At 39.3% G+C, this 72,089-nt stretch overlaps 1 protein-coding gene and 1 pseudogene across 1 annotated transcript; one reads left to right on the top strand and one right to left on the bottom strand.

The window, feature by feature from the left end:
- The first annotated feature begins 37,782 nt into the window (after window positions 1–37,782).
- On the top strand, window positions 37,783–39,962 carry LOC127087469 (protein STRUBBELIG-RECEPTOR FAMILY 7-like; annotated as a pseudogene).
- A 3,734-nt stretch (window positions 39,963–43,696) lies between these two features.
- On the bottom strand, window positions 43,697–44,176 carry LOC127087461 (uncharacterized). The gene has a single exon (XM_051028347.1). It carries the CDS (start codon window positions 44,174–44,176, stop codon window positions 43,697–43,699), a length of 480 nt encoding a protein of 159 aa, XP_050884304.1.
- Between the last annotated feature and the right edge of the window lie 27,913 nt (window positions 44,177–72,089).

Here is a 72,089-nt window from a genome sequence, read left to right as displayed (position 1 = left end):
GAGAGAGAGAGAGAGAGAGAGAAAAGATTTGTATAGACAATCTCGATCTATTTGGGCGGGGGGGGGGGGGGGTGTTGAATAAATCCCCAGTTAATAATTCAGAGTTTAAAAAATGTTTTATATGCATTTGTGAATAGATCCCCACTTAGGAATTTTCTGCAATTAACTATTGCACACTTAATTCAAAACAGTATCAAATATATATATATATATATATATATATATATATATATATATATATATATATATATAATATATATATATATATATATATATATATATATAGAGAGAGAGAGAGAGAGAGAGAGAGAGAGAGAGAGAGAGAGAGAGAGAGAGAGAGAGAGAGATTTGTATAGACAATTCCCCAATCGACCTCCCTATGGGTACGTCTGCCCCTAATTCCAAACGGGAATTGAGATAGTTTCTATAACCTTTTGCAAAATGTTTTACAAGAGAAGAAATAACTATGCAAACCCTTAAATTCAGTATTTGATGTTGATCCTATCTTCTTCTCTCCCTTTGATTTAAAGCAAGATCAATAACCCAAGAACTTCGATTGATCCTCCGGTTACCGTTACTCCCTTGATATACACCACTGTTCCTCATTTCCTTCCTTACTGATTCTTGGGAGATTCACAAAAAGCTTCCTAGAACCTAGAAATATATTATCCAACTTCGTTGCCAATAAAGATGAATCCAAAACGTTAAAAGAACCGCGCAAAGCCATATCTTCTTTTCCACTTATCAAGTTTAGGTGGAATGACCACCTCATGAAGATCCCCAAACTGAGAAAAAACTTCTTGCCAATCTTTAGAACTATAATCATCTGGAAAAGATGTAAAAAAGAAAGTAGTACTATCTCCTGCAGATGAGCCCCATTTCTTGTTTCCAGCATTATCGTACTTATTTTCCTTGTGATTATGATGCCTCTTGCGCTTCACTACTGTGTGCCATGTCTTCCACGAGCGAAACTATTTAGCAGAGATGATGTTTATGCTACTAGAAAATTGTGAGCTTAAAAATGAAAACACTCATGTTTGATTATGGTATCTACTATCTAGAGATACGATTGATTGAGTTTCTCTCTCTACAATTGATGTTAATAGTAATTGTTTTTCTCCGGGGATTCTATGATGGAATGAAGAATTTAGCCAAAATTTAAAGTGACGATGAATTATTTTTTATATTATTATTATTATTATTATTATTATTAATAATTATTTTTATCATTATCATCATTATTATTATCATTATTATTATTATTATCATTATTATTATTATATTTGGGTCGGTTTAGTTTTTTGGCCTAACAGTTGTTGTTATGTAAGTAACTCTTTTCCTTCTATTCTCCAACTTATTGATCCTTAATAGTTTCTAATAATTATTTGATTTATTTAAACTCGCTTTTCCATCTTTAAATGAACACTATAAATAATTTTTCTCTATATTCAATTTTTAAAATTTTAAGTTATATCAATGTTATCACAATTTTGTTTCCAATCAATTGAAATGTAGTTCTTTTAAATCATTTTATATTCCATGTTAATCTTAGATTTTTTTTAAATAATTATATTTTAATTTAAATTCTTAAATAATCAATATTTTAAATTATTTATCAAAATATTCATAAAGAAGGTGGTCATTGATAATAGCGCAATCACTAAAAAATACACTTAGATGCTGTAGTCATTAGCACATGTATGTACTACCAATGTGTCAAAAAAACTGACACATACTAGTATACTATTGGTTTAAGGAAAGAAGACAAAACACATATACTATTGATTTAAGGGAAGACGCAGAGACAAATGACATATTTATGCAAAAAGTTAATATTGAATATACTTAAGAGGAATGACGCATATAATATATTTTTTCTTGAAATAAGTGATATTTTAATGCTTCTACTTAATTTCTTCAATTTCTAATTATTTCTACTTAATATTAAAAAATTAAAATTAATATTGCATGTATGTGTCAACCAATATAAAATTGTTTCTGCTTAATTCTCTATATCACTTTTAATTTCAACTAGCCATATTTCTATTTTAATTGATTCTTCATCGTAGCTTCTTGCATTAAGAAACTCACTCCGATGTTGTTCATCTTTGTTTTTATTACCATCATGGTTATTACCATCACCATGGAAATAGGTGAAACCAATTGTTCATCTTGGTTTTTACTACCATCATGGTTATTATCTTCACCATAGAAATAGTTGAAACCAATATTACATGCATGCACCATTTCTCTTTACGCATATTTAATATTAACTTTTTACATGCATACGTCATTCCTCCTGGTGCCTTCCCTTAGTATATGCGCTAGTGTATGCGCCACTATTAAATGATGTCTCCTCCTCTTTGGTACGATTTATTTTTAAAAAATATTAATATATTAAAATGTTGATTATTTAAAAAAAAATCATAATCCTATAAATTAAAATCTAGAATAATATAATAATTTATCATATATTACCGATATTTATTATTAAGTGGATTCTTTAATTTCTAAGAGTGAACGAATACAACAACGCTGGCATAATAAAATAATAAGCATTTGAGTGGCTCAAATTAATTTGAAGTTTGAGAAAGTTATAAAAGTACAAACATTATAGTTGCAAATACATGGAATTATTTTGAACTCTATTCCTTGCAATTACCAACATTGACATGTCCCTCCTACACACTTTGCAATTTTAGGACGCATGCAATGAGTCATTTCTCTATGACATTCTCTATTAGATTGACATAGGATTACTCCTGTGATGTCAAATTAAAAAAAAATTAATAATAAAAAATGAAAGATTAAGAATAAATTTTGAAAATAAATTATAAAATTTAACTTACCATCAATTACAACAACAAATATGAAAAGAAAAATAATCATGAAATAAACAAACTTAAGAATTTGTGCCATATGTTTTCTCATTCACATGTTGAAGTATACATTTGTATAATTACTTTATAGTATGAAAATTTTCATTTTTCAAATTAATTATTGATTACCGTCTCTTCATAATTTTTTAGAATTCATTATAATATTTCAATATTATTTTTGTGTCTCTCTTTTCCTTGTTGATTATAATTTAAGTTTTAATATTTGTATTTTGACATGCACACGAAATTGTTTACCCCATTTTAAAATTAGATTATTTAAAAATATTTATTTCTCTCTATATTATAAATTACATGACATATAATATGGTGATGTAGCATAATTTACATGAATTAATTAGGACATTTTAGAGATTGCTTTTGTAATTCATTTGCTATTAATGATTAGACATTTTCATATCATATGCAACACTTTTTATAAAAGATAACATATCACATATTTTTTAGTATTAAAACATGAGGGAGAGGACAAAACGGGTGATTTTAAAATTAGGATAACAATTTCTTAAGGGAGTAAAAAAGGGCTAAAATTCCAATAAGCCTTTATTCTTTCATGATAGAGAAGGGGAATATTCAAATACATAAATTTTAGGGGTTGATTGGTGAAAAAGTTATTTGTAAAATTAATGCATCAGTGAGGTGTAAACATATATTTACTTACTAATTAAATGTTCCATTGGATCAAGCATACAAAATATGAAAATTGCACGAGTTGGAAATAAATGTTTGTTGCAGATCCAATAACCCATCGAAGAGTCACCTTCTAATTTACAATAATCAAAGAAAAATAAACATATTGTCTGGTTGTAGAAGTGATGTTAGGATTAAAACTTTCACTACACGTTTACCAAAAGTTGAACTTTAGGTTTTTCTTACACATGAATATAAATATTTTTTATTCTAAATGAAAAGGTTAAAACAAACGTGCATGTTACGTTTAGAAATTATAATGGTTGACGTAGTTTATTGATGTGGTGATGTAGACCATTTCGATGTGGTTGTGATGGGTGGACTTACAAGATTAACACTTTAATGTCTAAGTTAGTGAGTGGATCAAGAGGGAAGTAAACTACGAATAGAAGCATATCTTTGGTTCTAAATGTGGCGGTTTATATATCATTGTGACATTCGGGCTTGCGCAAGATTGAGCTTGTGGCTGACCCAAAATCGTCTCCCTCGAGACTTGTCATGTCATGATGTATGGGAATCCTTTCAAGAAACCGTGGTACGTTTTCTTAGCTAGGATCTTGTGTTGAATACTGAAAGAGATTTTGGAACAGTGGGATTAAATGTTAGTCCCATCATTGAGACATTTCACATGTTTCTCTTCATACGTGGCTCTAGGTTCGTAGGTTAGAGTGTGACACTTCTCCCTTATGGTGCTCAATGTACTCGAGTGCTGTTGTATTTTTGAGGTGAAATCTGATTGTTATTTTTTCATCTTCCCATTTTCTTTCATTCAATAGCGTCGATTCACCATCTTATGTCCATTAATCCTGATTCATCCTCATTTTCAAGTTTCTCTTGCTTCTAATTGTTTATCTGCTCCACTTTTTTTTACTCGGGTACTATTTCTAGCCTATTTTCCTTATATTTGTTGATTTGCTTTGTTGTCTTCACAATGGAAAATATAGAAAATACACTTGAGAACATGATAAATGAACCCGATGGTGGATATTCTCCATTTTCAATAATATATAAAAATCCATATGTCTCAAACGTTGACCCATAAAGATTAACCGTGTCAATCTAAATCTTGTTGTACTTAGTGATAGAAAGTGGTGATGGACCCTTAGTTCTTATATTAAAGGAAGTACTGATGGATCTTTTGAAGAAGATGAAGAGGGGGATTTCGACAACGTTGATTTGAGAGAGATGGCTATATGCATGTCTTCTTTTATCATGTCTCACACGGATCCAGATGCTGCTATAGCGGCTCGAAGTGAGTGGAAAGTTTGCTATTTTGCTACTACCTTTAGGGAGGCGCATGCTCGGGGCCCTACTGACCTATTGATTATGGATTGCCTTACTTTTTAATGAGTAGCTGCGTAGTTTTTTTCCCAGCATTAACTTTTTTATGACAGTCGAGAGGAAATGGTTCAATGGGGACACACATGTTTAGTGGATCTATATGACACTCTCTTATACCGCTGAGTGGACGTCGAATTGGTAGGGATAATCTCTTATTTTTATAGTGATGATAGAGTGGAGGAAGCTCACGTAGAAATGGGTCATTCCTCTGAATGGTTGGTTTCACATGTTGATATTGGAAAGAGAATTTGCAACTTTTTTAATGGGTGTTTCATCCTTTAATTAATTGGTATTTACTTAGTCGAAACCAGTGTTTCACTTTAGTGAGTTTGAGTAAGGGATTTTGAGGGGCATAAAGATTTCCCTTTCCCAACTACACTCGATAACACGAGTATTTATGAACGTCTACCAGTACTGGTGCGATTACCATTGTCATACCCAAAATTTTGCTCACACTTCATATATTTTTTAGTGTCACTTTATTTAGAATAAATAAAATGACACAATTGGTAGAAGAGCATGGGAAAGGAGTTACAAAGGAGAGGTCTTGAGTTTAAATCTGACTTCCCCACTTTTAGATTTTTTTCTCCTTTTTTGCTTTTTTCTTTCACTTTTAGCGTTTTTCTCCTTTTTATGTTTTATTTACTTTTTTCATCCATAATTCACAAATTCAGCCCCTAAAAATTATTGCTCTTCACACTGAAGAACAACAACAACTAAACCCTAGATATTCATTCCATCAACAAGACATTGCAACAAAGAACAAGAAAAAGAAGAAGAATAAAGAGAAAGTCATGAGCAAAAAGTGTGAAAAAGAAGATATCAAAAAGCGAGGATTTTTGCTTCTTTGCTAACCAGAGAAAGTGTCCTCCCTATAGGTTGGCCCCTCACTCATGTATATCCATTTACGTTGTATAATGCTTGTGTTTAATTGTGTATTTTAATGTATGTTAATACCAAATTGTTAAAAAATTAATCCATAACCAAAATTTATTTGTTTTAAATTAATCCATATATAAATTCGTTCTAAATTAACTCATAATTAAAATATTATACTATAAAACTAATAACTGGTTTCAAATTAAAATAAAAAACATATTTACTTTCAAGAAATAATACTCTCTACTCAAATCCCAAACTAGATTCAATTTCTAACTCACTACCTATTTTTAAAACTAATCACAACTTGTTTATAATTATCCAAACATAACCCTTAATAATAAAAATACCAAAATATTTTTTTGTTTAATTCAAAAGTGTTACAAGTTTTTAACTTTTTTTCTTTTAAATCTAAAAAATATCAACAAAAAATAAAAAAACATGTTATTTTATAATTAAGGTTTTTATTAGGATAACCTTTTATGATTAGAGTTAATTTTTAGATATAATTAGGGTTAAGATAATAATCATGAGGATTAATTAGGATTTAATTACAATGTTAGTATTTCTCTTGCTGTTTGATTTTGTTTAATCCTTGCTCAATAAAAAAATAATTATGTATATAGTTATATCATTCAATTTAATTTCTAAATTAAATTAATTATCACATTTTTACAAACTAATCAATTAACCTAAAATCAATGCCACACATTCAAAGTTTAGTTCCTCTGCCCTTGTGCATTTAGGCATTTTCAAAATCAATTATTTCTCCGCCTCCGATGCATTGAGAACTTTCACAATTTAAAAAACACTAAACAAACAAGCATATTTTAGACGGACTATGGTGATTTGATCCTTCATATTACTTAATGGTACATAGGTATAGAGTTTAGCACTCTAGCGAATACAATAACCAAAAACGTTTTCTTTGTCCCTTTTTTCAACATTTCCTCTTAATAAAAAAATTATTTCTTGTAAATAAATAAATTAAGCAAGAATAAATAGATAAAAAATACAGGTAAATATTCCCTTAGAAACACATACTAACCCTAGGATTATAGGAGGATCACATTGAGTACAATGGAAGTGAGAGGTTCCTAACACTTTCCCCTTGCTTAACCGACTCCCGAACCCTAGTCTCTCCCTTTAACTATATTTTTTATCATTATTTCCTTGTTCCTTAGGAACAAATAAAATATGATGTAACTTTGTAATTTTCCAGCCACGACAGCTGGCGACTCTGCTGGGGAGTCTTAACCTTCCCTAAAGACAGTCCATCCTAACCTCTAGATCTAGGGTTTTGTATATTTTATTTGTTTGTTTGCTTTTGTCTATTTTTGGTTTTTTCTATTTTATTTATTGGTTTTTTCTTTTATTCTTATTATATTATTATCTTATTATTCATATTGCCATGTCATTGGAAGAGATTTTTACTATGTGAGAAGCTAAAACTCCGACTTGAGAAAAACCTAAGTTAAGACGTAAAACTAAAATGTTTTCTGTGAGATTCCGCATCTCAAAGATACATGGAAGCTAAACTCAGAATAGAACCCCCAAAGGTATCTTCATAGTAAGGCTATCCCTTAATATGTTGATAATTTGGATGTGGTCCATGACTCTGAGAACCTTTTTTTTAGTACCTACTTCATCCACAGTAACCTTATGTTATCAATCCCCAAAGGTTGTTACTAGGATCCTACCCAGATAAGACTTATCCCAAAGGATTATCATAGGAAGGCTTTCTCCTTCTCATGGTAAAACAAGGGTATAATCTATGTCTTCAGGGCTACTATCTTAAACTTAGATCTTACAAGTGAGAGGATTGGGTAGTCTAAACATAAAGCTAACCTATTATAAGAAGACTACCTTACCTAAGTTGTACTTGCATATTACCCTTGCCTATCCTAAAAACAAAAACTCAATAAATCATATCATTATCAAAATCACTTTTTGCATTCATTAATTTCAAGAATCTTAATCATCACCAAAGCACCCTAAAGTATAATAGAATCTAGTAAGATGAAACTTTAGTTCAAAATAAGGGAACCCAAGACTGGTAACCTAAGGAACTATGTTATGAGCTTGAGCAAAGGTAGGAAGAATTCCTTGAATTACAAGTTTGGAAAGATATTCGACCTTTTGAATGTCCCTATGCAAATGGAAGTTCTAACTTCCTTAGCACAATTCTTTGATCCTACACTTAGACGCTTCCAGTTAAAAGATTTCCAACTGGCTCCGACCCTTGAAGAGTTTGGAAAGATCCTAGAGATTTATAAACCTACAAAGGGCCCATTTAAAATGATAGGGTATCATCCTACAGTAGAGGAGATGGCTTATCACCTTAGTATCCATGAAGTTGGCTTGCAAGCCAACTTGAGGATTTGTGGAAACTTTAAAGGCTTTCCGAGAGAGTATATAAAGAAAAAAGGATGATGACTTTGCTATTTCCCTAAAGTGGGATGCCATGGATAAAAACACGATCCTTCTTACCCTCAGACTAATACTTGTTCCCACCGAAATGGACTTCATGGATTATGTAAGACCCTAATTTTGACCCTAAGATCCCTCATGGTATCATATCATTTGCTCAATGCATTGCCTCAAGGATCATAACGTGTGTGGCTCCTTAACCCTAGGGGTGGGACTTGTGTGAGTGGTTTGAGACCACCAAGCATGCTTGCATTGTATATTATTTGCTTTTCTTATTTTATTTACTAACCAAAAGCATAAAAATATGTCACTAACTCTTTTTGTTTTGAAGCTCAAGTGATCATGTGTTCCCATGCTCCTAGGAGGCTCCTAAGCTCAATGAAGTATCTAGATGAAGATAAGAACAAGCATGAAAATGGTCCACAAAGTTCCTAATCATCATATATGTCTCCCAAGCATCTCAATTTGCCAATTTGATTAAGATAACCCAAAGGGCTTGAGGATTGTTTCCCAAGGAAACCCTAATTCAACTGTGCATTGACTATGCCTTGCTCATGAAGCAACCTCAACCTATGATCAAATTTAATCAAGAGAAGTTATTTAATTCATTATTTTATGAATATATGAGCTTATGTGAGTATCCTCAATCATTCATTCATCAAGATTTGAGGTTTGGCCTTGAGAAGTTGACCAGTCAAGTCATCTGACTAAACTGAAGATCACTGAGATACAAATTTTGATTTGTTTGTCAAATGAAGATGACCCCAAGAGAAACAATTTTCTTAAGAAACATATGAACAACTTTAATGTTTATCAAAAATCCATTTGAAACTTGGAAGGTCATCATTCATTTCAAAACATTATAGGTCATTTTGACTGAAACCCTAATTTTGGGTCAACTTCCCAAGGACCTAACTTTCTTAATTTTTATGATTTTTAGGTTAGACCAAATGCATTGGAAAGCTTGAGATGTATAATTCAATTGTTATGTTGGACAAAATTTCATAATCCTAAAATAAATACATGTGATAATACAAAACATTATAGGTCACTTTGGACCAAAGTCATTGAATTTGAAAAATGCCTAACTTCAAGTGCCCATAACTTTCTCATTAAAAATCCAAATGATGCTAAATTTTAGTCTAAATTGATCATCTTGAAAACATCTACAACTTTTATGTTGGAGGATTTTCCATTTGAGGCTTGCATCATCAAAATAGAAGGGCTTGAAGTTGCTTGGCTTTGGCAAAAAATTTCAAAGGGAATCTAGACATGTTTTGTACCCTAAACTTCACAGCCAGTTTTCATAAATTTCCAAACTCCAAATGAATTTTTTCCCAACATGACTTTTGTTCCTTATCCCAAGAGCTTTCCAACCATTACTAATATGACCATTTTTGGATTTTCATGTGGGAGTTTCGAAGGGCTTAAGGTTTATGGTCATTTGTGCAATTCACATTATAACTTGATATACAAGCTAATGCAGCTCCAATTACACGTCCATATCACTTGCATTTGATCTCAGCATGCATTTCCATTCACTTTTGGGCCTCACATGCGCCTGTACAGGCCCATGCATGGAGGATCCAAAATTTATGCACACGAGGGAAAGCAAGCATTGCATCAAGTTCAGCTATAAATAAAAGTGCCTTGAGCTTCATTCCATAACCTGAAGGAGATCTGAAACGCTGATGGATTGAAAACCAAACCCTCACTCAAAGGAATTTCAATTTTCATTTTCAAATTCAAGCTTGAATTTCAACATCATTAGTTGATCTTCAAGTCTTAATTCCTTAGCCTTGCATCATCATTACATCTCCATATCAAATTTGGATCAAGAGCTTGGACAATTCGTGCTGCTCGAAGCTCCATTTCAGAGGTATATCACCAAACTTCTTTGATTCAGATCTTGCTATACAATGTGAATTGCTTAGTTTGAACTGTTTTCTGAAGTCCTCAAGCAAGAGGCAGGCCAGTGGTGGTCTTAATTTCATGAATCGTGACATTTCAGATCAAACACCATGATCTTCAAGCTCTTGTTTCTCTTTAAATAGGAAAATTGAGGAGAATCCATGGTTACAGGGGTGATGTACATCACCCCAACTTCATTTTGATACCTTGCTTTTCCATTTTTATTGAAGTTGAAATCCCTGCGCGTGGTGGTCGGAATCAGTTGGCTGACCGGAGAAGATGGTGGTTTCCACCACCATCCCCACGTGGAAGCTTCAGGATCATTGGATCTGGCTCAAACGTTTTAATCCTAGCCATTGCGTGTTATGACTTATTTTAATTCAATATGCTGCGCGTTTGACCAAGGATCATGGTGTGTCCGCGCCTCTGAGCCATGAGATATGTGCTACGTCAATTAATGAGACAATCCAATGGCAGCGCATTTTTGATATTTTCCTTATTTTCTTTTATTTTCAGATAATTCCTTTTATTTTCAAAAATTCATAAATATTTTATTTAAAGTCACAAAAATATGAGACCAATGCCAAAAAAATTCTTCAAAAATCTAGTTTTATATTTTGATTTTTAATTATTTTTGTGACTTCATTTAATATTTTTTGTGAATTATTTGGTTTTTAATAGTTTTAATTCATTTTAAAATACTTTTTGATATTTGAAAAATACAAAAATATTTTCTTAACACATATGGATCATGATAAGTCAATGAAAAATAGTCTCATCAATTTCTTAATTGATTTGAGATTTATTTGAGATTTTAATTCATATTGTGTTATTTTTATTGTTTCTAATTCTTTTAAAATAGTTTCTGATTTCAAAAATTGTTGAAATTTTTTGTCAAAGCTTGTTCGACCATGTTAGACCTATGAGAATTTAATTGGACTTGTTGAAGTTGATTTGAATTGAATTTGAGGTTTAACCATATTTTGTCCATTTTATTTTTGCATTTATTTTTAATTCAAAAATACCAAAAAAATATGTTTGACTTATTGACTTCTAATCTTCATTCCTCTTTTATTTAGCATTGGTTGATGATGATTTGATTCACTTTTGACCAATTATATTTGACATTTGAATTCTCCTTTTATTCATTTCATCTTCATCTCACTTCTTTTTATTTTGGCCAATGAGTTAATGTCTTATGGTTGGTCTTGACATATGAGAGGTTTAATCTTCTTTGATCCAAATCAAACTCAACTTGATCCAAGATCAAGTGAGTTGCTTTGTGTCTAAGATAGGTTGCTTCTTGGTTAAGCAAAAAACCTAAAGTCCATACAAGGCCTTTCCTCTTTTCTTTTGGCATGGCAAGTTGTAGGAGCTTGGCTTACTAGTCATGATCTCTAACTTGTGTTTATTTGCCTATAGTTTTATTGACCGGCCTCAAATAGGTGTGACTACTATATTAGTCCACTTACGATTGCTTAACATAACGCTAAATTGTCTTATGACACACTAACATAACCACCAATTACTAACTTTAATTTGAGCATTTAATTTCTTGCAATTTACTTTCTTGCTCATTTATTCAGATTGCTTTTCATTTTGCTCACTTGAGCACATATTTTATGTTTATGTCATTTTCCTTTTGCTCATTTGAGCTCATTATTGAATATAAATATATTATTGCTTTTTGGTTGTTTTATCTTTGTTTGTGTGATCCTAATGCAAAAAGGAGAAAGGACTTAGAATTAGGACTTACCTATGCTTAAAGGAGTTCAAGAGAAACTAGGACTCATGCCTTTAGAATGCTAAACTTGTTGAAGAGCAACTAGGCCTCATGCCTTTAGAATGCTAAGTTTCAAAGTTGACTTCAAAGGACTTCCTTTCCAAAACTCATTCTTTGTCCATTCGTCTTATTGTGTTGTAAACTTTTCGATGTTTGTTCTTGTGTGATAGGGATTCGATCTTGAGATAGTAAGAAGGACCATTGTCATGAATAGTCAAGCTAAGAGAGACAAGCCAAATGGAGATCCTAGGAGCTTGAATATATATTTGTTTGATTGCTTGAGTTGTTTGTTAAGTCCAAAGGAAAGGAGCATCTTGAATCATCTCTATGATCTCAAGAAAAGGAACTCCGAGGGTTTTATCTCTTCTCTTTATCTTTGTATGCTTTAGGACTAACCCTTCTCTTCTTCTCTCCAATCTAACCCAAGCCAAACTCTTTTTGTGCAAACTTTGACTTTGTTTCAAATTAGAAACCTAGGCCTTATGCCTTTGACTTTTCAAAATCTTTTAATTAATACTCATTGTGAATAGATCTTAATCCAACTTTGACCTCATTTTGTAAATACTTCTAACTTGTAAATACAACTCATTTCAAGTTGATCTTGTGGTTCCAATGGCCACCTCTGTTAAAACTTTTCATAAAGCATTAGCCATAGGTTTGAGTTATCATAGTGGTTGATGTAAACCTCACCTTATCCTTAGTGATTGGACTATAAGTCTTCCATACTTATTATAGGGTTAACCCCTCACTAGTATGTTGAAGCTCTCCTCACATGGTGGATTGTTGATTTAGGTTGAGTTTTCTCCCTTTGATAAGAAAACACCTTAAGGCTTTTGATCAAATCAATTCACCAATCTTTGAGATTTTTACCTCGAAATACGAGGTTTTGATCCTACCTTTGTGATGATACGTAGGCAATGGGTTCATCCATTCAAACAACAAAATTGTAAATATAATCTATTTCTCTTGTCACCCCCCAATCTTTTGCACATATTTTCACAAATACCAACCTATAACACATATTTGAAAAAAGAGGTTCCCTTAGAATACTAAGGATGTTTTGGGTGCTTAAAACCTTCCCATTTCCTAACTAACCCCCTTACCCAGATCTCTGACATTTTTATTAGTTTTTGATTTGATAAAACTTCTTACTTGGCTTTTGTTCACTTTTTAGCCTTTCCTTTGGACAAATAAAAGTGCGGTGGCGACTCGAATTATATGTTTACTTTTGGTTTAGTCAATAAACCATAAGGTAACGAATACCCCGCTACAAATTATACAACCATCAATCTATTTTTGGCCATAAAATTTGGAGATGAAGATCCTGTACCCGCTCTTATTGCCTTCCGTCCTTCAAAATATAGTGAAGCCCACGAAGAAGTGGTGGGTTTCAAGAGACAAATGCATTTCTTAGAAGAATCATATGATGAGATGAGGAATTAGTGCATCTATATAGAAGGGCATAATCAAGAAATGATGGATACTCTCGAGAAGGACAAGGCCATTATGGTAAAACTGCAAGAAGAATCCAAATACTATCGGGATAAATATCTAAAATTGGTCATACTATCTAATGACCTGATTGAGGAAATTCCCCGAAGTTCGAATGAAGTTGAGTTCATGGCAGACATCTTCGAACCTCAAAGAGAAATATGTGACTTTCTCAAGATGTGTCGTTACATGGTGGGGGAATTTAGGACTAAGATTAAGGAACGATGTTAGAAGTTCTTATTTGTAATGGGTTTCCAATTTGGTGTGTTTCCTTTTTAGAAGTTATGAACAATCAGTGGGTTTTCTTGTTACCTTTTTCTTTTAATCATTAAACAAAGTACTTTTGAATTTTTATTATCTTTATTCTTCTTACAAGCGATGAATGGTTAAGATTCCTCTAAAAAATATTTTGGCATACTCATACATTCATTCATACAATACATGCATAAAAAGGAAACGAAAATAATTTTTCTCCCCTATTCTCGTAGGATAATTGCTCAAGACAATTCGATTCTTCGACCACCTTACCAAACTTGGTCTCGTCAAAATAAGACCATCGAATAACTCGAACAAAACCAAGTTGCTCTCAGGGAGGATATGGACTCAGTGAAAAGAAATATGGAAGGAATGAAAGATAAGATCGACCAACTCATGCGTGCTATCACTGACATGATGGAAAAAGAGACTGAGGCTGAAAAAAGGAAGGTTGCTTCCGCATCTACCCCTCTACCCGTGGATGGTAACTCTCTGTAAGGATTCATCTCTAAAATCCAAGGGGGTGAAACTAAGAATAGAGCCCTTCATCCTGAAGGATCTATCCAAACCATTATTCATAGTGGGGCATCTCGTTCCATATAAATACCAATTCCGCAAGACAACTACGTGGATCTGAGCCAACAATATGAGGATGAATATCATAGGGGTACGGTCTAGGAAAGTAAACCGTCTGCTCACCCTGCTGTCACTATTGGGGAAACAAGAGTTGAAGACAAATATAAAATCTTAGAAGAAAGGTTGAAGGTAGTTGAAGGTTTCAATATCTTCGGAGTTGATGCCATTGGGATGTGCTTGGTACCCGATATAGTCATACCTCAAAAATTCAAAACTCCTGAATTTGAGAAATACAAGGTTGTCAGTTTCCCTAAGAATTATCTCAGGATGTTCGTCAGAAAGATGGCTACCAAAGCAGCAAATGAGAAACTAATGATGCATAGGTTCCAGGACAGTCTAAGTGGGGCATCCCTAGACTGGTACATGTAGTTGGAAAGAGCACATATCAAGACTTGGGAGGATCTAGCTAATTCCTTCCTAAGGAAATACAAATATAACTTGGAAATAGCTCCAAATCACATGAAATTGCATAATATTTCACAAAAGGGGAATAAATCATTTAAGGAGTACACCAAAAGATGGAGGGAATTGGCCTCCCGTGTGCAACCTCCACTGTTGGAGAGTGAACTAGTGGATATGTTCATGGACATTTTACAAGGCCCATACTAAAAAAAATGATAGGGTCAATATCAACAGGCTTTGCTGATTTGGTGATAATTAGGGAGAGAATTGAGAATGGGTTGAAAAGAGGTAAGATCGGAAAATCCTCTTCTGGTCAACACAACAACAAAACGTATCCTAACAATAGTAACTCTAAGAAAGGTGATGCCAATACTACTATTAATGGGTATCTCTAGGTGCCTTACAATCCGTATGTGGCTACGGTAAACCCTAATCAGTATCCTCAACTAACTCACTTTAAGCCTCAAGATCAACAACCTAGGGCAGTGCCTCCGCGGAATAAACAACAGAATGGGTATCCCCGAAGGGATCAACAAAAGCCTAGGAAAGACTTTGACCCTATACCCATGACATATACTTAGATCCTTCCATATTTACTTCAAAGACGATTGGTGGAAACTAGACCTCTTACACCTCCACCAACACCTCCTCCTCACGGATATGACGCAAACACTAGATGTGATTTCCATGCTAGTTCACCGGGGCATGCTAACAATAGGTGTTTGGCCCTTAAATTTAAGGTCCAAGACTTGCTCGACCATAAGGTTATTTATTTTACTACTGAAAATACGAACGTCAAGAATAATCCAAGCCAAGGCATGATGGCCCAAATATCAACGCCATCGAAAAATCAGAAGGTAGTGTCTTAGTCCAAATGGTGGACAAAGTAAAAATATAGATGTTTAGAATATGTGAGATACTGATTGGCTATGAGGTATTTGAATAGTTACATGGTGATTGTGAGATTTTTCGGTCTAACCCAGATAAATGTAAGAAGATGAAGAGGTGTCTTCAACAAATGATGAGCCAGGGTTTGGTTCAAATTCGATACTCAAAGAAGATAGAACATGTTTCAGCTATAAAATCTCATGGGCGCCTGTGAAAGCCATCGGTAGGCTCGGAGGAAGGATTTTCCAAGAATATTCCTGAAAATTTAAAAGGGAAAGAAACGTTAGGCTCAGAGGAAGGAATTTCCAAGAAGGATGTGCCTTAAGAAGAAGCTGAAGAATTCTTGAGGTTAATAAGGAAAAGTGATTATAAGATGGTGGACCAACTAAACTAGACACCTTATAAAATCTCCATATTGTCTCTTTTGTTAAGTTTTTAGGCTCATAGAGGAGCTCTATTGAAGATACTGAATGAGGCGCATGTCACCTAAGATATAATCGTGAACCAGTTTGATAAAGTATTGGATAACATCATTGCTAGCAACTTCTTAGGGTTCAATAACGATGAGTTACCACCAGAGGGGCAGGCTCATAACAAGGGCTTGCATATATCAGTCAAGTTTCAGGATAGTATCCTCTTAAGGGTCCTAGTAGATACATGGTCATCCCTGAATGTACTACCTTAGAACATTCTTGGGAAGTGGAATACTATAAGGACATCTATGAAATCCAACACATTGATAGTTAGAGCCTTTGATGGCTCAAAGAGAATGGTGATTGAAGAAGTCGACCTACCCATTATGGTGGGGCCACATACATTTCTAATTACCTTCCAAGTAATGGATACTAACTTATCGTATAGTTGTCTTCTAAGACAACCTTGGACCCATGTAACGGGGGCCGTCACCGCCACTCTTCACCAAAGGTTGAAGTTCATAGTAGACGATAAGATGATAGTCGTCGAGGGGAAAAAAGACATGTTCATTAGTCACCTCTTGTCATTCAGATACATAGAGGCGGATGGAGACAAATTTGAGATACCTTTTCAAGCTTTGGAGATTATGGCAGTCAGTGTTATCCTTTCTTAATAAGGGTTGTGATGTACTCTACCTCAGCTCTTCTACTATGACAAGAAGTTTTGGTTTTGCAATTCTCTTATTCCCCGTCCCAAATGATCAATAAATACACATGTCCACATGTATGAGTAAAAGAATCATTAAATTCTTTGAGGCTCTGGCCTTCACATTGCTAAAATCTTGTTTTCTTAAGCCTAACTCTTTCAAGTTTTTATAGTATATCAAACTAGAGGAACTTCTCTCATCGAAAAGGATCCCTAAGACAAAGTGAATAAGGATGGTGTTGGTAATGATCAATGACAATGTCAAATTAGGAGTTTCTTCCACCTTCTCATGGTCCTGAAACCCTAAGATTGGCCTGTGACCTTTTGGCTTCTCAACTAGTAATTATGATTTAAGAAAATCTAGAGATGAAGACTCTTCCAGCTCGAACGAATCTCCACATATCATATGTATGGGGAAGAATGATGTACTTGGGGGATTTTGAAGAATTTTTAGTTGAAATTTAGAGTTTCTTCCATATTAGTGTATCTTTCAAAGTGATCAAGGTTTAAATTGGAAGAGATATGATCGAATCAGAAGAGATCTGATAGAAACATACGAGATCTGATTATGGAAATTCGCAAGAACTAGATGTTAATTCCCATAGACGACGTCACTATTATATTCGGGAACCATAATTCTTGATGTAGATTCTTAATATGGTGATGTCGATTGTTCTGATATGGTTACGCAAGATGGACCTTCAAGGTTAACACTCCAAAAACCAAGTCATTAAGTAAAAAAAGAGTGGTAGAGTGAATTATGAATAAAATCATACTTTTAGTTGTACGTGTGGTAGTTTATATACCATAGGAAACACTAATTATTGCATAGGATTAAGCATGTGTCAGGCCAAAAATAATATATATGGGAAATATTGTTAGGTTTGTGCTTTTATGATTGGCAGTAATTTTGTTAAAACATGTATCACAACAAAATGTTGAGCAAGATGTTGTGACATGTTGGTCATACATCTTTGCAGGTTTTGTTTTACTTCTTGGAAGACTTATTTTATTATGAGATATCTGAAGACTCTCTAAATATTCAGCTATCAAATCTAACTGTCCAAGAAGGTTTATTTTAGGAACTCTTGTTTCGTTTCCAGTTGTGCACTTGTTTCATAAAAAGGGATGTTGAGACATTTTAAGGAAACAATAGATCAAATTTGATTTGATTATGCAAAAGATTGTGCAGACTGGATGTTGAAACATTTAAGAAAACATTTTATTTGATTTTGTAGAAGATTGTGCAGACTGGATGTCGAAAAATTTAAGGAAACATTTGATTTGATTATGCATAAGATTGTGCAAACTAGAAGTCAAAACATTTAGGAAAATTAGATTTGATTCTGCAGAATGGATGTCAAAACATTTAAGGAGACATCAAATTTGATTTTGCAGAATGGATGTCAAAACATTTAAGGAGACGTCAAATTTGATTCAACATAATGGATGTCAAAACATTTAAGTAGACATTAGATTTGATATTGCAGAATGGATGTCAAAACATTTAAGGAGATATAAGATTTGATTTGATCAAATATTATGCAGAATAGATGTTAAAACATTTAAGGAGACATCATATTTGATTTGATTTAATTTTTTTTGGATCTGCTAATTTTTATGCCTAAGCCCATGCTTACCAAAGGTTATTTAAAGAGGATGTTACTCAACCTAATTGACAAAAGAGAGAGTTACACTTGAGGATTGGAAAATTAGGGTTTTTGTTGTTTTTGTTGTTTGTGAGTGTCGCATACGCGAAAAAACAACCGGCGGGAAAAGACACAGAGCCGCCACCGTGCGTTATTTATCCCAAAGGAGGGAAAGGAAACGCTCGAAGTAAACCGGGAAAGGAAATGGTCTTACGACCAAAGATTGCAAGGATCGGGAGTCGGTTACGCAAGGGGAAGGTATTAGCACCCCCTCACGTCCATCGTACTCGACAGGATCCACGCTCAGAAAGAATAGAATAAGGTTGTTAAATAACTGCTCAGAAACTGCACAAAACTGGAAGGAAAACACAGGCGAAAGACGGAGAAAGCAGACTCGGCAGGATGTCGCATCCTGGGCCTACGTAGTTTGTCAGAAACAAACATCAGAGTCGACGTAGTTCGGGGAAACGGGAAACGTGCTCGCTAGGACATCGCATCCTATGCATACGTATCTACTCTAACCAGAGTAAGAATCAGAGCACTCGTAGCTCGGCTAACGCACGCCGAAACAAAACGATAAACCAAAGACGCTGAGACGTCAGAGCAAACACACAACTGGAAACAGACTGCCAATGGCTGGTCTTCCATCTGACTCCGAACAAACAAACGTAAATAGGAAACGGAATGCCAATCGCTGGTCTTACATCCAACTTCATAAAAGAAACAGGAAACAGATAGCCAATCTATGGTCTTACATCTGACTCCTAACAAACACACACGGAAAGACGAAGGGTCTCGATTGTAACTAGGGCAAGAGAAAGGGAAGGTCTCGATCGCAACGAGGGCGAGAGAAAAGGATCGCAACAAGGGCGAAAACCAGCAAGGATCAAAGTTAGTTGTCAGTCAAACTCGACAAGACATCACATCTCGTGCCTACGTATCTCATCTGGACATGAGAATCAGAGTTGCCGTAGTTCGGCTAAACTATTTCTATTTGTTTTGTATTTTTTATGTGAACGACGTTACTATGCAATCTACCGGATGCTCGACCTTTGGAGACTTACTCACCTGTAGTAGAAGGAGTCAACGTGTCCTTAAGGGAAGATAATGTTTGTTTGTGTTTTAGGATGCTCACGCAAGAAAGGAAGTCCTAGACGAAGGAAACGTGCTACCTTAATTGACATGCAAACGAGAGACTATGCGAAGTCTAGTAAACCTAGGGGATACAATCACACCACACAAACACATATAACATGAAGTAAACACACCAACAAGGGGATCAAACATCAAGGGTGAGGCTTTAGTCAAGGGGTCATATCAACCTCGACAAACAAGCCGGGCTTTAGTCAAGGGGTCATATCAACCTCGACAAACAAGCCAACTGGAAGGGTATCTGAGGGCTCTTAACCATTGACATTGACCATCAGGGTGAGCAGATGAAAGGTAATGAGGATTGGACCTCATAGCTCTTAACCCTGGCCTGGGTAAGCTTCAATCAATGAAAACGTGGGGATCCAGAATGAGGGACCCTATTCCACCTGACTGACACTATACAAGATTTTGGGTGTTTATTCAAAAGCATCAGCACGTAGTGCGAGCATAATGAAAGACTCAACTGAATAGCAGGGGATTGATTGCAAATCCCTTCTATCTGTCAATTGCCTCTTCACTTAGGAGGTCTTAACATGTAACATCATAAAAGTAAACAAACACAGTCATTGCCTCTTAAGGAGGACTTCAGCCAAATGCTTGCCAAATAGAAACGACAGGGCTTCCAGACTACATGGAGTTAGAGGATGATTACCTAGGTGGTATGCCAACCACAAGCAAAGCAAAGCTCAAGCAATGAGCTAAAGCGACTAAAGTACCTGTAAGAAAGTCAAACAAGTCAATATTCACATTCAGACAAACCCAAAAGACAGTCAACAGTGTTACAACCAATATGTTCACAATGCAAGTCAACAACTCAAGTGAGTTCAACACCAATGAACCTACAATACAAGAAAGGTTAGTGGACAAAGCAAATTTGCATCTCAAGTCATAAGATTGCATCAACCACTAGAGCTAATAGCTTGAACCTGAAATACAAAGCTCAAAAGATGAGTACAAACCACTAGTACCAAGACTAGGGTCAAAGGCAAAGCAAAAAGTCAAAACAGCAGCCAATATTCAACATGAAGCACATTTATTCAAGTAAGAACATGTCCTAAAAAGGATCAAACTCAAATCCTAAGGAAAGTCATCACATGAGCAAGATATGGAAAAGGCAATTACAAAGCTCACAATTGGACATCAAGAATCAAAATTCCATATTAAAACATAAATGAATCAAACAATCATGAAATTTTTTATATGCACACAACATGTCAAACAAAATCATCATGCCAAAAATTAGAATCAACAGAGCTCAATTGACCTAGAAATGAAAATGCACAAGTATGACATCAAATTGTGTGACACACATTGTCACACCATGCATTCATGTGTCCAAAACAGAAATAAAAAATGCTAAAAATTCCAAATCAATTCTTAAAAATCAAGTAACATGTTATGAATGAGCATATTAAATTTCAAGTTAATTGGACAATTAATAAGCATTTCACAATCAATTGAATGAAGCATGGTACATTTGCATACATGTTCAAATAATCCAACACCATTAAATATCCAGAAATGATAAAATCAGAAAATCAACACCAAAAAATAAAAGACATTCCAATGAACATATGGAAAAAATTTGGATTTGTTTGGAGCAATATTCTATTTGTTATGATTTTTTGAATTTGCATGAAAATAATGAAATAATATGGGAAAGCAATGGAAAATGTTAATTGAAAATGAAATGGAAACACGCATGCTGTGAGAATCGAACCAGGTACAACCAAAACGCTGTCGTTTGGCAATGTGAAGAAACAAGTGGAAATTAACATGCATTCGCTGGGAATCGAAGCGAGGCGAGAAGGTTACCAGCGCGTTTCAGGCCTGGCAATTAAATGGATTGTGGAATTGTTTCGCCCAGGTTCGAACATAAGACATGTGAGTGACAGGCGCTTCTACAGTTAAAACCTAGCGTGCGAACCAGAGCCAATAACCACTATTCACGTGCGGTGGAGGACGGTGGTTTCCACCGTCTTCTTCATTAAGCCCGGCGAGCATCAATGAAGAACAATGCAGAAAATTTCCAGAAATTGAAGTGTTATATATGGTTCGAACCGTTGAATCACGAGGATCATGAATCTAACATTTAAAAGTCCTAATTCTTAATGGATAATGCAAATCGAAGCAAAACATCTATGAACATCAAAACTTCAATTCATCATAACTCATGCAATTCTTGTCCATTTTCAATGAATTTTATATCAGAATGATCAGTGTTCAAAGCTCTACACAATCATGGTAATAAAACAAAGAATTAAGAGGATCGAATTTCACACCTCTTGAAGAGCAGAACGATGAAACAGTGGATTCAAGCTCCCTCCAGCTCCAAATCTTCTCCTCCAACCTTGATATGAAGTCTGGTACACGAATTGGCTTGGATCTTGATTAATTTTCAACTTCCATGTTCATCTTCATGAGCTTGATGTGCACAAATCTTGATGGAATTCTTCAAATCAATGCTCAATTCCTACTAAATGACACTCACTGAACAAGATTATGCAATAAAATTGAGGTGTTGTGTGAAGAATTTTCAAGTTTGAGATGAGAGCAAAAATGGAGGGAAAAATGATTCTAGATCTAGAACTTGTTAGCATGAGCAAAACAGTTACAATTAAACTTATATATGACATGTTAATTATGCTGTAATCATGATTAGGCATTGGCTAATGAAAGTTTAATGAAATATGAGGTGTTATGCACAATTGGTAAAATGCACCCTATGCATGGTGAATGAACGTGAACAGTACCATGTGCATGCTCAAAATCACTTAAAATCATCTCATGCACATGTTGGAATTGGAATTTTGTTCATATGTTGCACCAAATTTGAATTTGGTATTTTCCCTCCAAAATGGACATGCATGAACAAATTATTATATGAGATAATTTCATGCAATGCAATGATGTATTTGGAAAATATGAGTCATAAGGAGCATAATGCAAAAAGAGGGACTCAATTTGGAACTTTGGATCAAAAGTTATGGCTCTTGGAAGTTTCAAGCACACTTGGTGATCATTTGTTCATAACTCCTCAACCATTCATCAGATGCTCATGATCTTGGACTTTTTAGAAATGGGGGAGAAAGATCTTCAACTTTAATGTTGACCAAAATTTCATTTGAAGCTTCTTTGATGTTGGAAAGTCAAGTTGAAAGTGGTCCAAAAACTTGCCATTTTTGGAAACTTGAAATTACAGGTCACTTTCCATTTTGGGAAACTTTTGATCTGGCTTCAAATTCTTCAAGGTAGATGTTTGACATGATGAATAAACCTCTTTTGGACATGAATGAAGTGTCTCAAACCATTTCTCCACCTCCTAGCCCTCAGTTGACTTTCAGTTGACCTGTATGGGCCCCAGATGACCTGGACATGTACTGTGAACTTTGAGTCTCTACCACTTGGTACAATTGCTTCAAAATGAACCTTGGCTCATAAAAGCTCTTCAAGATAGTCATGTGGCCTTCATCTCAAGGAAAACCTTGCCTTTTTCACTTATGATTCTCTTGATGCCAGTGCTGAATGCAATGATGCAATGCAAGATGGAATGATAAATGTCCAAAAAAAATGAAATGAATGCATGGATGGGTGGTGAAAATTTGAGGTGCTACAGCTGCCCCTATTCAATCAACTGGGAACCTGAACGGATGAGAGCAACGACTATCAGACCTTCAAGGTAAACAGGGATTGAATACGAAAAGAACCTGGAATTTGCACTCTGCGGGGGGTGAATCAAAGAAACCACGACTTGATATACACTAATATCAAGGAAAGCGGGGCCATTTCTTGATGGCGGCTTCAAAATATTCGACTTGATATATGCGGATATCAAGGAAAGCGAGGCACATTTACCAGATGGCGGCTTTCACTGCGGAGGCTTGATATACGCGAATATCAAGGAAAGCGAGGCACATTTACCAGATGGCGGCTTTCATTGCGGAGGCTTGATATACGCGGATATCAAGGAAAGCGAGGCACATTTACCAGATGACGGCTTTCACTGCGGAGGCTTGATATACGCGGATATCAAGGAAAGCGAGGCACATTTACCAGATGGCGGCTTTCACTGGGGAGGCTTGATATACGCGGATATCAAGGAAAGCGATGCACATTTACCAGATGGCGGCTTTCACTGGGGAGGCTTGATATACGCGGATATCAAGGAAAGCGAGGCACATTTACCAGATGGCGGCTTTCACTGGGGAGACTTGATATACGCGGCTATCAAGGAAAGCGAGGCACATTTACCAGATGGCGGCTTTCACTGCAGGACTCGGTATCTTCCCAGGTCAAGGAAAGCGAGGCTCATTTACCAGATGGCGGCTTTCACTGGAAGGAAAAAGATGTTTACGACTGGAACAAGACCAGACGCTCACTGACGACTCTACTAGGGATTTTTGATATTTATCAACGAAAAGATACATGACCAGACACTTACCGATGACTGGGGAGAAAGGAACCACGACCAGACATCAACGGCTGAATGGGAAGAGAAACCACGACCAGACATCAACGGATGAATGGGAAGAGAAACCACGACCAGACATCAACGGATAAACGGGAAGAGAAACCACGACCAGACATCAACGGATGAATGGGAAGAAACTCGATGGTTACGGACATCGAAAGATGATATCTACCGACACCAAATGAAAGGACCCACACGGGGATCAACACGACACTTACTGGTATCGCAAGGACGACATCTACATATGTCAAACAAGGCAGACACTTGCCAGGGACTACACTGGGGAGTCAAACTTTCCTTTCACGGATGGGTGAGGAAATAAACCTCTCTGGGTATTGTCAATTCTGAATGTTGTCAAGAGCAACCGCTGCAAATATGCCATTCAGATGTTGAAAACTGATCCGCCTCTACTAGGGATACGATCCAAGCCTGCAAGATGCAAGGGGAGGAAAACTCCTGCTGGGAAAGCAATCACTTTGCTGAGCACACGCTTCCTGATTCGATCTCCCAACTCTGTGGGGAGTAACACTGCTGGGGATGCTTACTGATCTGTCATTCTCGGAACGGCAGAGAAACCAACTCAACTAGGGAGTCACTTGTTGGGAAAACACCAACCTCTCAACCATGCTGGGGAAACCAATTCTGAAATCGACCCAAACGACCCAACGTCACGATGCTAAACTCCTCAGAATAACATCACCGCCAACCAGCTAAACCCATTCTCGGATGGTAACCACGGCTTGGGGTTAGCTTATGCTTGCAATGCTGATGCATGAATTTTACAGCGTAATGCTCCGTACTCATGGAAATGCTACGCAATTAATGATGCAATATGCTATGCTTATCTAAATGATGAATGCATAAAAAAAATATCCCCCTCCGGGGACTCTACTAGGGAGCTCGAGGAACTCTGCTGAGGAACTTGATGTCACTCACATCTACACCCTGCTAGGGACTAGCGCTGCTGCTGGGGAACGGATAATCCTCACTGGGGACGACCTCCGCTGAACTCGATCCGCTTGGGGACTTCGTTGGGGGAAAACAAACAACACCCACCTCCGATGGGGAAACAGCAACCTTCAGACTTGCTGGGGAAATAACATTCTCAACCCTGCTAGGGATTGCAGCAAACTTCAGACTTGCTGGGGAAATAACATTCTCAACCCTGCTGGGGATAACAACCAACGCATATCTCCGTTGGGGAAACAACAACCTTCCGACTTGCTGGGGAAATAGTAACCTTCAGACTAGCTCGGGAACTAACAGTCATAACCCTGCTGGGGATTACAACAACTTCTAGTCCTGGCTACTGAGGAACAAACCACCCACAGACACCTCCGCTGGGGAAATAGCAACCCTCAGGCTCGCTGGGGATTACATTCTCAACCTTGCTGGGGATTGCAGCAAACTTCAGGCCTGGCTGCTGAGGAAACACTGATCTCGGATCCGCTGGGGAGATAACGACCTCAAACCAGCTGGGGAAATACGGCCTATTCGACACGGAATGCCCGTCGATTCGTCGAACACTGGCATTCACCATCCAACCACAGTGTCAACTTTCCACTTTTGAGAGCTCCCAGACTCATCTGGTCTCTTCTGATTCATCGCCTTGTATTTTCGGCTTTTCTCTGCTTCGAGACAATCGATCTCCTCAGATCCGGGCCAAATCTCTAATCCTTAGACTTTGAAGAGTCTTCTTGATTGCCCTCTAGGATCGTCGCCATTCTTTCGCCGTCTTTTCACCATTCTTCAATCCCTTGCCCCTGATTGGACTCCACGGGGATCTCTCGTCACAAGGCTTCACATCACAACCTGCAAGTGAGTGAAAATATCTAACAACACCTGCAAAAGAGATCGTTAGATAAGAACGTGCCCCAGGCGTGCCAAAATTTCAACACCTAGGTCACCTAACCTTCCGAATAAGATTTCAGGCTTTCAATCTTATGAGCATGCATCGGAAGGGACCTCCATGTTTAAAAATGCAAAGATTCTTTATCAACATAAACGGATGTTTTTGCAATCAAAGCGGTAATGAACATAAAAACAAAATTATTTGACTGAACATGCATTTTATTGGTTGAAAAAGGTGGCTCGTAACTGAGCAAAACACCGGAAGCAATCCCTGAAAAGAGGTAATTGCGCACAAAAGGAAAATCTATCCTAATGGCAATGTGAAACCGTGATCTCATCGAGTTCCAACTCGGTTACACCCAATATGTCCTCAAGACTCTCCGCACTTTCTGCCTTCTGAACAAGACGCTTCCAACTGATCTCTATCGGTGATTATCCAGGTGTCTTAACCAAAGTACAAACGATCATGCTGGACGCAGTTGTTCGTTTCAATCCCTCTTTTGCCTGGACCGCCCTTTCGGGTTTTCAGTCCACCGGGATACCCCTTTTTTGCCCAAGCCGCCCTTGTGGGGTTTTCGACTTGCCGGGTGTACAGTTTTTTCTTTTTATCCCTAATTTTTGCCCGAACCTTTTCTCATTTTTTTTGGTTCGCCGGGATGCCCTTTCTTGCCTGGACTATTTTATTCTTTTCGTCCAGCGGGTCTCTTATACGAAGTATTTTTTAACTGCGTCCGCATTCACAGGGGATGGAAAATCTTCGCCATCAATGGTCGATCAACAACAAGGCTCTGCCAGAGAAAACCTTCTTGACCACGAATGGGCATTCATGATTGGGTGTCCACTTGCCCCTACGATCGTTTTGAGGAGGAATGATCCTTTTCAACACCACGTCTCCCACACGATACCCACGAGGTCGCACCTTTCGGTCAAAAGCACGCTTCGTTCGCTGTTGGCACAACTGCCCATGACAAACGGTTGCCAGCCTCTTTTTCTCAATTAGGCTCAACTCTTCGTACCGAGTCCTTACCCACTCCGTCTTTTTCAATTTCACATCCATCAGGACTCTCAATGACGGAATCTGGACCTCGACTGGTAGCACGACTTCCGTCCCATACACAACGAGAAAGGCTTTGCCCCAATAGATGTATACACCGAGGTGCGATACCCAGGATACAAGCTTTGTACTTGCCACATTGTTGGTGCATTCAAATATAAGCCGGGCAGCACAAGGAATGTGAGATCCTTTCAGCGTAACCAAAGCAATACCAACTCCACTACCATTCTCATTAACGGCCCCATCAAACATCAGAATCCGTTCGGATTCAGGGTCGGGCCCCTCCTCCGGGATCGGTTTCTCATAATCTTTCGATTCGAGAACCATGATGTTCTCATCAGGGAACTCAAACTTCATCGGTTGATAATCCTCAATGGGTTGCTGGGCGAGGTAATCAGACAACACACTCCCCTCGATTGCTTTCTGAGAGGTATACTGAATATCGTATTCAGTCAAAATCGTTTGCCCTCTCGCAACCCGCTCGGTAAATGCTGGCTTTTCAAACATGTACTTGATCAGATCCGTCTTGGAAATCCATAGAGTGGTATGAACCAGCATATACTGTCTCGGTCGGCGAGCAGCCTATGCCAAAGCACAACAAGTTTTCTCGAGCAGTGAATATTTTGTTTCACAGTCGGTAAACTTTTTGCTAAGGTAGTAATTTGCATGCTCTTTTCGACCAGACTCGTCATGCTGCCCCAGTACACACCCCATAGACCCCTCGAGGACTGTCAAGTACAGAATTAACGGTCGTCCCTCCACGGGAGGCATCAGAATCGGAGGCTCCTGCAAATTCTTTTTTCTTTTTCCAAATGCCGCCTGGCAATCATCATTCCACCTGACCGTTGATCCTTTTTTAACAGCTTGAATATGGGCTCACACGTGGCTGTTAGATGAGATATGAACTGTGAAATGCAGTTCAATCTACCTAAGAAACCCCAAACCTCTTTTTCTGTTCTCGATTCAGGCATTTCTTGTATTACTTTGCCTTTTTTTTAGCAGGATCAACCTCGATTCCTCTTTTCCGCTCACAATAAGCTTCAGCAGTTTACCGGACCGCACTCCATAAGTGCACTTATTCGGATTCAACCTCAGTTTGAATTGTCTCAACCGGTCAAACTTGGCCAAGTCTATCAAATGCCCCTCTTCTGCTTGGGACTTTGCTATCATGTCATCAACATAGCATTCAATTTCATGATGAATCATATCATGAAACAAAGTCACCATAGCCATAGCTCTTGGATACGTGGCACCGACGTTCTTGAGACCGAATGGCATCACCTCCACTCTTGACACTCGCCTCCAAGGCAGCCCCAACCTTTACTTCCTTTCAAACCTCCTTGGTGCCCAGATTAACAATTTCAACTCGCTCCTCGTGCGGTTGAATCACCTTCTCCTCTGGATTCAACAACCTGGCTAATTCTTCCGGGAGTTCACAATCTTCTTCGCCTTCTTCTTCGGTCATGATAGATTGGATTGTCGAAGTCATACAGGGTGTAACAAAATCGTTATCAATGAGATCCGGAGAATACAAAAGTCGGAACGAAGCCAATCAAAAGGAAGGAAAAATTAAAATAAACATTGCCATTTTTATTATTTTTACTGTAAAAATAAATGAAAAACAGGGAACACCGCTTTTGATACAAAAAACATCCATTTATTAATGATGCAAAATGTTTCAAAATGAAACACATGAGGTGGCCCTTACAATGGACCAATATGTTTCGGGCAAAACGTATGGCTTTCATGCAAACAGAATTGAAACACAGAAATATTACTCTTTACGCAGAGTGACAGTGATGATCTTTTAGGCCTTCCAGTTCTGGATCTCCATCCCTGGTACGCACGATTTTATCCACGATTTGAGCTCGCAGTCACTGTCAATCTCTTCACCCACCGCACAGACGCGATCTGGATCCAGCATTCCAGCACTGGTGAACGTGAACGGTTGACAACGTCCTCTATTCTGTCCAGACGAGCCTTGGCCCGACTAATAGCCAACCCCAGACCCATCTGCTTTCACCGCAACATCTACCACTCTTCCCCAACCCGGGGCTTCTCTCCCAACCGGTTAGCGTTGAATGGACCCATCAGTCTGGGTTTGTTGAGTCTGGCAGGATATCTGAGCGGACGAGCTATATGCAGAGGAATGACTCGGCATGCGCGAGCACTGATTCCTAAGTCAATCAAACATGTTAGAAACCAATACCTGCAAAACAGAAGATAGGTTATTATGCATGAATGCAATGTCTATCCGTATGAGGAACATTTTGTCCTTCGATTCTGGTTTCATCGTGACGGATAGTAATCTGACAACAATATTCTGACATCAATCATTTTTTTTAATCGGTCCTTGTTCCCGAAACCAGGATGTCTCTCAACCAGAATCTCAACCGAGATTGTACCCTGAGTATAGATAGACATGAGTTAGATGCAGATGAATGCGAAATGGGAATGATGCAGATGCATGAATGCAAGTCACGGTGCCATCCTCCAAGTCATCTGAACATCAACTGTACTGGATCCCGGTCTCAGAACTGATCACAGCCATCTGAGGGACCAAGTCACCATAAATCCAACTCATGAGGTTCCGAAATAAACGGAACTGGAGGTTATATCACCCTCATCACAGGAAATCCACTGAATGGATGACGACAAGATCCTCTGAACAAGTACCCTTGGATTCAACCCGGGGATCCGAAATAAACGGAACCCGCTGATAAATACCGCGGACAGAATTCCGGCGTCTCAGAAATAAATATCCATAAATCTGGCTGGACCAAAGTCACCATCACAGAATCACTGACGGAACCTGTACTTGTAGGAATCAAACCCTCCCCTCACAGGTGAATTCTAAAAAGGTCATCCTAAGACGGATAATGGTCTCGACAACTGGACAAGATACTCAACAGGTTTGCCCTTTCGGGTGTGCCGTTGTAGCTCTCATAAGATCATCTAAACCAAAGATCCGGGAAAGAACGGTCACCGAAGTCAACAGCTCAAAAGAGGTAACCCAACCAAAGTGGATACTCCACAATGGAAGAGTTCTCTCCAAAGAACCTCGTCCGGCTTGTGGTATGTCACGTCGCCAAAAACATGTTGACCTAACATGAGAGGCAACATGAGACCACGTTAATCCTAGGTGTATACTCGGGCCTGGGTTTTAGCCCCACTCAGAACACCCACCCCAAATCAGAGGAACCAAACCTGTACAGAATCCAGCACAATGATAATATGATGCATGCAAACATATATGCAAATATATACAATCACAGCATAACAATCATAAATGCAATAAATAAAGCAGTAAAAGCAACCAAAACTATCCTAGAGAGCGCTAGGATTGACTCGCTCAGGGAAGATGGACCAGCAAGAGGTCAACTTCTTTATAGTCCCCAGCAGAGTCGTCAGCTGTCGCATACGCGAAAAAACAACCGGCGAGAAAAGACACAGAGCCGCCACTGTGCGTTATTTATCCCAAAGGAGGGAAAGGAAATGCTCGAAGTAAACCGGGAAAGGAAATGGTCTTACGACCAGAGATTGCAAGGATCGGGAGTCGGTTACGCAAGGGGAAGGTATTAGCACCCCCTCACGTTCGTTGTACTCGACAGGATCCATGCTCAGAAAGAATAGAATAAGGTTGCTAAATAACTGCTCAGAAACTGCACAAAACTGGAGGGAAAACACAGGCGAAAGACGGAGAAAGCGGACTCGGCAGGATGTCGCATCCTGGGCCTACGTAGTTTGTCAGAAACAAACATCAGAGTCGACGTAGTTCGGGGAAACGGGAAACGTGCTCGCTAGGACATCGCATCCTATGCATACGTATCTTCTCTAACCAGAGTAAGAATCAGAGCACTCGTAGTTCGGCTAACGCACGCTGAAACAAAACGATAAACCAAAGACGCTGAGACGTCATAGCAAACACACAACTGGAAACAGACTGCCAATGGCTGGTCTTACATCTGACTCCGAACAAACAAACGCAAATAGGAAACGGAATGCCAATCGCTGGTCTTACATCCAACTCCATAAAAGAAACAGGAAACAGATAGCCAATCAATGGTCTTACATCTGACTCCTAACAAACACACATGGAAAGACGAAGGGTCTCGATTGCAACTAAGGCAAGAGAAAGGGAAGGACTCGATCGTAATGAGGGCGAGAGAAAAGGATCGCAACAAGGGCGAAAACCAACAAGGATCAAAGTTAGTTGTCAGTCAAACTCGACAAGACATCGCATCTCGTGCCTACGTATCTCATCTGGACATGAGAATTAGAGTTGTCGTAGTTCGGCTAAACTATTTCTATTTATTTTGTGTTTTTTATGTGAACGACGTTACTACGCAATCTACCGGATGCTCGACCTTTGGAGACTTACTCACCTGTAGTAGAAGGAGTCAACGTGTCCTTAAGGGAAGATAATGTTTGTTTGTGTTTTTGGATGCTCACGCAAGAAAGGAAGTCCTAGACGAAGGAAACGTGCTACCTTAATTGACATGCAAACGAGAGACTATGCGAAGTCTAGCAAACCTAGGGGATACAATCACACCACACAAACACATACAACATGAAGTAAACACACCAACAAGGGGCTCAAACATCAAGGGTGAGGCTTTAGTCAAGGGGTCATTTCAACCTCGATAAACAAGCCGGGCTTTAGTCAAGGGGTCATATCAACCTCGACAAACAAGCCAACTAGAAGGGTATCTGAGGGCTCTTAACCACTAACATTGACTGTCAGGGTGAGCAGATGAAAGGTAATGAGGATTGGACCTCATAGCTCTTAACCCTGGCCTGGTTGAGCTTCAATCAATGAAAACGTGGGGATCCAGAATGAGGGACCCTATTCCACCTGACTGACACTATACAAGATTTTGGGTGTTTATTCAAAAGCATCAGCACGTAGTGCGAGCATAATGAAAGACTCAACTGAATAGCAGGGGATTGATTGCAAATCCCTTCTATCTGCCAATTGCCTCTTCACTTAGGAGGTCTTAACATGTAACAGCACAAAAGTAAACAAACACAGTCATTGCCTCTTAAGGAGGACTTCAGCCAAATGCCTGCCAAACAGAAACGACAGGGCTTCCAGACTACATGGAGTTAGAGGATGATTACCTAGGTGGTATGCCAACCACAAGCAAAGCAAAGCTCAAGCAATGAGCTAAAGCTACTAAAGTACCTGTAAGAAAGTCAAACAAGTCAATATTCACATTCAGACAAACCCAAAAGACAGTCAACAGTGTTACAACCAATATGTTCACAATGCAAGTCAACAACTCAAGTGAGTTCAACACCAATGAACCTACAATACAAGAAAGGTTAGTGGACAAAGCAATTTTGCATCTCAAGTCATAAGATTGCATCAACCACTAGAGCTAATAGCTTGTACCTGAAATACAAAGCTCAAAAGATGAGTACAAACCACTAGTACCAAGACTAGGGTCAAAGGCAAAGCAAAAAGTCAAAACAGCAGCCAATATTCAACATGAAGCACATTTATTCAAGTAATAACATGTCCTAAAAAGGATCAAACTCAAATCCTAAGCAAGGTCATCACATGAGCAAGATATGGCAAAGGCAATTACAAAACTCACAATTGGACATCAAGAATCAAAATTCCATATTAAAACAGAAATGAATCAAACAATCATGAAATTGTTTATGTGCACACAACATGTCAAACAAAATCATCATGCCAAAAATTAGAATCAACAGAGCTCAATTGACCTAGAAATGAAAATGCACAAGTATGACATCAAATTGTGTGACACACATTGTCACACCATGCATTCATGTGTCCAAAACAGAAATGAAAAATGCTAAAAATGCCAAATCAATTCTCAAAAATCAAGAAACATGTTATGAATGAGCATATTAAATTTCAAGTTAATTGGACAATTAATAAGCATTTCACAATCAATTGAATGAAGCATGGTACATTTGCATACATGTTCAAATAATCCAACACCATTAAAAATCCAGAAATGATAAAATCAGAAAATCAACAGCACAAAATAAAAGACATTCTAATGAACATATGGAAAAAATTTGGATTTATTTGGAGCAATATTCTATTTGTTATGATTTTTTGAATTTGCATGAAAATAATGAAATAATGTGGTAAAGCAATGGAAAATGTTAATTGAAAATGAAATGGAAACACGCGTGCTGTGAGAATCGAACCAGGTACAACCAAAACGCTGTCGTTTGGCAATGTGAAGAAACAAGTGGAAATTAACATGCATTCGCTGGGAATCGAAGCGAGGCGAGAAGGTTATCAGCGCGTTTCACTTGAAACGCAGCGTTTCAGGCCTGGCAATTAAATGGATTGTGGAATTGTTTTGCCCAGGTTCGAACACAAGACATGTGAGTGACAGGCACTTCTACAATTAAAACCTAGCGCGCGAACCAGAGCCAATAACCACTATTCACGTGCGGTGGAGGACGGTGGTTTCCACCGTCTTCTTCATTAAGTCCGGCGAGCATCAATGAAGAACAATGCAGAAAATTTCTAGAAATTGAAGTGTTATATATGGTTCGAACCGTTGAATCACGAGGATCATGAATCTAACATTTAAAAGTCCTAATTCTTAATGGATAATGCAAATCGAAGCAAAGCATCTATGAACATCAAAACTTCAATTCATCATAACTCATGCAATTCTTGTCCATTTTCAATGAATTTTATATCAGAATGATCAGTGTTCAAAGCTCTACACAATCATGGTAATAAAACAAAGAATTAAGAGGATCGAATTTCACACCTCTTGAAGAGCAGAACGATGAAACAGTGGATTCAAGCTCCCTCCAGCTCCAAATCTTCTCCTCCAACCTTGATATGAAGTCTGGTACACGAATTGGCTCTTGAATTGGCTTGGATCTTGATTAATTTTCAACTTCCATGTTCATCTTCATGAGCTTGATGTGCATAAATCTTGATGGAATTCTTCAAATCAATGCTCAATTCCTACTAAATGACACTCACTGAACAAGATTATGCAATAAAATTGAGGTGTTGTGTGAAGAATTTTCAAGTTTGAGATGAGAGCAAAAATGGAGGGAAAAATGATTCTAGATCTAGAACTTGTTAGCATGAGCAAAACAGTTACAATTAAGCTTATATATGACATGTTAATTATGCTGTAATCATGATTAGGCATTGGCTAATGAAAGTTTAATGAAATATGAGGTGTTATGCACAATTGGTAAAATGCACCCTATGCATGGTGAATGAACGTGAACAGTACCATGTGCATGCTCAAAATCACTTAAAATCATCTCATGCACATGTTGGAATTGGAATTTTGTTCATATGATGCACCAAATTTGAATTTGGTATTTTCCCTCCAAAATGGACATGCATGAACAAATGATTATATGAGATAATTTCATGCAATGCAATGATGTATTTGGAAAATATGAGTCATAAGGAGCATAATGCAAAAAGAGGGACCCAATTTGGAACTTTGGATCAAAAGTTATGGCTCTTGGAAGTTTCAAGCACACTTGGTGATCATTTTCTCATAACTCCTCAACCATTCATCAGATGCTCATGATCTTGGACTTTTTAGAAATGGGAGAGAAAGATCTTCAACTTTCATGTTGACCAAAATTTCATTTGAAGCTTCTTTGATGTTGGAAAGTCAAGTTGAAAATGGTCCAAAAACTTGCCATTTTTGGAAACTTGAAATTACAGGTCACTTTCCATTTTGGGAAACTTTTGATCTGGCTTCAAATTCTTCAAGGTAGATGTTTGACATGATGAATAAACCTCTTTTGGACATGAATGAAGTGTCTCAAACCATTTCTCCACCTCCTAGCCCTCAGTTGACTTTCAGTTGACCTGTATGGGCCCCAGATGACCTGGACATGTACTATGGACTTTGAGTCTCTACCACTTGGTACTATTGCTTCAAAATGAACCTTGGATCATAAAAGCTCTTCAAGATAGTCATGTGACCTTTATCTCAAGGAAAACCTTGCCTTTTGCACTGATGATTCTCTTGATGCCAGTGCTGAATGCAATGATGCAATGCAAGATGGAATGATAAATGTCCAAAAAAAATGAAATGAATGCATGGATGGGGGGCGCAAATTTGAGGTGCTACAGTGAGCCATTCTAGTATCTCCTTGATACTTGAATTGGAATAAGTTTATTGAGTTGTAATTGTGAATCACTCATGAGCTTTTAAGCAAGAGTGTATTTTGTTTCATTGGAAGTGTGTCTTTTGTTCTTTGATTGTTTTCAGTTGTTATCATTATTGTGTGATTGAAGGGAAGTGAGATAGGTCTCATATCTAAGAGAGTCTAAGATAGAAATTCCAAAGGTAGTGATTAGGTGAGAAGTTTACAAAACCAGAGGTTGTTTAGAACTTCAAACTAATACTATTATATTGGATTTCCTTCCTGGCTTGGATGCCCCCAGATGCAGATGATGTTGCACTGAACTGGGTTAACAATTGACCTATGTTATTTACTTTCTGCTTTTTACACTGTAATTATTTTTGGTGTGATATGTCCCGATCCTGGTGTCCTGATATCGTATATGACATCTATTATCTGGTTACTATTATTGTTGTGTGAAGTCCTGATATTGGTGTCGTGACATCGCATACGACATTTGATATCAGTGTACCAAAAGTCGTATGCGATCCACAAGTAGTCTTCAAGGCCAAGAAGTGCGTGGACTTAGTCAACCGATCCACAATCACCCAAATTGAATCATAACAACCTTGGGTCCGAGGTAACCCTACTGCAAAATCCATTGAAATACTATCCCATTTCCAAACTGGAATCTCTAAATGTCGCAATAACCCACCTGGCTTCTAATGTTTAATCTTCACTTGTTGGCACACTATGCATTCCGACACATACTCTACAATATCCTTTTTATTCCCGGCCACCAGTAGTTCTTCTTCAAGTCTTGATACATCTTCAATGAATTTAGATGTATGGTAAACGCCCCCTTGTGGGCTTCCTCCAAAGCTTTTCTTTTCAGCTCAGCATCATTCGGGATATAAATCCTTTGATTAAATAGAACAACCCCGCCCGGTGATTAAGCGAAACTTGGTTGAGTCGACATCTCTTGCAACTTCTCATCTATCATTTGTCCTTGTCAGGTCTCTTCCCTTAGATTAGAAGTAAGATTCAAATTTCCCATTATCACACCATCATGCGTCTAATTAAACTGAAGATTAAGATCTTAGAACTTTTCCAACAATGCATATTCTAACATCATCAATTCAGCTTTATGCATCTCTTTTCGACTTAAGGCATCTGCAACCTTATTCGCTTTCCCTGGGTGGTACTTAAGCTCAAAATCAAAGTGTTTCAAATACTCCATCCATCTCCTCTGTCTCATGTTCAATTCTTTCTGGTCAAATAATTATTTCAAACTCTTGTGGTCACTAAACATTTCAAAACGTACTCCATACAAGTAATGTCGCCACACTTTCAATGTAAAAACAACATCAGCTAATTCAAGATCATGGGTCGGATAGTTCTCTTTATGAGTCTTCAACTGACGAGAGGCATATGCTAAAACCTAACTGCTCTGCATTAACACCCCTCCTAACCCTTTATTAGAGGCATCACAAAATACTTCATAAGACTTACTAGGATTAGGGATGATTAAAACAGGAGCAGTTGTTAGTTTTTCCTCCAATCTCATGAAACTCTGCTCACACTTTGAATCCCATTTAAAAGAAATTTCCTTTCGGGTAAGTCTAGTCATTGGTAAGGCTATCTGCGAAAACCCTTTTATGAATCTCCGATAGTAACCTGCCAAACCCAAGAAACTTCTGACTTCGGAAGCATTCTTAGGTCTTTCCCAATTAATAACTGCTTTGACTTTAGATGGATCCATTGATACTCCTCCTTGTGATATGACATGACCAAGAAACTTCACTTTGTTCATCCAAAATTAACACTTACTTATCTTGGTAAAAAGTTGCTTCTCTTGCTGTACTGACAGAACAATCCTTAGGTGTTCTCCGTGCTATTAGGGAGTACGAGAATAAATAAGAATGTCATCAATAAAGATCACCACGAACTGGTCCAAGTAAGGTTGAAATATCCGATTCATATAGTCCATGAAAACAGCAGGGGAATTCGTCACACCAAAAGGCATTACAAGAAACTCATAATGACCATATCGGGTTCTAAATGCGGTCTTTGGTACATCCGAATTCTTAACTCTTATTTGATGATAACCCGATCGTAAATCAATCTTCGAGAACACACAGGCTCCTTTCAACTGATCTAGAAAATCGTCTATCCTTGGCAGAGGGTACTTGTTCTTAATGGTGACTTTATTCAACTAGCGATAATTAATACACAACCGCATACTACCGTCCTTCTTTTTCACTAGTAACACTGAAGCTCCCCATGGTGAGACACTAGGTCGGATGAAATGCTTGGTTAACAACTCTTCTAATTGGTCTTTCAACTCTCTCAACTTGAGTGGCGCCTGTCATACCCCGATTTTGGTCCTGAATTTTTTATGTTTGTTTGGCATGCTTGGCCTAACCTTGCTTTGGTTTTATATGAGGATTGGTTTTGATTCAAAGTCATGGTGTTGTGATTGTGGATACATCTATGGTCTGGGTCATCTGAACAACCAAATTTCTTGTGTTTCTAGCCACTTGCCGGTCATGTTATTGGTTCATGGATACTATGCCAAAATCCTAACCTTATGGTCTCATTTCATGGCTTTGTTCATACACATTATCAGTCAAGTTATTTTTCTTTTCAAAAAGTCAAACATTCAAGTCATGATTAAACCAATTTTGAAACCAACTTCAAACCATTTGTTAATCCATTTCAATTTATTTCATGTCATTTTAAATCATTACATGTGAGTCCATACAAGAAATTACAAAATTAGCAATTTTGACTACACACGAATATCCTTTCTCGGTTCTGCCTTCTGGGATGGTCATGCTGAAGCCCTTGCTGTTCATCGCTACCTGCATTCTTCTTTTCAATTCTAACACTGCCACAGATCCAACTGATGTTGCTTCTGTAAAGGCTATCTTTCAAAGCATGAATTCACCGCCCCAACTAGGCTGGCCTGCTAACGGTGATGATCCCTGTGGACAGTCCTGGAAAGGCATTACTTGTTCCGACACTCGCGTTACATAAATCAATTTGTCCAATCTTGCTCTAACCGGAACATTGGCTTACGGATTAGACCGTTTGACATCTCTCACCAATCTAGACATCAGTAACAACAATCTTGTTGGAACCATACCATACCAACTTCCTCCAAATCTCCAAATTTTAAATTTTGCTCACAATAACTTCACCGGGACACTCCCTTACTCTATCTCTAACCTCACCTCTCTTACTCACCTGAATCTCAATCACAATCAGCTCCAGCAACCACTGAATCTCAACTTTCAAAATCTTTCTATGCTCTCCAAATTAGACCTCTCTTTCAATTCTTTGACAGGCGACCTCCCTCAGACTATGAGCTCACTTTTAGCCATTACCACCATGTATCTGCAAAACAACCAGTTTACAGGCACTATTGACATTCTTGCTAATCTGCCTCTGAATAGTCTGAATGTAGAAAACAATAATTTCACAGGTTGGATACCGGAGCGGTTGAAAAACATAGACCTTCAGACGGGTGGTAATGCGTCGAGCTCAGGACCTGCACCACCCCCTCCTCCTGGGACGCCTCCAATACCTAAAACCAAACAACACCATAAATCAGGTGGGGGAACTACCGCTGGCCAAGATGCTGGCAGTGGCACAAAAGATGAGGACAAAAAAATCTGGAATAGGAGGTGGTGTTATAGCTGGAATTGTGATCTCCATCATTGTTGTTGTGGCAATAGTAGCATTCTTTATGGTGAAGAGAAAATCGAAAAAGTCATCTTCTGATTTGGAAAAGTCGGGCAATCAATCCACTGCTCCCCCTCCTTCAAATGAAGCGCATGAAGTTACATCTGTGCAGACTTCTTCCGTACATGACTTGAAGAAGTTTGACACTTCTGCCTCAATAAATCTAAAACCTCCACCTATTGATCGCCATAAATCATTTGATAACAACGAAGTCTCAATCAACTCCCCTATTGTCAAGAAGACTGTGACACCTCCTGCAGATGTGCAATCATATTCTATAGCTGATCTTCAGATTACTACTGGCAGCTTCAGTATGGATCATCTCGTTGGTGAGGGGTCTTTCGGGCGTGTGTACCGTGCTCAATTTAATGATGGAAAGGTTCTTGCAGTGAAGAAAATAGATTCATCTGTCCTTCCCAATGATTTTACAGAAGATTTTTTAGAAATAGTGTCAAACATCTCCCATTTACACCATCCAAATGTAACAGAGCTTGTGGGTTATTGCTCAGAGCATGGACAACACCTCTTAGTTTACGAGTTTCATAAAAATGGATCACTGCATGACTTCCTTCACGTGTCTGATGAATTCAGTAAACCATTGATATGGAATTCCCGTGTCAAGATAGCTTTGGGAACTGCACGCGCTTTAGAGTACCTGCATGAAGTTTGTTCTCCATCAGTTGTGCATAAGAATATTAAATCAGCCAATATATTACTTGATGCAGAGCTTAATCCTCATCTTTCAGACTGTGGATTGGCAAGCTATATTCCAAATGCAGAGCAGATACTAAACCATAATGTTGGATCTGGATATGATGCCCCTGAAGTTGCATTGTCTGGTCAGTATACCTTTAAAAGTGATATCTACAGCTTTGGGGTTGTCATGTTGGAGCTTCTCAGTGGCCGCAAACCATTTGATAGCTCGAGAGCAAGACCGGACCAGTCTTTGGTTCGATGGGCAACGCCCCAGCTTCACGATATTGATGCATTGGCTAAAATGGTTGATCCTGCCCTGAAAGGGTTGTATCCTGTTAAATCTCTGTCACGTTTTGCTGATGTTATTGCCCTATGCGTACAGCCGGAGCCTGAATTCCGACCACCAATGTCAGAGGTGGTTCAAGCACTTGTACGATTAGTGCAGCGAGCTAACATGAGCAGGTGGGCAACAATGGACAATAATCATGTAGTGAAGCCAAATGCAAGTTAGTGGCATCATGACCCTGAACCAGTTCCCAAAACATCAAACAGAAACACTTGCATGATGCCTATCAAGCCTGTACAACAAGACCTGTAGAGAATTCCATGCTAATCCATTATTCTGCTGCATCATTCAACTCATGACTCCTGTAACAATACTCTGTTATCAACACACCATGACCTGCAAGATAAACAACAGAAAATGCCAGCACAATCCATATTCTAACCATAACCTTCCATGTTCCATTTTGATCCTTGAATAACCAATGGTACATGTTGCTTTAAAATCCAACCTTGTTGTTATAAAAGCCATGACCAAATTCACCAAGCTGCCACCAAGTAATTGAGCAATGAACTAAGCTGCAGTGCAAACCTAAACCAGTGATGAACCTGTGAAACCATGCCAAAACAATGCATAAGTTCAAAGTTAGTATGGCTACATAATGCACCTCAAAATTAAGACATGTCCACAAAACTGAACCAATGTCATATGAACCTGCATCAGCAGCAACAACGTGTAGCATCAAACAGGGCTATCCAATTCTGAGCGCAAAAAAAAAGCACTTCCAGGAAGTTCCTCTTTTGAAGCTCGGTATACCAAACAGAAAACCCTAATTTGCAAATATAAAGAGGAGAAGGAAGCGAATCAGGGGAGGGAGGAAAAAACAACAGAAGTACCTGGAGGCGAAAATCTGAAACAAAGAAAACCTAAAACCCCAAAATCGTACCTGGAGGCCAGCTTCGCATCCTTCACCACCACCGCAGTGACACTTTGTAAGGACCTCTCTTTCTTTCTCTTTATCCTTCTCATATGCTTGTTGTTTGAAAATATTTGTGAGAGTTGAGAGAGAATGTTTCTTTGAGATTGTGAGCTGAGAGAGCGTTTGAGTGAGATTGAGGGTTAGGAGCGCGCTTGAGTAGAGAAGTGTAAGGTTGGGAGAGAAGAAAGATCGTGAGGGCGATACCGGAGGAAGACGAGCTTCTGTCATCTTCTTCTTCGTCTCCATTTCCTTTTTTTTCTTTTCTTTTCTTTTCTTTTTTTAATTAATTCAATTTCTTTTTGTTAAACAGAGATAAATAAATAAAAAAACCACAAAAATTTGTAATATGTTTAGCATTTCTTTTTTTCTTTTCTTTTATTACATAGTGTATATTAATGTTGTTTAGTTTAGTTAGGTTGTCCAGTAACATTAGCCTATCCCCTCTTTTAATTGATTTGTTTTCTAAACTATCTCTAGCTAGTTCTGTTTATATTCCCAAGTGTTTGCTAAAATGATAACTGATCATAAGTGGTCTGGTGGAGAAGGGCAGTGTGTATATTCTTGAGTGGGGTGGGTTCAATACTCATATGTGGCATTTTTTTGGCATTTTATTTCTTTTAGCTATATTATTTTTTCTTTTAGCATTTTAGTTTCTTTTTATGTTTATGCCTTTATTACACTCATATGTTCATTTTGTTAATAATGTAAAGTTGTTGTATTTTAATTTAGTTCAAAACCATTTTTAAACTATAAAAATCATATTTTTCTCGATTTAATATCGAGCCCATTTTTTACACCCTTGTAAGTCGATTGCTTTTTAAGCATCGCCATCGACCTCACATAGCTTACTCTTGGGCTTTCTTACAATGAGCCGGTTCCTTTGCACTTACACTCATACATTGTTTAATGCCTCATTATTTCATTCTTTGATTATTTGATTCGATTATATACTCGCTTAAATATCTTATTGTTGATTAACTGTTGCCTACTTGTATGGTGTATGAAGCATATATTTATATTGCTTGATTATCATGTCAACCCCCATTCATAACAAATGTATCCCTTTCCCATGAAATGTATAACATAATATTCTTTCATTCTTTATCCATCTGTTAATACAAGAAATAAAATGAACATCCGATAATCATTTCAAAACAAGACCAAAACCTCGATCCAACGTCGAGTAATCATTTTTTTTCAAAACCTAACAGAACCAGCACGTATTCATCCACCCTTTTGTAAGTCGATTGCTTTATGCATCGCCATCAACCTTGTAAGCCGATTGCTTTATGCGTCGCCATCAACCTCGTAAGTCGATTGCTTCATGCATCGCCATCCACCCTTATCCCTAGCACCTCTCCTTGCTCCATTCGTCGATCCTTGTCCCGATTAGGTAGCACCCTTTAGATAGGATTCCCATATCCTTTTGTATGATAACATAGGTAGAATTCCCATATTCTTTGCATGCTAACATTAGGTAGATATTCCCATTTGTAAATCCTAACACTTAAGTACATATTGCATGACAACTCTAGGGCAGAGCTTCCCCCACTTCTAGACCTTTCCGAGCGTCTCCGATCTTGTGGCATGTAGTCCGTTCTATTGCAAAGAGGTAACCTCCTAAGACTCGATTCAGCGAGCTGCGACACCTACTGCTAGGACGTGAATACATTGCCCACTCTCCTTTGACACAACTGGTGTCCTCCTTTTGTAAGTCCATATTCAGATGGCAATCCCTATAAAGGGGAACTACGTCGCCCTGATCCTCATACCAGATGAGGTACGTAGGCAGGAGATCGAGCGAGATCTCTCCGGGCAACCTTTTTTTTTGTGACAACTATTAGGCTCGAGTCAGACTCCCTATTAGTTTGTCCTTTCCCCTATGTAGGGGAACTACGTTGCTCTGATCCTCATACCGGATGAGGTACATAGGCAGGAGGTCCTACGAGATCTCTCCGGGCACCTTTTTTTTTTTTTTGAGTGTGTTGCTTGACAGCTATCAGGCTCGAGTTCCCGACTCCCTGTTAGTCTGTATGTTCACTCTTTTCCTTTTCTTTGTGTGTGTTTGCTTGACAGCTAGCAGGCTCGAGTACCAGACTCCCTGTTAGCTTGTTTGTTCAACTTTGTTGTTGCTTTTGACGATTCAGCGTCCGGTTAAACCCTTTGGGTGCTTAGAGTCCGGTATAAGTCCATCAAGTGGCATCTGGTTTCCAGTGTGGGTATGTTTGGTTCGGAAGCTGATGTAAGCCCAACGATTGGCGTTCGGGTTCCATGTTTGCCTTTTTGTGCGTGTGTTTTGTTTCGGCGTGCGTGAGCCGAACTACGGCAACTCTGATTCTCATGTTCAGATGAGATACGTAGGCACAAGATGCGATGTCTTGCCGAGTTTGACTAATGACTAACAACTAATCTTTGTTTGCTTTCGCCCTTGTTGCGATCCTTTCTCTCGCCCTCGTTGCGATCGAGACCTTCCCTTTCTCTTGCCCTAGTTGCAATCGAGACCCTTTGTTCCCGTAGTTAGCTGAACTACGTTTTGCTCTGATTCTCATTCCCGATGAGATACGTAGGCATAAGACGCGACGTCTTAGCGAGCACACATCTCTTTCACCCATAGGTACCCGAGCTACGAAGACTCTGATTCTCATATTCAGATGAGATACGTATGCAGTGGATGCGACATCCGTGCGAGTCATTTCTTTGACCCTTTCTTTTAGTAAATAGTACATTAGATAAACACACACCCTTTAGACAAGAAACAAACAAGAGTGGATCCCGTAGAGTACTACGGATGCGTAGGGGTTCTAATACCTTCCCTTTGCATAATCGACTCCCGAACCCAAGATTTGGTTGCGAGACCTTGCCTTTTCCTTTCCTTTCTCTTCAGGTTTACTTCGAGTGTTTCCTTTCCCTCCTTTGGGATAAATAACGCACGGTGGCGACTCTTCTGTCTTTTCTTTCTCGCCGGTTGTTTTTTCGCACCTCTTTATTTTTCAGGCTGCGACAGCGCCATACGATATGGAGAAATAGAGATTGGATCCATCCCAGGTATCAGATCAATATAGAATTCCACTTCCCTTTCAGGAGGAAGAGAAGTGACAACCTTAGGGAAAACTTCGGGAAACTCACAAACGATAGGAATTTGCATAACATTCAGATTGTCGTTACATTCCTTTGTGAGAACAAAGAGAACTGACTTTTCCTTCTCAAATAAGAAATTAACCATGCCAATCGTACCTTTCAAGATAGTAGCTAATACATCCTTTGGAGTAGTTTCACTAGATGGAATAATAATCAACTTCTCTTCACATCCAATAAACACCGAATTGGCGGAAAGCCAATCCATCCCCAAAACCACATCGACCTTCTTAAGTGGTAAACAAATAAGATCAATATGGAAAATTCTACCATTCACTGAGAGCGAACAATTCTCACAAATTAACGGTATCTCAACCACATCATCCATGACGGTAGTAACCAACATAGAAGGAGACAAAGGAATTTATTGCAAGCCAAGACGCTTCATACACTGAATTAATACAACAAAGTGTGTCTCCCCATAATCAAACAATATAAAACAAGGATGATAATTGACGAGACACGTACCAACAATCAAAGCATTGTTGCTCTTAGCCTTCCTTACATCCAAAGTATAAACTTGGCCAGTGCTCCTCCCTTACAACTGATTCTTATTATGAGGATAATCCCTAGCCATGTGTCCCTTCCTCTGATAAGTAAAACACTTAATTCCACTTCCGACACATCTTCCAAAATGAGACCTCTTACATACTTGGCATTGCAGATGATGGTTAGGTATTGCATGTTTCACTTGTTTTCCCTTGAAAGCTTGAGGTTTAGGCCTAAACCGGTTACCCGACCCACATTGGTCCTTCTGTCCACTCCTATATTGATTCCTTTCTTCTTGAACTTTCTTCAAACTGTTCTCAGCCACATAGCATTGCCTTAGCAATTCAACATAAGTAGTGAATTCCCTTTGAGAAACACTATGAGAAATTTCACCTCTTAGACCAAAAAGTAATTGATCAATCTTCCACTTCTCATCTGGTGCGTACCCGGCCTGTCTAGAAATAGCAGCCATATCTTTGGACTTCTCATCATACGCAACTACTATCATAGTACCCTGTCTAAGCTGCTAAAACTAAAATTATTTATGAGTCCTCAAAGATCTAGGATAATACTTATCTAGAAAAGTAGTCTTAAAATGCTCTCAATCCCTAGGTACTCCTTGATTGGTCATAAGAGTCGAAGCACTCTCCAACCATCTCATAGCAGGGCCCTTCATCATGTGAGAAGTAAACATAACCTTATTCTCTTCACTATAATGCACTATCTGAAAAATCCTTTCCATGCTGGTTATCAACTAATGAGCCTTCACATGATTTAATCCACCATGGAACTCAGGAGGATTCATGCGAAAGAAATCCTAGAAACTACCACCCGCAGCTTCTTGTGGAACCCCTTGAGGATGAAGACCACCATTCCACTGTTGCATCATCTGTTACATGAATCGGTTCTGTTGTTGTTGCATCTGTTGCACAAACTGAGGCTATTGAAAACCTTCACTACCACTTGGCGGTTCAGAGTTGGAATTCTGAGTTCTGGGTCTACCACGACCTCTGCGTCTGTTAGCCATGGTCCTGAATGTCATACAAATAGAATTAAGTTGGTCGGGCTCAATACTATGAATATAACATCAAAGACAAGATGACAACTCACATATGAGGCAGAAAGAAATACTTATAATATCTCATGGCTAGGTCGAGGATACAACCTGCTATAATACCAATTGTAACACCCAAATATAATATATGTCTAGAATACATATTATACATAGTGTAATACTGGTACTGAAATACATAAGCGCCTAGCGGAAAAAGTGTACATATTTACATGCCCAAAAGAAAACACTACATGGCACAAAACGTACACAAAAGTGCCCCAAAAAAACTAGGAGTTAGATCATTATAGAATGATCTCAATTATATCTACACAGCAGAGTAGCCATCCAAAACATCAAGTAAGCAAGACACCACTATATCTTGTCCTTACCCTTTGCCTGCTCAGAACTACCTGAAAAATAATCAACAACATGGGTTGAGATAATAATCCCCGTGGGTTCCCTATCTTATGGGTCCACTTGGCTTTACAGGGTTTTCTAATCAATATCCAACTTAAGTCAACAAGGGAAAGAAGACTTAAATGACGGGGAACTAACTCGCAATGTATGGCAACATGCACCCGAGTTCTCGCAACTCAAAACAAATCATTATTCAGACTCACGAAACATCATTACCCGAGCGGACCTACGTCTAGGGCAAGCCCAGTTCATGCATGCTCGCATGATTCGACTTTCGCGGTGGATATTGGGTCCTCTATAAGTTCCAAACTCATTCCAAGCGACCGTCACCCGTATGAGACTCTAACCCACTTAGGGTATCTTTCACCGTATGAGACTCTAACCCACTTAGGTGTCCACCTTTCCCCCACGTCCGTTGTGGTTTGGGGCTCAAACACAATTGAGGCATGAATCATTGGTATCACATCCTATTGCTTACTCATATAAGCATATCAAATAGAGATGTGCACCACCAAGGGCAAAACATTCTGAATACATGATCGGTTCCACAAATCATAACAAGATTCATCAATCACAGGTGACTTCATTCACCAATAAACACAAGTAATAACATGACATGTTCCATACAAAGTGTCTCACTCTTAACTATAGCAACCATTCATTCACGACCTCCACATAAGCATCGTACGAATGAATGCCACCTTCTAATGTTATCTAAGTTATAGGTCTAACTTATTGCCTAAAATGATCACTAGGTTAACTCACTAGATTCAATATGTAATTCTCATATTTAACATTCATTCAATTCAAGTATAACATCACAAATGATTAATGGTTGATGAAATGCATTTAGAAACATCAAATAAATGAATTTTGAAGTGTTTGGCATAAGCCAATCGATTGGTTAGGGAAACCCAATTGATTGGTTCCTCTCACATTTCTGTTTTTCAAAGAATACAGAGGATTAATCGATTGATCCTCAGTGTCAATCGATTGGCCCCTGAAAAATTTCCAGTTTTCCAAAACAAAAAGTTTGTGCAATCGATTGGACTCCCCTGTCAATCGATTGGTCCTGCTAAAATTTCTTTTTCTTCACAATAGAAAGTTGACACAATCGATTGTCATCAAGGACCAATCGATTGGTCCTAAGCATTTGCCACTTTTTCATACACATAGACTTCATTTCTTCTGCAACTTCCAAAATCCCAACCTGCATAATGTTTGCTTCACTTCTAACTACCAATCTCTTGACATGAACATAACAACACATCAATAAACTTCCAAACAACAACCACACCATTATATCACAAAAATCTAATAATTGCAAGAACACACATAGAGACAACATCAATGAAATTTCACATGATTCATAGAGAAACTCATCATAATCAAGAGGAAAGATTCATCATATAACATGGATTCTTATAGTTAACCTATGATTCTACAACCTAAATCCCTATAAATATTAGGGTTTTTAACTAGAACCCACCTTAGAAATAGAAGAGGAGAAGTTGTTGAGGATGAGATGATGAAGATGATTCCAAGCTCTTGATTTCTCCAAGCTTTTCTTCTTCTTCTTCTTCTTATTTATTAGCTTGCTTCCTCTTCTTCTCTTGAGCTTCTTCTTTCTCTATATTAACTTGTCTGATGCATAGAGAAAATGAAATGGCATATGGGTAGGTGTCGCATCCACGAAAAACAACCGGCGGGCTAAAACAAAACAAACAGAGCCGCCACCGTGCGTTATTTATCCCAAACGAGGGAAAGGAAACGCTCGAAGTAAACCTGGAAAAGACATGGTCTCGCGACCAAAGAGAGATGGGATCGGGAGTCAGTTATGCGAAGGGAAGGTATTAGCACCCCTACGCATCCGTCGTACTCGACGGGATCCACGCTAAAAAAGAATAGAAGAAAGGTTGCTAAAACTGCTCAAAGAATGCACACACACACACTGGAACAAGACAGGTGGGATAAAGGGGGAACGGGCTCGCTAGGATATCGCATCCTATGCCTACGTATCTCATCTGGAATGAGAATCAGAGCTACCGTAGTTCGGCTCACGCACGCCAAACAAAACACACACACAGGAAACCGACTGCCAATCGTTGGGCTTACGTCAGACTCCACACAAAACGGAAAACATGGAAACCGAATGCCAATCGCTGGACTTACATCAGACTCCGAACCAACAAACACACACAGGAAACCAACTGCCAATCGCTGGACTTACGTCAGACTCCAAGAAGACAAGAGGTTAACCGGACGCTGAGTCGTCAAACGCAACAACAAAGGTTAAACAAACAAGTTAATAGGGAGTCTAGAACTCGAGCCTAATAACTGTCAAGCAAACACACACAAAAATAAAAAAGGGTGCCCGGAGAGATCTCGTACGATCTCCTGCCTACGTACCTCATCTGGAATGAGGATCAGGGCAACGTAGTTCCCCTTAACAGGGGAGAAACTTTCTCCTAACCAGAGACTGGGAAATGACAAACTAAAAGGGAGACTGACTCGAGCCTAATAGTTATCATGCAATCCACAATGGTCCTAGGTTGAGGCTTCTATCTAACTTGCACAGGCAGCAAGCTATCCTAAACAACACAGTAAAACAACACAAGCACAATAAACAATCACACACACTATATGCAATCAATTGGGCTCATACAAGGTTAGGCTGTGAAACACAAGCCAACTGGAATCGGGTGTGGTTAGCTCTTAACCCTAACTTTGAGAGTTAGGGTGAAGCAGTGGGAAGTGAGGGTAAGACCTCACAGCTCTTATCCCTGGCCTGGGAGAGCTTCAGACAAATGAAAGTGGGAGTTCAGAAAGTTGGAACTCTTCTCCACATATGACTGACACAACAAAGATTTTGGGTTAATATCCACAATGCATCAACACAAGGTGTGAGCAAAGTGGATGACACACTGACTAGCAGGAGATGGATTACACATCTCTTTTATCTGCCAATTGCCTTATCAAAGGACTTTTCCTGCTTGGCACAAAAATAAACAAACACAAGCATTGCCTCTTAAGGAGGGCTTCAGACAGGTGCCTGCCCAAGTAACAGGACAGGTCTTCCAGACTACATGAAGTCAGAGAATTATACCTATGTAGTTAAGCAACCAAGCAATTAAGAACATCATCCAAAAGGTCCCATCCCAATATCAATCACCAAATTCATTTCATGAACCAAATATGGCAAGGTATGCACATTGTAACCACATTGTGACAACAGAATGAACAAATGCACATTAAATCAAAAATGGTTCAAATAATTTTGGCAAAATTCATGGGTAAACAGAACATACAACATGATCATCACACAAAAAATTAGAGCATTTGGACAAGATTAAGCATGATAATCAAATTGCATAAGTCAAGGCAAGCATGATCAAGCACATATGTGACACAACTTGGTACACCAACTTAGCACAAGCCTAAAACAGAAATGGTAATTGGTAAAAACCTCAAATCAAAGCCAAAACAACCTTTAACTTGTCTAGAAAGAGTGTGCAAAGTTTCACATCCATAGGATAAACCACAAGCATTTCACAATCACATGAAGATCAAGACACTTCAAAAGCTCAAAAATGACCATCCAGAATGAAAAATCTCAATCAAATCAGAAATCAATCCAAAAATTCCACAAAAAATCATCCTCTAGCAAGCTTGTACAAGTGATTGGAAGAGATATTGAGGTTCAATTGATCTTGATTCAACAGAATTTTGATTCCACCATTGATGAACTCAAGCTTTGAATATGCTTCAAACTGCACGAATTGCTGTGATTCTAGCTACAATCTTGCTCACAAATGCTACCAGATGATGAATCAACCAAGGAAAATGCGAAGTGTTTGAAGAAATTTGAAGAAAAAAGTGAGAGAGAATTTTTGAGATTTTGAGAATTCTAGATCTAGAATTGGGAAAAGTGATGAATTCTATTATGATTTGTGTTATATACTCCCTCCTAATCAAGTCCCTAATCATGCTTAAGCAATGGTAATTGGAATTAGCAATTAGCAGGTGTTTTGGCAAAATTGGGATTTCACCCTTATGCATGAAAATGCATGGTGAACAGTACGAATTTCCATTTAATTTCACTCAAAATGATGTTTTGAAATCATTTGCAATGGCCAAAAGTCCAAATAATTCACCAATTTCAAACTTGAATTTTTCCCTCCAAAAATGCAAGAATTTGCAAATATTTATGTGAATGTAATTCATGCCATGTAATGCAAAATTTGGAAGCTAGAGGTTAAAAGGAGAACAATGCAAGAAGAGCCATTTGATTTGGAGCTTTGGTGAAGAAGTTATGCTCATTTGAAGTTCCATGTACACTTGGTCAAGTTTCATCCATATCTCCTTAACCACACATGAGAAATTGATGATCTTAGACTTTTTGGAAATTGGAGAGAAAGATCTACAACCTTCATGTTCAACAAAATTTCATTTGAAGCTTTCTTGATGATGTAAACTTGAGTTGAAAACCTTTCCATTTTTGGCAATTTCCAATTACAGGTCACTTACTATTTTTGGAAAGTTTTGTCCTGACTTTATTTTCTTCAATGTTTATGTTTGAAATGTCAAATGAGACTTGTTTGAACATGAATGAAGTATTTCTAATCACTTCCCACCTCCAAATCCAACAGTTGACTTGGCAGTTGACTTTTGCAGTTGATAGATGACTTGGTCATGCACAGATGAATTTGAGCCTCAATCTCCTGATGGACTGGCTCCAAAATGAAACCCTAGCTTATACAAGCTCAATAAAATCATATGATGATCCCCATCTCAATGAAAGACCTCATCTCCTTGAAAATCCCTGATTGGTATAATGCAAATGATTAGGGTTGACCAGAGGTCAAAACCCTAATCCCAAGGCACATGATCAGGCACAATGAACCTCTTGGTGATGATAAGACCATGATGATGGTGATGTACCATTGCAATCAAGATAATGATCAATCTCCTTGAGGAACCAAGAAACCCTAATTGGAGCACAAACCCTCAGATGGCTAGTGATCAATTCATGAGACCCTCAAGCTTGAATCTTTTAACCTCTTTATCTTCTGAGCAAGACTTAGGAGGATGACTTGCTTATTTCTCATGGTATGCAAAGATGTAATGCCTAATGTCCTAAAAATGAAATGCAATATGCTAAGCTAGTCCCAAGAGAGGAGGGCAAATTTTGAGGTGTTACAGCTGCCCCTATTCAATCCACTGTGAACCTGTCGATATGAACAGCCTCGGCTTTCAGATGATCAGGGTGAAGAGTGATTGAATACCAAGAACAGACGAACAATTTGCACTCTGATGGGAAAATAATTAACAATGCCTATCAGAATCGACAAAGAAGCAATCTCAAAAGAAGAATCCGTCTGGTACGGAGAAAGTCGGCCTGAATACCGAGAAGAAACGTTGACCTGAATACCAAAATAAATGGTAACACAGGAATAACCATGGCCTTGACGCCACATCCGCTGGGGATTATTATCTTTTTTTTACTTTTTCTTGAACCCCGAAACTTTCTGATTGATTTCCTCTTTTTCGTTTTCTTGAACCCCGAACAAATATTTTCTTTCGCGCAGATGATCCCGGATCACCGCAATTGAACCCCAACATCTTCATAGTAGTCTTGTTTTCCAAACAATGAACCCCGCTCTCCAGTTGAACCCCAGTCGCCTGACGATAACTCGCGATCGCCGTTGTGAACCCCGCTCTCCAAAAAACACCCCGTGTCTCCCTCTCTCCATTTGGACCCCAGTCGCCTGACGATAACTTGTGATCGCCATTGTGAACCCCGTTCTCTAGAAAACACCTTTGTCTCCCTTTATCCATTTGAACCCCGTTCTCCAGAAAATGCCGCAACACTTCCCTTTCTCCATTTGGACCCCTCTCTCCGCTTTCTTGTGATAATTCCGCTGGCAACGCCGGAAATAACACCAAAACACCACTCTGATGGCAACATATCAGAGGGTACTCAACCAGACATTTACTAATGACTGGGAAGAAACTCGACGTTTACTGACATCGAACAATGATGTTTACTGACATCAAAGAAAATACTCAACCAGACATTTGCTGATGACTGGGAAGAAACTCGACGTTTACTGACATCGAACAATGATGTTTACTGACACCAAAGAAAATAATCGAGCAGACATTTGTTGATGACTGGGAAGAAACTCGACGTTTACTGACATCGAACAATGATGTTTACTGACACCAAAGAAAATACTCGACCAGACATTTGCTGATGATTGGGAAGAAACTCGACGTTTACTGACATCGAACAATGATGTTTACTGACACCAAAGAAAATACTTGACCAGACATTTGCTGATGACTGGGAAGAAACTCGACGTTTACTGACATTGAACAATGATGTTTACTGACACCAAAGAAAATACTACGGGGATCGACACGACACTTACTGGTATCGCAAGGATGACATCTACATATGTCAAAACCAGGCAGGCGCCCACCGGGGACTAACTGGGGAATGCTGTTGCTCCAAAATCACGATGCTGAACTCCTCAGAGTAACACCTTCCAACTTCCATCTCGCACGACAGAAATCTTCCTCCAATATCGCACTATCGGGGGATACCATTGACCCAACGTCACAATGCTAAACTCCTCGGAGTAACATCTTCACCATCCGGCGAAACCAAATCTCAAGCGGTAACCACGGCTCGAGTAACTGATGCTTGCAATGTCGATGTTGATCTTCCAACTAGCGAAACCACTTCTCAAACGGTAACCACGGCTTGAGTAGCATCTTCACCAACTGGCGAAACCAAATCTCAAATGGTAACCACGGCTTGAGACTAGCTTATTCTTGCAATGATGATACATGGTTTTTAGCGTAATGCTCCATAATTATGGAAATGCTACGCAATTCATTATGCAATATGTTATGATCTCTTAAATGATGCATGCATAAAAAGTATCCCCCTCGAGGGACTCTCCTGGGGAGCTTGAGGCACTCTGTTGAGGAACCCACTAACACTCCAACCTCCACCCTGCTAGGGAATAGCACTGCTGCTGGGGAAAGGACCACCCTTACCAGGGAGGACCTCCACTGAAATCAACCCGCTTGGGGACTTCGCTGGGGAACAAACCACCAACGCACTCTGTGGGGAAACAACGATCTTTGACATGCTAGGGAACTAACAAGCTCCACCGTGCTAGGGGAAACAACTACCCACAGACACCTCCACTGGGAAATAGCAACCTTCAGGCCTGGCTGCTGAGGAACACCGATCTCAAACCTGCTGAGGAGATAACCACCCCGACCCTGCTAGGGAAGTCACAGACCTTGAATCTGCTAAGGAGGTAACAATCCCAACTCTGCTTGGGGAAACAAGGAAAATTTGGTACTGAACACCCGTCGACTCGTCGAACCATGCCATTCACCATCTAAATCCACTGTCAACTTTCCAATTTTGAGAACTCCCCGAATCGTCTGGACTTTTCTGATTCGTCACCTTGTATTCTCGACTTCTCCGTACTCTACGAAGAGCGAATTCCTTAGATCGGTACAAAATTTTTAATCTTCAGACTTTGAAGAGTCTTCTTGATTAATTCTCAAGGATCGTCGTACGTCTCTCGCCGTCTTTTCACCATTCCTCCATTCATTCGTCCCTGATTGGACTCCACGGGGATCATTTATCAAAAGCTTCCACATCACAACCTACAAGTGAGTGAAAATATCCAACAGCACCTGCAAAAGAGACCGTTAGATAAAAACGTGCCCCAGGCGTGTCAAGATTTCAACACTTGGGTCACTCAAACTTCCGAATAAGATTTCAAGTTTCAATCTTATAAGCATGCATAGGAAGGGACCTGTATGTCATAAAATGCAAAGATTCTTTATCAAAAATAATTGGATGTTTTTGCAATCAAAGCGGTAATGAAAACAAAAAACAAAATTATTTGACTGAATATGCATTTTATTGATTGAAAAAGTGTGGCTCAAATTGAGCAATACAAAGGAAGCAATTCCTGAAAAGAGGTAATTGCGCACAAAAGGAAAAATCTATCCTAATGGCAATGTGAAACTGTGATCTCATCGAGTTCCAACTCGGTTACACCCCATATGTCCTCAGACTCTCCGTGCTTTTCCGCCTTCTGAACAAGACGCTTCCGACTGATCCCTACCGGGGATTATCCATGTCATATCCAAAGCACAAACGATCATGCCAGACGCAGTTGTTCGTTTCAATCCCTCTTTTGCCTGGACCGCCCTTTCGGGTTTTTAGTCCACCGGGATACCCCTTTTTGCCCAAGCCGCCTTTTCAGGTTTTCGACTTGCCGGGTGTACATTTTTTCTTTTTATCCCTAATTTTTTCCCGAACCTTTTCATCATTTTTTTTGGTTCGCCGGGATGCCCATTTTTGCCTGGACTATTTTATTCTTTTCGTCCAGCGGGTCTCTTATACGAAGTATTTTTTAACTGCGTCCGCATTCACAGGGGATGGAAAATCCTCGCCATCCATGGTCGTTAACAACAAGGCTCCGCCAGAGAAAACCTTCTTGACCACGAATGGACCTTCATAATTGGGTGTCCATTTGCCCCTACGATCGTTTTGAGGAGGAAGGATCCTTTTCAACACCAGCTCTCCCACGTGGTACACACGAGGTCGCACCTTTCGGTCAAAAGCACGCTTCATCCGCTGCTGGTATAACTGTCCATGACAGATGGCTGCCAGCCTCTTTTTCCTCAATTAGGCTCAAATCTTCGTACCGACTCTTTGCCCATTCAGCCTCTTGCAATTTCACGTTCATCAGGACTCTCAAAGAGGGAATCTGAACCTCAACCGGTAGCACCGCTTCCGTTCCATATACCAACGAGAAAGGCGTTGCCCCAGTAGACGTACGCACCGAGGTACGATACCCAGGATACAGGCTTCATACTGGCCCCATTGTCGGTGCATTCCAATGTTAGCCTAGCAGCACAAGGAATGCGGGATCTTTCCGGTGTAACCAAAGCAGCGCTAACTCATCCACATTAACCCCATCAGACATCAGAATCCGTTCGGATTCGGGGTCAGGCCCCTCCTCCGGGATCGGTTCCTCAGAATCTTTCGATTTAAGCACCTCGAGATGTCCTCATCAGGGAACTCAAACTTCCTTGGTTGATAACCCTCAATGGGTTGCTGGGCGAGATAATCAGACAATACATTCCCCTTGATTGCTTTCTAAGAGGTGTACCGAATATCGTATTCAATCAAAATCATTTTCCCTCTCGCAACCCGTCCGGTCGATACTGGCTTCTCAAACGCACACTTGATCGAATCCATCTCGGGCATCCACAAAGTGGTATGAACCAGCATATACTGTCTCAGTCGGCGAGCAGCCTATGCCAAAGTACAACAAGTTTTCTCGAGCAGTGAGTGTATTGTTTCACAGTCGATAAACTCTTTGCTAAGGTAAATTGCATGCTCTTTTCGACCAGACTCGTCATGCTGCCCCGGTACACACCTCATAGACCCCTCAAGGGCTGTCAAGTATAGGGTTTACGGTCTCTCTCCATAGGGAGGCAACAGAATCGGAGGCTCCTGCAACTTATTCTTTTATTTCCCAATGCCCCTGGGCAATCATTATCCACCTGACCGTTTGATCTCTCTTTTTATTTTCGGTTCAGGCATTTCTTGCATTGCTTTTTCTCTTTTTTTTCTTATATCTCTTTTTTTTTAGCAGGATCAACCTCGATTCCTCTTTCGCTCACAATAAGCCTCGGTAACTTACCGGATTGTACTCCGAAAGTGCACTTATTCTGATTCAACCTCAGTTTGAACTGTCTCAACTAACCAAACAGCTTGGCCAGATCTACCAGATGCCCCTCTTCTGCTTGGGACTTTGCTATCATGTCATCAACATAGCATTCGATTTCATGATGAATCATATCATGAAACAAAGTCACTCTGATACGTGGCACTGGCGTTCTGCTTCACTAGAGGACAGTCTTCTCTCCATGGTAGCTTGTGCACAACGACATCGGTATCCGACCCCGGCATATTTTGATAAGACCAGGCGAGGATATCAACGCACTCTTTCAACAGTGCTACCATTCTGCTCTTGACATTTGCCTCTGAAGCGGCCCCAACTTGCACTTTTTGACCTCCTCGGTGCTTGGATTGACAATCTCAACTCGCTCCTCGTGCGGCCGAATCACCTTCTCCTCTTGTTTCAACAACCTGGCTAATTCCTCCGGCAGATCACAATCTTCTTCGCCTTCTTCTTCGGCATGATAGATCGGATTATCGAAGCCATACAAAGGTGTAACCGAATCGTTATCAATGAGATCCGGAGGATTATTTTTTGAAGTCGGAACGAGACAAATCAAAAAGGGGAAGAATGAAAACAAACATTGCCATTTTTATTTATTTTAAAACTGCAAAAATAAATGAAAAACAGGGAACACCGCTTTTAATGTGAAAAACATCCATTTATTAATGATGCAAAATGTTGCACAATGAAACACATGAGGTGACCCTTACAATGAACCATTACGTTTCGGGCAAAACGTATGGCTTCCATGCAAACAGTATTGAAAAACCAGAAATAATACTCTTCACGCAGAGTGACAGTGATGATCTTTTAAGCCTTCCAGTTATGGACTTCCATCCCTGGTACGCACGGTTTTATCCAACCATCAAACTCGCAGTCACTGTCAGCCTCTTCACCCACCGCACAGACGTGACCTGAATCTTCAGCAATTGCACCCACTGTCGCCTGACCATGCGTCGACATGGGATTAGCATTAACATTCGGAGATGGTGCAAAATTGATGGCCTTGGAGTCTACCAAGTCTTGGACAACATGCTTAAAAGCTCTACAACCCTCAATGTTATGCCCTGGTGTACCAGAATGGAATTCACACTTGGCGTTCTCATCATAATTAGGGGGCCTCTGATCTGAACTTACCGGAGCCATCGTCCTTGGGTGAACCAACCCAAGATCCATCAACTTTTTAAACAATAAAGCATATGTCACGGGTGGCCTATCAAATTGACGATCAATCCCCTTTCCTCTCACTTGGTACCCATCTCTCTGTGTTCTCTGTTGGGGTGGCTGACATTGCCGTTGTACCGATTGATTACCAGCAGGAATTGTTACCGCAGTAGTGTGCTGGTAGTAACGATCCCTACCGTGTCCCATTTGGGCATACACAGCACTCGATTCACCCTCATTCTTGCGCTGACCATTCCCAAATGGCTTCTTTACTCCAGATGACGGAGCACTTCCCTGTATTTTCCCCATTCTCAACCAACTTTCAATTCTCTCACCAGCCACCACTATATCTGCAAATCCAGTGACGGGACAACCCACCATTCTTTCAGCAAAAACCCCCTGCAGGGTACCCATGAATAGATCCGACATCTCCCGATACACCAGCGGAGGTTGAACTCTGGCAGCCAACTCCCTCCATCTCTGTGCGTATTCTTTAAACCCTTCATTCGGCTTCTGAGACATACCCTGCAACTGGGTACGGCTAGGAGCCATGTCAGCATTAAAATGGTACTGTTTAAAGAACGCATCTCCGAGATCCTGCCAGCTCTTGATATCCGAAGACTTCAACTTGGTATACCATTCCAAAGATCCTCCAGACGGACTGTCCTGGAAGAAGTACATCCACAGTTTCTGGTCCATTGTATAAGCAGAAGTCTTTCGGACAAAAGCCTGGAGATGAGTTTCCGGGCAAGAACTCCCATTGTATTTGTCAAACTTGGGCACTTTAAACTTTTGCGGGATCACAATCCCCTCAACCAGCCCCATGTTTGTCATATTGATAGCCCTAGGAGTAGCATGGCTTTCCAGAGCCCTGATCTTCTCTTCCAGCACCTGAATTTCCTTGTTTGGTGGTTGGACACCATACTGGCCAAACTGTTCATTTAGCACGGAGAACTGGTCTTCCTCTCTATCTTCCAAGGCTTCTAGGAAATGGGGGAACTGATTATCCTTCACACTATTGCCCATATTACCGGGTCCACCACCCGCAGCGAAACCAAAGCATCCGGCGTTATTAATCACCACATCAGCAGCCTTCCTCCTGGGATCACCACCATCCCTTAAACCACCAAGACCACTGTTGGAGACCCCCTCAAGATTGTTACCACTGTTGGCAGCCGAAGCCCGCTCGAGCTTTTCTACTTTCTCATCCAACGCCTTCTGCCCCAAGGCGAACCCTTGCATAATATTGATCAGCTCGCTCATCTTCTCTTTCAGCTCGAGAATGTCTGTGTTGGATGTATCCATCAGTTTGGGTCTGTTGCGCCTGGTAGGGTATCTGTGCGGACGAGCTACGTGCAGGGGTATGATTCGGCGTGCGCGGGCAATGATTCCTGAGTAAACCCAAACATGTTAGAAACTGACACCTGCAAAACAGAAGACAGGTTATTATGACTCACACATGAATGCAATGTCTATCCATATGAGGAACACTCTTTCCTTTGATTCTGGCTTCATCGAGACGAATAAAAAATTTGACAATAACATTCTGACATCAGGATGTCTCTCAACCTGAATCTCAATCAAGAATGTACCCTGAGCATGGATAGACATGGGTTATATGCAGATGAATGCAAAATATGGATGATGCTGATGCGTGAATGCAATGCACTGTGTCATCCTCCAAGTCATCTGGCCATCCACTGCACTGAGTTACGGCCTCTGAACTGATCACAACCATCTGAAGGAATATGTAACCACAAATCCCACTTAGGGTTCCGAAATAAACGGAACTGAAGGATACATCACCATCATCACTGTCATCACAGAGAAAACACTGAACTGATAGCCACAACAATCTCTGAATCAACCCAGGGAATCCTGAAATAAACGGATCCCCACTGATAAATACCACGGACAGCACTCCGGCGTCTCGGAAATAAATATCCATAAATCCGACTTATAAATAGAACTCTGATCAATAACTGAACCATTAGTCACCATCAAAGTCACCATCAGAACACGCATCTGTAAGAAACCACCCTCCCCTCACAGGTGAATTTTAATCAGGTCATCCTAAGGCGGATAATGGTCTCGACAATCGGGCAAAGATACTCAACGGGTTTGCCCTTTCGGGTGTGCTGTTGTAGCTCTCTTAAAATCGTCTAAACCAAAAATCTAGGAATGCACGGTCACCGAAGTCAACAGCCCTAAAGAGATAACTCAACCAAAGTGGAATACTCCACCCGGAAGAGCTCACTCAGAAGAACCTCGTCCGGCTTATGGTATGTCACGTCACAACAACATGCTGATAAAGCAAGTGAGGAAACGTGAGACCAGACTAATCCTAGGTGTATACTCGGGCCTGGGTTTTAGCCCCACTCAGAACACCCTCCCCAAAACAGAGAAACCACCTGTACAGAAGACAGCACAATGATAATATGATGCATGCAAACATTTATGCAAATATATACAACATAATAATCATAAATGCAATAAATAGAGCAACACAAGCAACCTAGACTATCCTAGAGAACGCTAGGAGAGACTCGCTTAGGGAAGATGGACCAGCAAGAGGTCAACTTCTATGCCAATCCCCAGCAGAGTCGCCAGCTGTCGCATCCGCGAAAAACAACCGGCGAGCTAAAACAAAACAAACAGAGCCGCCACCGTGCGTTATTTATCCCAAACAAGGGAAAGGAAACGCTCGAAGTAAACCTGGAAAAGACATGGTCACGCGACCAAAGAGAGATGGGATCGGGAGTCGGTTATGCGAAGGGAAGGTATTAGCACCCCTACGCATCCGTCGTACTCGATGGGATCCACGCTCAAAAAGAATAGAAGAAAGGTTGCTAAAACTGCTCAAAGAATGCACACACACACACACTGGAACAAGACAGGTGGGATAAAGGGGGAACGGGCTCGCTAGGATATCGCATCCTATGCCTACGTATCTCATCTGGAATGAGAATCAGAGCTACCGTAGTTCGGCTCACGCACGCCAAACAAAACACACACACAGGAAACCGACTGCCAATCACTGGGCTTACGTCAGACTCCACACAAAACGGCAAACATGGAAACCGAATGCCAATCGCTGGACTTACATCAGACTCCGAACCAACAAACACACACAGGAAACCAATTGCCAATCGCTGGACTTACGTCAGACTCCAAGAAGACAAGAGGTTAACCGGACGCTGAGTCGTCAAACGCAACAACAAAGTTTGAACAAACAAGTTAATAGGGAGTCTGGAACTCGAGCCTAATAACTGTCAAGCAAACACACACAAAAAGAAAAAAGGGTGCCCGGAGAGATCTCGTACGATCTCCTGCCTACGTACCTCATCTGGAATGAGGATCAGGGCAACGTAGTTCCCCTTAACAGGGGAGAAACTTTCTCCTAACCAGAGACTGGGAAATGATAACCTAAAAGGGAGACTGACTCGAGCCTAATAGTCATCATGCAATCCACAATGGTCCTAGGTTGAGGTTTCTATCTAACTTGCACAGGCAGCAAGCTATCCTAAACAGCACAGTAAAACAACACAAGCACAATAAACAATCACACACACTATATGCAATCAATTGGGCTCATACAAGGTTAGGCTGTGAAACACAAGCCAACTGGAATCGGGTGTGGTTAGCTCTTAACCCTAACATTGAGAGTTAGGATGAAGCAGATGAAATGGGAAGTGAGGGTAAGACCTCACAGCTTTTATCCCTGGCCTGGGAGAGCTTCAGACAAATGAAAATGGGAGTTCAGAAAGTTGGAACTCTTCTCCACATATGACTGACATAACAAAGATCTTGGGTTAATATCCACAATGCATCAACACAAGGTGTGAGCAAAGTGGATGACACACTGACTAGCAGGAGATGGACTACACATCTCTTTTATCTGCCAATTGTCTTATCAAAGGACTTTTCCTGCTTGGCACAAAAATAAACAAACACAAGCATTGCCTCTTAAGGAGGGCTTCAGACAGGTGCCTGCCCAAGTAACAGGACAGGTCTTCCAGACTGCATGAAGTCAGAGAATTATACCTATGTGGTTAAGCAACCAAGCAAAAGCAAGTTCAAATTGAACTTAAGCAACTTATGTACCTGTTGAAACATCACACAAGTCAGTTCAACTATACAGACAAATAGACAATCATGAATATCAAACAGTCAAACCCAATGAGCAAAGGCATAAGCCAACAAGTCAAACTCAAATGAGTTAACAACCCTACAAAACACACAAGGTTAGTAGTCAAAAGCAAGCATCAAATGCTCAAGTGAGGTAGCATCATGAAATATATAACCTGGATGTTCAACCTGAAATCAAAGCTCAAAGATGAGACAAACCACTAGGTCAAGGCCTAGGGTCAAAGAGGGAGAAAAAATTCAAAACAGAACATGAAAATTGACATGAATCAACTTCAATCAATTAAGAACATCATCCAAAAGGTCTCATCCCAATATCAATCACCAAATTCATTTCATGAACCAAATATGGCAAGGTATGCACATTGTAACCACATTGTGACAACAGAATGAACAAATGCACATTAAATCAAAAATGGTTCAAATAATTTTGGCAAAATTCATGGGTAAACAGAACATACAACATGATCATCACACAAAAAATTAGAGCATTTGGACAAGATTAAGCATGGTAATCAAATTGCATAAGTCAAGGCAAGCATGATTAAGCACATATGTGACACAACTTGGTACACCAACTTAGCACAAGCCTAAAACAGAAATGGTAATTGCTAAAAACCTCAAATCAAAGCCAAAACAACCTTTAGCATGTCTAGAAAGAGTGTGCAAAGTTTCACATCCATAGGATAAACCACAAGCATTTCACAATCACATGAAGATCAAGACACTTCAAAAGCTCAAAAATGACCATCCAGAATGAAAAATCTCAATCAAATTAGAAATCAATCCAAAACTTCCACAAAAAATCATGAGCATTACAACATTCATATCAAGCACCATACAAAAAATCAGAAGATTTGGAGATCATTTGGCATGGCAAATTCATTCATCAAGTTGAACATCACAAGGTGTGACACAAATTGTCACACCTACCTTAGAAAAATCATAAATCAGCAATGGCAATTGGTAAAAATGCAAACTCAACACCAAAATGTCTAGCAAGATGTCTAGTTTCTACATGTAAAATTTCATGAGCATTGGATTAAAATTGAGCATTTCACAAATGGAGAAGCAAGGAAAGGTACAAATAGCATACATGTTCACAAACCCTAGGGCAAAGCAAAATCCAGCCAGGCACAATTTATGGAAAAATAACCAAAACAAACTAGACACAATAAGGAAAACAATGCAAAAATTCCCATATTTTTTGGAACATTATTCAATTATTTGTGAATTTTTAAAGTGAGAGAAAAAAAAATAAAAAAATGATGAAACAAGTATATGAATGAATGGAGGGAAAAACAAATAATGTGAATGGCATTTGAAAATGTGTTGGAAGCCGGATTCGAACCATGTAGGTTTTCAAACAGGAATTGGCGCGCGCCAAGCTTGGCCAATCAGAGCGCGTGCATGAGGGCTTCATGCAGCCAATGGCGCTAAAACCCTAACGTGAACAAAGGCAACGGTTTTTTTGGACGGATCAAAGCGTGGCCTAAAATTCTGAATCATCTTCTTCACAAACACGCGTATGAACAGTGCATCATCATCATCCATCAAGAACAATTTTTCCAGTTTTGGCAATTGAGCATACTAATGTAAAGATCCTTCAACATAGAGCATGAATCAACTAATAACTAAGCCTAAAACATCATAAACAATGAGAATCGAAGCCAACAAGTTTTGCACATGAAACTTTAAATCACCATAACTTGTTCAATAATGCATGGAATTTAGTGGTTCAAAGCTCAGAATCATCACAGCAAAGAGATCTGAAACATTCACACAACAATTTCAAGAAATAAAGAGATCGAATCTGTGACCTCTTGAAGAGCAGCTTTATGAAATCGCATTTTCCTGGCCTTGCAATGCTTCAATCTTCCTCTAGCAAGCTTGTACAAGTGTTTGGAAGAGATCTTGAGGTTCAATTGATCTTGATTCAACAGAATTTTGATTCCACCATTGATGAACTCAAGCTTTGAATATGCTTCAAACTGCACGAATTGCTGTGATTCTAGCTTCAATCTTGCTCACAAATGCTACCAGATGATGAATCAACCAAGGAAAATGCGAAGTGTTTGAAGAAATTTGAAGAAAAAAGTGAGAGAGAATTTTTGAGATTTTGAGAATTCTAGATCTAGAATTGGGAAAAGTGATGAATTCTGTTATGATTTGTGTTATATACCCCCTCCTAATCAAGTCCCTAATCATGCTTAAGCAATGGTAATTGGAATTAGCAATTAGCAGGTGTTTTGGCAAAATTGGGATTTCACCCTTATGCATGAAAATGCATGGTGAACAGTACGAATTTCCATTTAATTTCACTCAAAATGATGTTTTGAAATCATTTGCAATGGCCAAAAGTCCAAATAATTCACCAATTTCAAACTTGAATTTTTCCCTCCAAAAATGCAAGAATTTGCAAATATTTATGTGAATGTAATTCATGCCATGTAATGCAAAATTTGGAAGCTAGAGGTTAAAAGGAGAACAATGCAAGAAGAGCCACTTGATTTGGAGCTTTGGTGAAGAAGTTATGCTCATTTGAAGTTCCATGTACACTTGGTCAAGTTTGATCCATATCTCCTTAACCACACATGAGAAATTGATGATCTTAGACTTTTTGGAAATTGGAGAGAAATATCTACAACCTTCATGTTCAACAAAATTTCATTTGAAGCTTTCTTGATGATGTAAACTTGAGTTGAAAACCTTTCCATTTTTGGCAATTTCCAATTACAGGTCACTTACTATTTTTGGAAAGTTTTGTCCTGACTTTATTTTCTTCAATGTTGATGTTTGAAATGTCAAATGAGACTTGTTTGAACATGAATGAAGTATTTCTAATCACTTCCCACCTCCAAATCCAACAGTTGACTTGGCAGTTGACTTTTGCATTGATAGATGACTTGGTCATGCACAGATGAATTTGAGCCTCAATCTCCTGATGGACTGGCTCCAAAATGAAACCCTAGCTTATACAAGCTCAATAAAATCATATGATGATCCCCATCTCAATGAAAGACCTCATCTCCTTGAAAATCCCTTATTGGTATAATGCAAATGATTAGGGTTGACCAGAGGTCAAAACCCTAATCCCAAGGCACATGATCAGGCACAATGAACCTCTTGGTGATGATAAGACCATGATGATGGTGACGTACCATTGCAATCAAGATAATGATCAATCTCCTTGAGGAACAAAGAAACCCTAATTGGAGCACAAACCCTCAGATGGCTAGTGATCAATTCATGAGACCCTCAAGCTTGAATCTTTTAACCTCTTTATCTTCTGAGCAAGACTTAGGAGGATGACTTGCTTATTTCTCATGGTATGCAAAGATGTAATGCCTAATGTCCTAAAAATGAAATGCAATATGCTAAGTGTAACACCTCAAAATTTGCCCTCCTCTCTTGGGACTAGCATAACATATTACATATCATTTTAGGTCATTAGGCATTGCATATTGCATATCATGTGGTTACTTTGTGCAAGCCAGTTTCCCAAGTCTTGATCAGAAGATAGGAGGTTATGTGCAAGCTAGGGTTTCATTGGACTGGTCATCAATCATCTAAGGATGTGGAGGTCCAAATTAGGGTTTTGTGATTCTCAAAGGAGATTGGTCTTGATCTTGGTGGAAAGGATACATCATCATCATGGTTTGTCATCATCAAGTGTTTGATCAGGATACCTTGGAATTAGGGTTTTGACCACTGGTCAACCCTAATCAATTGCATTGGGCCAATCAGGGCATAGCAAAGAGATGGGGTCTATAATGGATATGGGGATCATCATGTGGTTTCATGGAGCTTATTGAGGCTAGGGTTTCATCCTTGAGCCATTTCATCAGAGAATTGGGGCTCAGATTGATCAATGCATTGCCAAATTCATCTATCAGTTGAAAAGGTCAACTGTGGTCAACTATGCTTGATTTTATGGATTTGGAGGTGGGGGAGAGTTGGATACACTTCATTCATGTTGGAACAAGTGTTATTTGACATTGCAAAGCTCAAGAATGAAGAAAATAAAGTCAGAATAAAAATTGCCAAAAATAGAAAGTGACTTGTAATGGAAGTTTCCAAAAATGGAAAGTTTTTGACCACAAAATTACATGTCCAAAAATGCTTCAAATGAAATTTTGTTCAACATGAAAGTTGTAGATCTTGGTCTCACCTTTCCAAAAAGTCCAAGAACTTGAAATTCCCATGTATGGTTGACAAGTTATGGTCCATTCATTTTCCAAAAAGGCCTATAATCAAGGTGGCATAACTTCCACATGGAATGTCCAAAATGGATGATCTTTTTATGAGCAAACTCCATTTCACATGTACTTTCATGGTGCATAATCAAAATTCATCAAAAATGGTCAATGCAAAAGGTCAATTTTCAAGTGCAACAATTAAAATCCAAGGGCAAAATGGTCCAAGTTGAGAAATAATGGGAATTTTGGAATGGGAGTTTTGCAACACATCACATATGCCAAATAGAAGTGGTTTGAACTGTCATGAGTTTTCAAGGATCAATATTTGGCTAGGCTATTTTTGAACCTTCACTTAAAATGCATTTTTGGCATGACATAGTGAAATTGAGAAATACAAAGCCAATTAACATGAGACAAAAGCCAACACATTCCAAATGGTAATTAGAAGATGTCTGAGCTGTCACATTGCTGTCATGTGGCCTAATGTGAAAAGTCATTTTTGCCCTTGCCTTAAGTTTAACATTATGCTAATCAAATGCATTTTTTGCTAATTGGTGATTAAGAGGTGATTAAGGCATGAGTATTTAATCCTAATTGTAACTGAATTGCAGAGGTTAATCACAATTATCAAGATCCATAACAGAATTTCATCAAATTCTCTCAAACTCTCCAAATTTTCATCAAACTTTTTTCACCAAAACTTCATCAATTCTTGACCAAATTGAGAAATTCTTTTTGATTCAACTTCCATAAATCATAAGCTTGGACTGTTTTGAGGAATTGGAGCAAGAAAGCATCAAAACCGTGACTGTTCATGTGGTGTTCAACAATGGTGATTTGATATTTCTCACACGTGGAGCTGTCTTGGATCAAGCTACGAGTTGCTTTCATCTTCCTCGACCTTCATCATCACCTGTTTGAAGCTATAACATCGTGAATCATCAAGAATCATTGCTGCCTTCATCAATCGGTCAGTTTTCGAATCTTACCATTTCTTTAATTATGATGTGCTTTTTGTAGATCGTTTAACATAGATCATCATGATGTGATTAGTTTTCGATTTGGTTAACTGTTGAATGAGAAATCGTGTTTTGAAGTTTGATGTGTGTTTACATTTTCGCTCGATCCGTGAGATATAGTGAGAGTTAGGCAAAATCGTTCACATATTCATGATCCTTGTGTTCAGGCGGTTCCAATGGTTATAATCATGTTGATTTTGGTGAAGATTTATTGTTCATGATGTGTATGCATTTTCTGGAAATTTCTTGTGAAGAACATGAACAAAAGCTGCGTTTGATCCGTTTTTCTGGAATTGCATTTGAATAATCTGTTTTCCGCGCCCAACTTCCAATCAGAATGCTCCGTTTTCATTTAACAAAACTACGTCGTTTTGGCGCTTGTGCAAAGAATTACAAAACTGCCATTGCCAGATTTATTTAATAATTATTTCATTTTCTTTTTGTCATTTTGATTTCATTTTGTTATGTGATCTTCAAAAATTCCTATCTCACTCATTTTTTATCCAAATTGAGTGAGATTTTTTGCATTATTCTCATGATGATATGTAGAATTTTATGATGAATTTTGTGGATTTTTTGCATGTATGGAAAATTAAAATGCCTAGGGTTTGTGGAATATGTCACATTTGTATACACTTTGCCATATCCATCATGAAATGCTCATACTTGTAAAGAAATGGATGAAAATTTTTGTGCTTATTCTGGACATGTTGATGGTGATTTCCATGTAGAGTTTGTGGTTTTTGGATACTTGGTTGATTAGATATGATTTTTTGAAGTAAGGTGTGACAATTTGTGTCACACCAAGCTAGGTCAACTTCATGATTTTATTTGCCTGGCCTAGAAATGTTTGATTGCTCCAATTTTTTGCATGAATGATCATTGATCTGTCAAGATAACATGTGAATTTGGCTGGGATTTTTGGTGGCATTTTCAAATTGATTGATAATTTTCTTCTCTGTTGGTTCAGTTTTGCAACATTGTGTGACACATGTTTGTATTTCTCTTGTGAAATTCTCATAGTGTATTGGATGAAGATGAAATTTGATATGTGGATTGTAGACACATTATAGGACATCATGGTTTTGATCCCATTCATTTCTAATATGTTGTAACTGTTTTATGATTTTTGGAATTTGATGCTTGTGTTGATGCCTTGAATTAGCTTGTATAATCTTGTCTGGACTTCTTGATTTTCATTGACCTATTTCCTTTTGTCCAATTGAGCTGAAAATTGACATGCTATACATTGAATGTGTCCTGTTTAGGTGTGAATTTTTGTGGAATTAATTGAATTGTTTTGATATGCTTTTGATTGAGATAGTTCTGTTTGGTCTTTTGAAGTTGCAAATTGCATGATTGATGTTAAATTGTGCATGAAATGATAATGGTGAATGGTATGAGCAGGGGACCAATTGCATTTGCTTTTGATTTGTTTTAATGTGATTTTGGTTGGTTTGCACTTGCTGTTTAGAACTTCTTACCCCCTTTGGACCCTAGGCTTGGCCTAGTGGTCTAGTTTCTCACATTTGGTTTGGATTTTCAGGATGAAATGCACAATGCTTAAGGAGATTGCTTCAAGGCAATTTGAATTGAGTTTGGTTGATGTTTATGAACTAACTTGACTTTGTGTTGTAGGGATTAAAGCTTGGGCTTGGGATTATAGCTTGCACTTGTGTGCATTAACTTGTGTTGTCTGTATAGATTAACATTTGCTGTTTATTGTTGGTTTGTCTGAGTACTGATGATACTTGATTGATTTCAGGTACATTAAGTTGCTTACAGTTCTTTAAGAACTTGCTTGCTGCTGCTTGGTTTTTAGACCAATTGAGGTAGGACTTCTATTCTTCATGTAGTCTGGAAGACCTGGCCTGTTACTTGGCCAGGCAACTGTCTGAAGTCCTCCTTAAGAGGCGATGTTTTTGGTTGTTTACATTTGTGCCCAAGCAGGTAAAGACCTCTATGAGGCAATTGGTGGATCAAAGGGATATGCAATCTATCCCCCACTATTCTGTTGAGTCGTCCCTCTGCTCACACGGCTGTGTGTTGATGCATTGGGACACAAACCCAAGATCTTGTGCTGTTGCGCAATCGAGTCAGAGTCTTTGAGCGTAGAAGGGTCCCTCCATTCTGGACCCACGCTCCTTTGTCTGAAGCTCTCCCTGATCAGGGATAAGAGCTGTGAAGTCTAATCTTCACTCACCTTTCATCAGCTTCACCTTAGCCCCTTAATGGCAAGGTTAAGAGCTAACACTACCTTGTACAGATGACTTGCTCCGGCAGTCAAACCCTTTCTTTGAGCCCACTTCTGACTGGATATAGTGTGTGCTTTGTGAATATTTGTTTGCTCTGTTTGCTTGTATGCTTGTATGCTTGCTTTCTTCCTGGATAGGATTAGCTTGCTGTTGTGCAAGTAGGTAGAAACCACAACATAGGGCAATGATGCATGATAACACTAGGCTCGAGTACAGCTCCCTGGTAGTGTGTCTCCCCTTGGTTTCTGGCTAGATTTTCTTTCCCTTTCAGGGGAACTACATCGCCCTGATCCTCGTTCCAGACGAGGTATGTAGGCAGGAGACCGTGCGAGGTCTCTCCGGGCACTTTTCTTTCTTTTTGTGTGTGTGCTTGACAGTTATAGGCTCGAGTTCCCGACTCCCTATTGACTTGTTTGGTTGTTCTGTGCTTGGAAGCTGATGTAAGTCCATCGAGTGACATTCGGGTTCCAGTGTGCGTGTGTTTTGGTTCGGATGCCGACGTAAGTCCAGTGATTGGCGGTCGGGCTCCACGTTTGCCCTTTTGTGCGTGTTTTGGTTCGGATGCTGATTGTAATACCCCAAAATTTACCCTTCATTTTTCCAAAAAACAAAAAAAACAAAAAAAAACAAAAAAAAAAACAAAAACGAAAAAAAAAAAAAAAAAAAAACGAAAACGAAAAAAAAATAATAATAAAAAAAAATTTAATTAATTAATTAATTAATTAATTAAATAATTAAAATAAATAAATAAAATATAACAAATTATTTTGGACTTGGGTCTCCCTCATTTGAGCCCATTACCCACGAAGATCAGTCTATAAATACTGAGGTTTCAGTAGAGGAAAAGACACTTGGAGTTACACTGGGAGATTCACTTGAGAAAAAGGGAGAGAAGCAAAATACTCTGAGGTTTCCTTGGAACAAAACACTGGACAAAACCTGAAGGGAAACCTACAGGCTACTCTGCAGCAACCTCCAGGCACCTCTGAAAGGTTCATTCTGACTCACAGACTTTCAGCTCAAGCAAACCCTGCCATTTGATTTTTCTTCTCCAATCAGGTTTGCCCTATATCCATCATCTTTATGCCTTTAATTTGAATTCTCTAAATATATGAGGTATTATGGGTGAATTTGATACCCTTTTGATGCATGTGTTTGACAAGAGGTTTAGGCCTCCTACCTTTGGTTGCTTTTTATGAGCTTTTAGTGAATTGAAAGGGCATGATTTATGTGATTACATTTTGATTTGAGGGCAACTCTTGGTTACCCTATTTTGCTTCACTAACCCTTTTGTTGAGTTTTTGTGAAGGCACCTAACTTTTGCAGGGATAACTTGCGTGGTTTCCCACTTTATTTGTGGGATACCCCCTGGAGGTTTCATTCCGATTACCTGTACTGACTCACTTTCTTTGATGGTGTTTAGCTTGGAAGGATCCCTGGGTTTCCCATTCCTTTAACTGCTATAGCTTCGGATCTTTATCCGTGTGGTAATTTTTTCCCTTTCTCATACTTTATCGCTTTCTTAGCTGGAAGACCTCGATAGGAGGCAATGTTTGAGCCCCTTGGTGGCATTTTACTTTGAGATACATGTTTTGTGTTTTGTATTCATATCCCTGCAGGTAGCGCGGTTCCTTCGTCAAGGACTGCCTTTTTGCCCTCGAGCATCCCAAACCCTAAAACCCAAAGCAACATGTTTACTCCTTCTACTACAGGCGAGTAAGTCTCCAAAGGTCGAGCATCCGGTAGATTGCGTAGTAACGTTGTTCGTCCAAAACCCAATCCATAACCCCGTAGTTAGCCGAACTACGGCTTGCTCTGATTCTCATTCCAGATGAGATACGTAGGCATAAGACGCGATGTCTTAGCGAGCACACATCCCCCCAACCCATAGGTCAGCCGAGCTACGAAGACTCTGATTCTCATATTCAGATGAGATACGTATGCAGTGGATGCGACATCCGCGCGAGTCATTTTCATTTAACCCTTTTTTTGGCAAACAGCACAAGATAAACCCACACCCTTTAGACAAGAACTACAAAAGTGGATCACGTAGAGTACTACGGATGCGTAGGGGTGCTAATACCTTCCCTTCGCATAACCGACTCCCGAACCCAAGATTTGGTTGCGAGACCCCGTCTTGTCCTTTCCTTTTTCAGGTTTACTTCGAGCGTTTCCTTTCCCTCCCTTGGGATGAATAACGCACGGTGGCGACTCTTCTTTCATTTTCTTTCACCGGTTGTTTTTTTCGCGCACTGTATTTTTCAGGTTGCGACAGCTGGCGACTCTGCTGGGGACCCTAAGAAGTTGACCTCTTGCTGGTCCATCTTCCCTAAGCGAGTCCCTCCTAGCTTTTGTAGTTTGTTTGTTTATTGGGTGTTCATGCTTTTGTACAGTTATTTATTTACCTGCCTTACCTTATTTCATTGTGTACATATCATTGCTGTATCTGTTGGTTGGCTATGGCTGCTTGGTGATCTTTGTGAGATGAGTTCTATACCCGAACTCGAGTGCACTTAAGATAGGATAATGGCATAGTCCTGTCAACTTGTGTGGAGTATTCCTTAGCGAGTTGACTTGCAAGCCCATTCACTTGGTGGAGGTCATGTTGAGATCAATAATGTCACATAAGTAAGTTGTGGTTAGACATTACTTGTTCCAATATAGACCTAAGAAGCCAAGGACCTTAGTTTACCTAACCCATCTTGGCCTATTCGTAGGACGTAGTGCGAAAGTCGTTCAAATGTAAGATTTGATACGATTGTTACGCGATACTACACTCATAAGAGTCTCTCTTGAGAATATTGTTGGAATACGAGTAGTCGTTCCTCTAATAATATCCGAAAGATGGGATTATGACTATGGGAACCTTTTTGTAGAACATGTTTGGCAGGTTTAAACCTTAGTACACTCCTTTTGGGTGGTTCTTAACCTAAACTCCATGCTCGTGACTTGCGACAAACCCTTGATTCATGGTTGATCCGATCAGGTATCCTTAATATCAATGAAACTCGGGTGTTGATAAGGTGTAAACCATAATCCGCCAAAATGGGTGGTTGATATTAAGGATAACATGATCCATCCCATGACCTTTGTTTGGTGTGCTCTTAATTTCTCTCCAGACAGTGCAACCTGACAGATGTTCAAGCAGATATAGCAATCCTGATTGACATGCCACTGCATTGCATTCACATCATCACATCATTTGCATTCATATCATTTAACACATGTTTATCCTTTTCAAGGAGGTTTAAATCTTCTTCTTGATTCTAGTCGGGGTTTTCTTTTTACACTGCTTATCAAATGTGAGACTGGAATCAAGGGGGTAGAATACTTTTGGAATTGATAAACATGTCATTGCATTTGCATAGTCATCCGCATGTCTTGCATAACAGGTACCGCCACAGTGTTCTCAGTTTGTTTGGTGTCCCACTAGCAGGATAGCTGACTCAGGCATTCACCGATACGGTACCCGGAGGAACCAACAGAGAGTAATGGAAAGCCTACAGGCAGAGCTCGCCGAGATGAAGATTCGCATGAATCAATTCATGGATTTGGTTCAAGGGGTGGCTCAAGGACAGCAGGAGCTTAGATTATTGGTGCAGAAGGATCCCCCTATTACTCAACCGTAGACGTTGGCTGATCCTCCAGCTGGAGAGGCTAATAGACCCAATGGACCGGGGCCTATCCCAATCCTACATGTCACC

This window comes from Lathyrus oleraceus, chromosome 1 (genome assembly GCF_024323335.1).
Source record: "Lathyrus oleraceus cultivar Zhongwan6 chromosome 1, CAAS_Psat_ZW6_1.0, whole genome shotgun sequence".
NCBI classification, from domain to species: Eukaryota; Viridiplantae; Streptophyta; class Magnoliopsida; order Fabales; family Fabaceae; genus Lathyrus; species Lathyrus oleraceus.
The sequence above is the reverse complement of the archived record's forward strand: the minus strand, read 5'-3'. Positions and strand labels throughout refer to the sequence as shown.

What these genes read in the sequence shown, in the direction of transcription:
- LOC127087461 (XM_051028347.1), bottom strand. Translation starts at nt 44,176, where the DNA reads ATGGATGATGTGGTTGAGATACCGTTAATTTGTGAGAATTGTTCGCTC.